General features: G+C 32.9%; 3 protein-coding genes and 2 non-coding genes across 5 annotated transcripts; 1 reads left to right on the top strand and 4 right to left on the bottom strand.

Moving 5' to 3' along the window:
- The first annotated feature begins 3398 nt into the window (after nt 1–3398).
- On the top strand, nt 3399–7566 carry LOC139861119 (protein DETOXIFICATION 40-like). The gene is made up of 6 exons (XM_071849421.1): nt 3399–3764; nt 4706–5394; nt 6100–6338; nt 6792–6910; nt 7032–7118; nt 7215–7566. The coding sequence occupies exons 1-6, from the start codon at nt 3429–3431 to the stop codon at nt 7281–7283; spliced, it is 1539 nt and encodes a 512-aa protein (XP_071705522.1). The 5' UTR covers nt 3399–3428; the 3' UTR covers nt 7284–7566.
- A 228-nt stretch (nt 7567–7794) lies between these two features.
- On the bottom strand, nt 7795–7955 carry LOC139865234 (U1 spliceosomal RNA). Its single transcript, XR_011764755.1, has one exon. It is a non-coding gene; the product is annotated as a U1 spliceosomal RNA (small nuclear RNA).
- A 1062-nt stretch (nt 7956–9017) lies between these two features.
- Nucleotides 9018–9178, bottom strand: LOC139865233 (U1 spliceosomal RNA). The gene has a single exon (XR_011764754.1). It is a non-coding gene; the product is annotated as a U1 spliceosomal RNA (small nuclear RNA).
- Nucleotides 9179–10091: 913 nt separating this feature from the next.
- Nucleotides 10092–16934, bottom strand: LOC139861763 (uncharacterized GPI-anchored protein At1g61900-like). Its single transcript, XM_071850267.1, has 8 exons — nt 16713–16934; nt 15142–15327; nt 14389–14994; nt 13501–13746; nt 13375–13389; nt 10826–10969; nt 10692–10736; nt 10092–10542 (listed from the first exon to the last, which is right to left on the bottom strand). The coding sequence occupies exons 1-8, from the start codon at nt 16774–16776 to the stop codon at nt 10469–10471; spliced, it is 1380 nt and encodes a 459-aa protein (XP_071706368.1). The 5' UTR covers nt 16777–16934; the 3' UTR covers nt 10092–10468.
- A 48624-nt stretch (nt 16935–65558) lies between these two features.
- LOC139864498 (uncharacterized) lies at nt 65559–65942 on the bottom strand. The gene has a single exon (XM_071853082.1). The coding sequence runs from the start codon at nt 65940–65942 to the stop codon at nt 65559–65561; it is 384 nt and encodes a 127-aa protein (XP_071709183.1).
- Between the last annotated feature and the right edge of the window lie 6147 nt (nt 65943–72089).

The following is a 72089-nucleotide window of genomic DNA, read 5'->3' on the forward strand; positions in this document are numbered from 1 at the left end:
GTACTCGCACACCCGCTCTGCCTGTAGTCCCAAAACGCGTTGTGTCATTTAAGCGTGAGTATTACCTTATAATCCCATGATCACTCATGTCCATGGGCGATGTGAGATTTGCCTAGGGTGTTACATTCACCCCCTTAGGGACTCATCATCCTCGATGAGGTTTGCCCCACCACCCCCAACGACACATGAGTGGCTCTGATACCATTCTGTAACACCCCAGGTTAACATGACCACAGTATTGTCGGCTTTGCAGGCGCACGGCTTTTTCTTGGCGACCACACACGAGAAGCACTTTCCCAGGAGGTCACCTATCCTAGTAGTGCTCTCGTTCGAGCACGCTTAACGACAATGTACTTGCACACCCGCTCTGCATGTAGTCCCAAAACGCGTTGTGTCATTTAAGCGTGAGTATTACCTTATAATCCCATGATACTCATGTCCATGAGCGATGTGGGATTTGCCTAGGGTGTTACAAATGGATTATGTAACCGTTTAATTGGGCGCTAATAGTGCATTAATATTAAAAAAAAAAAAAATTGTCGTGTTGGTTACGGGTTAGGTTGTTTCATTCCCCTTATCTGATGTATGACTTTGGTTTGCACCATAACAAACCTCCCCTCAAACCCAAGTCCATATGGGTTCGGACCAACCTTTACCTCCACCAAACGGAACCCTCAAGCTGTCTGTGTGCATACCAGTGAGATTTCGATACAAGGCTTCAGGATCAACTCAACGTTAACAAGGGAACGCACACGCGTTGAGAGGTGTGCCGGCAGCGCCGTCCATCACATCCAGCATATAGTTTAGCTCCCGTAACAAATCTACATCTCTGAAAATCCAGCCATTATCGCCCGAAGTTTAGCAAAATGAAAACTGTCTCGCCACTCGCTACATCAAACCCGAAAACTCTCCTATAAAACTGACGCCACTTCGAACCTACAGTTCAAATATCAAGTCGATCCAAAGGTAGACGAACCCTCTATGAATTTTCTCTCACATTTGCTCTAAACCCGAACGACTGAAATTTCGAAAACACATACCTCCAGATTGAACGGTCCGATCGCCACCAAATTTTGACCAGGACTAGATCTTGAGTCTAGAGTCTACAGTTAACATATCAAAGCGATCCAACGGTTAACGAACCCGTAGTGATTTTTCTTCCCTCAAAGCTCCGTAATTAAACTTTGAACAGAAGCATTCGAAAAATCATATCCTGAAATCTAACGGTCCGATCATCCTCAAATTTTTAAGGTTATTAGAACTATGTATCTAGCACCTTCGATAAAAATTCCAAACCTATCCAACGGTTAACGAAACCACTACGAATTTTCTTTTGCAACAGTTTCTGAACATCCGAATTTAGAAAAAAATCTCTAGACCCGTCGCTTGTTCACCATGCTTTCAATTCTTCATCGCGCCCGTTCTTCGAACCTTGAGCTCTGATACTACTTGTTAGGAATTAGGGACCCAACCAAGACAAGAGATTGATCTCAATCACTAACCTACGAACGACAAACGAATTAAAACGATAATTAAAGTGCAAACGACACGAGTATTTGACGTGGTTATATCCTAAATCCAAAACGCGAAAAAGGGTTTACTCCACGGGCGCAAACCATAAATTTTCTTATATTATTGTGCACACATTACAATGAGGCTAGGAGTTACAATTTATAGGAAGAGTTAAATTTGTCCATTAAGTTAAGGGTGATGATTCGTACACCACCTATTTTTAGCCATACACCACCAAACATGCTTTATAGTGTTGTACTGTACAATCATGTAAAGCACATTTGGTGGTGTACGGCTAAAAATAAGTGTGTACGAATCACTCCCTTTAAGTTAAACTTGTCCTTCAAGCAAAAGATATTCCATAAATATCTATTACTTACTCTATACTCAATTCTTACTAGAAGATTTAATTAAGGCAACAGAATTTCTACGACTTGTTTACCAAGTCAAGCTTCCTACAACTTGTTCACCAAGTCAAGCTCCCTACGACTTGATCACCAAGTCCAGCTCTCTTCGACTTGTTCCTTTAATCAAATTCTTCACTCCTTCAACAATTTCCCACTTGAAGACTTTGAGCAAACTCTTCACTACTCAACATATTTTTTTTGGAAGTTTCCTAAGACAAGAAAACTACTGATGTATTCGTTTTCCTTTGTATTATTACAATGTGAAACTAGCCGATACAAAGTCTGCAATTAATCAGAGCTCAAAAGTTGGAAGGACCGTACAATAATATAACGCATTCATTTATATATTTTTTCATAAATGTAATCACGAAAACTTGTTTATTAAAATGTTTTTTCGCACGAGATTAATCTTTTGCATTCTTATACATGCATCATCCTCGTAATGTTGATTTTTTTTTCTTTCCAGTTAATACTTCTTAGTTAGTGTTAGTTTTCTATATATAATTTTTTTTAGCGTTTATAGGATTTTTGATGCGTTAAACAGAAACCTCTAAATTAAAGAGACGCCATGGTGAAACTACTAGTAAGATTTTGATATCGTACATATCAGTTACAGACTTGTATAGACAGTAGCGGAGACAGAGACGGGACAGAGGGGTGCTCAGCCTCCCCCAACATACCTGATTCCAATGAAATATTAACAGCCCATATTTAATTATTTTAACTAAGTCTCTCTCAATTATTCACATAACCTAATTATTTGAGTTACCTACCTACCAAAAATAAGTACTCAGTAATATATATATATATATATTTTTTTGAAATGTAAGTTGTTGTCATCGAATACTCTCATTTGACACGCACGCATGAACTTTTGGGCGGAACCCAAACCGCATTACAGAGATCTGAACCTTAAACTATCCTGAGGAGCAGGCGGGTCGGAACTGGGTCCTGAATACGGGTCGGTAAAACCTCTCCCGGGGCAATTCGGCTTTCAGGAAATAAATCCCACAGATATTTTTAAGGGGAGAGACTCAAACTTGAGACCTCCTCACCCTCAACCCAATACATAAGTGTAAAGGGGTGAACCATATCGTACAAATTTACTTATCAATTAGTAGCATTTTTTATTGTTATATAATTACTAAAGTTTCGTAAAATAGTTATCTATATGTGTTAAACAAGTAAAATAGGTTATACATAGGAAGTTGGCCTCCTTTAGTTTTATTTGGTTTGTCTTTTTTAATTATCGAGTAAGCCTCCCCTATTATCAAATTCTGGCTCCGCCGTGTGTATAGAGTAAAAAATATATGTTTGGTTAAAACTTAAATAAAACATATTCAATAAAAAACAAAAACCGTATAAACTTTAAGGACTCATTTTGCAATTTCACCAAAATACTCATCCACTGATGTAAAACTAAATCATACTATATAATGATGCCGATAATGTTCACATTAATCATTTGACACACTCAAAACATACTTAGCACCTTGTCACCACTCACCAATGGACTCAAGCTCCATCCAACATAGCCATGAGCTAACCGAGCCCATTTTATCAAAGCAGACGGTTCAACCCTTGGTCTCTGGAGATGCAATTGGCTCGGAGCTTGAAGACATACTCTCGGACACAAGGTTAACATCTTTTAAGCGACTTCATAAGGCCATGACTATGGAATTGTATAGTTTGTTTCGATTAGCAGGACCTGCGATCATCGTATATTTGCTAAACAACGTAACCTCTATGTCGACACAAATCTTTTGTGGCCACCTTGGTAACCTTGAGCTCGCGGCGGCTTCATTAGGAAACAATGGTGTACAACTTTTTGCCTATGGTGTTATGGTAAGAAAAAAAACAAAGTTATCCTCGTATATTTGTTTTTTGTAATTTTGTACTTTTATTATTTTTATTTTTATCTGTTACATAAAGAGTGGGTATAATTTTAAAGCTTTTATATTTATAAATGGTAACAAAACAACAAACATATCGCTACAAAATTGCTTTTAGTATATTGTTTTTAATTAAATTAATTATTAATAACTTTATTCATCAGATAAAACAAAGAATTTTTTTTTATTAAAGTATATAAAGTAATCACATGAATGTACAGTAATACTTTGGACGAAATATGAATCTTGTTTCATTGTGATTTGAGTAACAAACACGTGACAACTTATATTAGGTAGAATTATAATATAATGCTAGTTTACTTTTTTTTCCTTATTGATATGATATAATCCTTGCACAACTAGAATTTATACATTTAATTATAATTAGTTCTTTTTATCGAAATAATAATCGTGGAAATTTCACTTTTAAAGTTTTTTGCGCCAATAATGGAATAGAAGGATGTTTTTAATAGTATAAAATATGTCCAAATTTATTATATATTTTTTTTTTTGCAATTCTGTTTCTCTCTTTTAAGGACTAACACAAAGTTTTTAACGAATTAAGCAAGTCTAATAAATACAGTTCGTATTCTATGTTCTTTTCTAAGTATAACAAATTAAGACAATCCCCATCATGAAAAAAATTCATAAATATTCTCAACCAAAAAAAAAATCAAAATGTTTTTTAACTAGCAAAATAATACAATAAGTATAACAAAAAAAAAAAAAAATGTATAATAGGCAGTTCAGATTCACTTATGTTATCCGAATCAAATTTGTTTACTGGTAGCAGAGATGATAATTAATTCTAAACATACATATATACATCCTTATCCTTATAAATAAATAAATACACATATAAATTAATAAACAAATTGTTAAATTATATTGTAGCTAGGAATGGGAAGTGCAGTTGAGACACTATGTGGTCAAGCATATGGAGCTCATCAATATGAAATGCTTGGCGTTTATCTTCAAAGATCAACCATTCTTTTAATGGCTACTGCAATTCCTCTTATGTTCCTCTACATTTTCTCAAAATCACTTTTGCTTTTAATCGGCCAATCGCCACAAATCGCTAGCGCCGCTTCCCTCTTCATTTACGGCCTTATCCCACAAATTTTCGCTTATGCCGCCAACTTCCCAATTCAAAAGTTCCTTCAAGCTCAAAGCATTGTGAACCCAAGTGCCTACATTGCAGCCGTAATGCTTGTGGTTCATGTTTTATTAACATGGCTCGCATTGTACGTGTGGGGTTGGGGCTTATTGGGCGGGTCACTTGTTTTGAGTTTTTCGTGGTGGGCGATTGTAGTGGCGCAATTTGTGTATATTTTGAAGAGTGATAAGACTAAGGAGACTTGGACCGGGTTTAGTGTGAAGGCGTTTTCAGGGCTTTGGCCTTTTTTGAAATTATCGACTGCTTCGGCTGTTATGTTGTGTTTAGAGACGTGGTATTTTCAGATATTGATTTTGATTGCGGGTTTGCTTCCTAACCCTGAAATAGCGTTGGATTCGTTGGCTGTTTGTGGGACCATACTTGGATGGGTGTTGATGATTTCGATCGGCTTCAATGCTGCAGCTAGGTTTGTATTCAAAAATAGGAGTATGATATTTGTGACTCATTGCATGCCAAAATATTTGTCACTAAGAGCTATATATCAGTATTCAAACTGGTCAAGATAACTGATAAATGAACTATTTTCGGGGTAGACTGCGTACATCTGAGCAAAAATACTGGAGGGGAAATCTTATCCATTTACCAGTTTACCCACTGTTGTAAAAAACCCTGATTACTTGTGGCTACTCCTTTTTAAGAACAGTCGGTTCCAATTTTTCAAAATCTGTTTAATTAATCGGGCAACGTCGGTTAATGGGTCAAAATCGGATTTGCTAATAAAAGACGGTCAAAGTCAAATTTGGTCAACATTTTAACATGAATTTGAACTAAAATTTTAGAGTTTTTGAACAAAATGAACGATTTTAGACAATTATGTTAAAGTTTATGTTTATGATTTTCTTCTAAATTTAATCCCCGAATTGCCGGTTACTCCTTCCAACGTCCCGACCGATTACTCTCCGAATAGCGAGTTTTGCAACCTTGGTTTACCCTTTGCTATATAAAACTTGTCAAAATATGTCGTGAAGGTACATACGAAATTCTTATGAAACGAAATTATGGTATGAATACTTTGATCTTAAAAGATTTTGAAGCTAGGTAGGTAGGTGTTTCTTGGTTCTATATATGTTAATGCTTTAGTGACGAAAGAATGTATATATTTTGCATGCAGTGTGAGAGTTAGCAATGAGCTAGGAGCAGGACATCCAAAATCAGCAGCCTTTGCAGTTGTAATAGTGACTCTGAGCTCATTAGTGATCTCTTTGATATGTGCTGTCATTCTGTTAGCTTTGCGACACGTTCTAAGCTACGCTTTTACGGAAGGTGAGACTGTCGCTAATGCTGTATCAGAACTTACTCCCCTCCTTGCAGTATCCATCCTCCTCAACGGCATCCAACCCGTCCTTTCAGGTAGATATTATATATTTCTTCACACATTAATATACTCCATGAATACCATCAAGCTAAGGGAGCGTTTGCTTACCTCCACCATTCAGTGCATTTGTTTCCGATCTCCGAGTTACAGATGGTGATGAACCATTAAATACTTTATTCTCTTTAAATTATATCAAGAACGCTTATTAAACAACTATACTGTACTTTTTATTCATTTCAAATGTTGATAAGATAATTTTACATCATTCACATTATTCGTTTTAAATGATTATCAAACAGATTATTGTCATTCAACCTTTGAATCATTCGGATTATGAACCATTCAGCGTTTAATCATTCAGTTTTATCAAACGAATCATAAGTCATTAGCCAATAGCCAATTCTAAAGTCAATCGAATCTCGATAGATATGTGTCATTTGTGTCGAATGAATTAAAAATACTGAAAATGGCCGATTTTAATTTTTCAGGGGTTGCTGTCGGATGTGGGTGGCAATCATTTGTTGCGTATGTCAATGTTGGATGTTATTATGTGGTTGGAGTACCACTTGGGTCAGTTTTGGCCTTCAAGTTTAACTTTGGTGCAAAGGTACTATAGAACTACCTATAAACATATGTCTACAATAACATTTTTCTAAACTTATAGGAGTAGTAGATAAGTAAATGTATGTTTATAATGTTTATTTATTTCGGAAATGTTTGAATTGCAGGGAATTTGGTCTGGCCTAGTTGGTGGTATGACAATGCAGACGCTTATATTACTATGGGTTACATTTCGAACCGATTGGAACAAAGAGGTGATTATTGATCGATTTTCAGAAAGAAAAAAATGGTTTTTCTGCTAGTTGTAATCTTATAAGTACTTACAGTTAGTTTGATTATAAAATTTTCAGGTGGAGAAGGCAAAAAATAGATTGAATCAATGGCAACACAAGAAAGATGAACCGTTGCTAATGTCATAGTCTTGTCCTGACGACTCTATGGATTAATGTTACATGACATGATTCATGGATTAGTATCTTATTAAGATCACGTGACATTCAGAAAACTCGATATTATCAGATTGATAATGTTATAACTTATGATTACAAATTATGACGTTTGGGGTTTGGTTCTTTGTAAGTTATGAAGCCTTTTGGTTTCGACAGTTGGTTTTAGACTTTATATATCTTGCTCAATTTGAACTAGCAAACAACCACTTTTGTAACAACATAAGAGATCAATAGTGATTGCACTAAACGAGTTGAAAACATAATTTTCTTTTGGATTATTAAGCAACTTTAGCCATTCTATACTGTGTATTAACACAACTAGTTTTAACATTATCAACGGGGTCCAACAGACCACTTTTCTTATGAACCTACAATTCTCTCATTATTAAGTTAACAAATATATGATAACAAACAAGCATGTTGATACCAAAAAAAAAAAATTAAAAAAAAAAAGGCCAAACATGTTGAACTAATAGATTATGCAGAGGCCGCGCGAACGCAGGCCTCCACTGCCACAAATTATGATGTAGGCTCGACCACTTGGGCCGACCTTAGAGTAGCACCCCTCCAAAGTGCAATGGAGGTCACTGACCTAGGCGATGAGCATTCTTAATCACCCATTGACCCCATCCAGGTAAGTGAGTATTCCCTCCTCATTTTTTTCTTTTTGTACCACATTTTTCATCTTATCATTGTTATCTCTGAACCTATGTGGGATCAAAATGCCAATTCCTACCGCATGCAAATGAAATCTACCCATTATTTACCAGTGGGTCATAGTAAAAAAAAAAAAAAAAAAAAAACATTTCTGTTAAACTGACCATTGCTCATTTTCCTGAGATAAATTAACATCTTACATCAACGTTTGCTGTAAGTTAATTATCAGAATCTGGTGGCAATAATATATCAATTTTTTTCTGAAAAACTAGTTTCTTTATTTACACACTGAAAAAAAAGTAGATTGAAGATGCTGTAGCTAATGTAAATCACAATTACTTCTATACGGAGCCTTTGTCCTATTGAAATTTACATCCAAATAATTTCTTCACCTTTGAAAAGCGAGTAACTTACACAACCCATTATGAATTTATATATTGTATTCGAGTTAGTAACTGGGTCAGTTTCTTGTTGCTTGATCCATTTGTTCCGTGTGGTTTTATATTTAAAGAAAAATATATATAACAAACCAATTATATTATTGAACGAATTTGGTTTGGGCTACAGGTGTTTTATCTGAGCCTTGATTGTATGTACGATAATGTAGCTATTAATTAATGTAATGCATTGAGCTCAAAACAGAGTTGATCAATAACAGTCTTCCAGCAATTCTATACTATGCGTATTAGGACAACTTGTTTTAACATTATCAACAAGGGCCATGAGTATAAAGTTAGATTCAATGCGAAAAGACGTGTTTTAATGTATCCTAAGATTTTAGAACCTTCTGTATTCAATATGGTTCAAGTTGTAGCCAAATGAACCCCAAGTATGGATTTGGTTAAGAGGGTTCTGGCCCACGAAATGCCACCTGGATTCTTCTTGTTGGTTTTGACCGTACAGTTGCAGCCACAAAGAACTGATCCGCAACCAGTTTGCACCAAAGAAAGGGGGTCACAAACTGACAAAAGGCCTCTTTTCCAATTATAAGCCTCATCGTTAACAAAATTATTCAAAACAAACAAACAAGTTGAACTAATAGATTGTGCAGAGGCCGCGCGAACGCAGGCCTCCACTGCCACAAATTATGATGTAGGCTCGACCACTTGAGCCGACCTTAGGGCAGCACCCCTCCCAAGTGCAATGGAGGTCACTGACCTAGGCCATGGGCATTCTTGATCACCCATTGACCCCATCCAGGTAAGTGAGTAATCCTTTCTCATTTTTTCCTTTTATACACATTTTCCATCCTTTAGTTGTTATCTCTGAACCGATGTGGGATCAAAATGCAAATTTATACATGATTATTACCCGAATGCAAATGAAATCTACCCATTTTTCCAGCTGGTGATAATAAAAGCATTTCTCTTATTCTGACCATTGCTCATATTCCTTAGATAACAGTAGCAATTTACATCTACATTTCTGTAAGTTAATTATTATTAGAAACTGGTGGCAATAATATATCAATTTAAAAATAAAAAAAAACCTAATTATTTCTTTATTTCCACAAAAAAAAAAAAAAAAAAAAAAAAAAAAGTAGATTGAAGTCTGAAGATTCTATAGCTGATGTACATCACAATTTATTTTTATACGGAGTCTTCTGTCCTATTGAAATATACATCCAATAATTTCTTCACTTTTGAAAAACGAGTAACTTACACACCCTATTAATATTTATACATTTTTCCCACTATACATATGTCACCTCAATAGTGTTAGGTCAACAAGGATTAAGCAGGAATAATTAGTCAAAATAGCGATTAATTTGTCAAAATAGTGATTAAACGATCACCACAAAATGATGATTAATTAGATTAATACGGACTTATTGGTCATTGTAGGGATTAATCAATCAAAATCAGTCAAAATAGAACTTAGTCAACATCCGATTAATCCCTTCAAGAACCCAACTGATTAATACTCGATCAACAGTTTTTGCAACCCTAGTGATAATAAACCAATGCACCTATATAATATATGCGGTTGGTTTAACAGAAACATATACATGTTTGCTATTAACTAAACGATACGAATCCATTTATATGAGATTTATACTTAGTTTGGTATCTAACATTATACAAAATTGAGGCATTCACTAAAGATTTAGACATTTGGGTTAGTGAAACAGATAGGTGTTACAAATAATTTCATCAAGTGCCTAACATTGAACTAATAATATAAGAAAACTGCAACTAAATATAAGTAGAGATGACTTGCAAATATTTACATGATACCCCTCTTTCTTTACAAATTTCTTATTACATAAAACTAACCAAGAATATTATGCTCAAACAATTTTCCATAACAAATGCATTATCGAAACTAACTCAACTTCCTTGCAATCTTTACTACAACACTATCAGCTTCAAACCAATTTTCCAGCCAAAAACCATCACAGCTTACACATTCTCCGATGTCCCTTTGATACGTTAAATTAATATTCAAGAACTCGACCTTTCTTACTTAAGAAAGCTTAAGCTTGATCCCTTGGGAAATTAGTAAATGGTCACAAGAACGATTGTCATCACAAAAACAAGAAGAAACATAACATCATGGTGGCTGTATAGACCTGTTACCACAGTCTCAAATGCATTAGGTGCAACTAAAAACCATACTCCATAACAAACAGTTAGATTTCGGCCTACATTTTTAGGTCTATGTATTGTTTTAGTGTAAATATGGCTACCCATAAAGAAAACATGATGAATTTGAATATACCTCTTTGTCCAGAAGCTGCTGCAGGAAGTGCAGGAATTCTTACACCTGCAGATCAAAAAAGGTCCAAACTTTATTGATGAAATTGAATTGATATCAAGATATCAATGTTTATAACGATAGTGTCGAGTACGTACTTTTGTTGCACGATGAAGGCGCTAAATGTGAAAGGGACGGCCAAGGTGCAGGAATGTGATCATTGAGATCACAAAGGAAGCTCACCCCTGAAGATGTATCAAACGTTGCATCTGAAGGCAAACTCGGAAGAAGGCATCCAGACTCTACCGCGTTGAAAACATTTATAACATGTTAGCATAACATGATTGGTATTTATTGTAATTATTGAGTAGGGTTAAAAATATAACCTAGCAGTTATAATACTTTTACCATAATTAGCTATCACAATACTTTAATGTTCAACAAACAAACGTAAATAATATACAAATACTAAGATTATTACTTCATCCGTCTTTTTATTTAACTTCAGATGTTACATGGGTGTAAAGAAGATTGTTTATATATTTGGAAAATATCTAAAAGAACTTTCTCTACTTGGATAAATATCATCAACTTATCTTCTTGTAAATATGATAATGTGCAAAAGGAAAATTCCATTATGCTGCATTTAAATTGTATATATGATAAATGATAATACTCTATTCTATTTATAATATATCAGAAAAATACCCCCTTGAAAGACTAAACCAAAAGCTGCAAACCGAAGATAGTCACCACTTATATTAAGTGTCACATCAATCTCAAATTAACACTTAACAATAAGTAATTAGTATGTTTCATGCATGTTACCAACAATGTAATGTAATACTTCGTAATATGAATGAACAAAATATGTAGTCGAATGCATTAATTGAAAAATAACAACAACAACAACAACAACAACAACAACAAAACCCAATTCCGCACATGCGAGGTATTGGGAAGGTGAGATGTAGACAATCCTTCCTCTACCATAAAATATAAGAGAAGTCGTTTCTCTAACCACTAGTCGAGAAAGGATTCTCCACCCACGGGAAGATAAAGTCATCCCCTCTCTACTCTGCCCTAGAGAGATTGCTTCCGTGAGGACCTCTAGCCAAAAAACAAATTTGATAAACAAAAATAAAGAGTAATAAAAATAAATAATAAATATGATACGTCATGAAAATGGTGGAATCAAATTTTCATAGATTTTAAAGTCAGCCTGCAAATCAATTTAGACTCCAAGCGGCCGTCACGTCGTCAATAAACAGACGCTTACTATTGCCTCAATTGCTTGAGCCAAAAGGCTCTATTCTGCACTGAGGACATCTATTCTAGCCTGGTAAAGGTCGTCGGCATGGGATTTCAAAACCACCAAAGACTCTTTTAAATAGTGAATATATACGGTCATGTTAATCCATTCCTCCCTCCTACCACATTGCAACGAATAAATCCGGTTTTGAATACCCATAAGTGTTTCAAGTTTGTATAATTGTCACTCAACCATAACAATAACCGCTAACACGTTGACAAGCAGTTCTCTTTTTAAGTAATCATCTATTTTGGACTTCGAACATTTATTCAATTTGAACGTCAGGACTGCGCTCAACACTGTGACAATGGATTCATTATGTACGATATACTCTACCAAGAAAGCTAACCACCCAACATAGACCCATCTCATCCCTTTTTTAATAAGTCCGGCTCTCCTTATCTTGCCACCACAGTCTTCAAATTCTTTGAATGTCATATTGAATAATTTGGCTTCAGTATCATTCAACTAGCTATAGTTTTGGACCAAAAATTCCATTTTGCTGCTTTAACTTCTTGAAAATTCCATCTCGATCCAAGATTATAAATGGATAAATGATACCCGAGTCAGATTATTCAATTCAGCATTCGAAGAATTCTAAGCTCGTTGTGGCAAGATTAGGAGGGCCATGCTTATTAAGAAAGGGATAAGATGGGTGTATGCTGGGCGGTCAACCTTCTTGGTAGGGTAAACTGTTAATAAATGAATCCATTGTGGCAATGTTAAGTGCCTTCTCGAGGTACGAGTTGAATAGATGTTTGAAGTCCAAAATAAATGGTTACTTAATAAGAGAAAAGTCTGCTGTCAACACGTGTTAGAAATGGTTATTGTTACGGTTGCGTGACTATTATACGAACTTGAAACCCTTTTGGGTATTGAAAACTGGATTTATTCGTTGCAATATGGTAAAAAGGATAAATGAATTAACATAACTGATAGATATACCTACCATTTGAAGGAGGCCTGGGGAGTCGTGAAATCCCTTTCTAACGACCTTCTGCATGCTAGAATAGTCGTCCTTAATGCAATAGTGCAGATAGAGGACACTGAAGTAATATGTGAGGATGCTTATGTTCAACTAATGCATTGTACTATATATTCTATTCATGTATATTACGATTATTACATTACATTGTTGGTAACATGCATGAAACATACTAATTACTTATTGCTAAGTGCTTGTTTGAGATTGATGTGACACCTAATATATGTGGTGACTATCTTAGGTTTAAAGCTGTTGGTTTAGTCTTTCAAGGGGTTGTTTTTTGAACATAAGCTTATAATTAGAATCGAGTACATTGTTACTTTATGTAGTAGATGTCCATAATAGGGAAATCTTTACACTATTCATAAGAGAAAATACAATCTTATAAACAGAGAGTGTGTTAATTATACCTTGCATTCCATTTGCTGCATTTGAATTGTCGATTCCAAACATGTAAAGAAATGACACAAACCATCAGATATATTTTTATTAACCCCAATAAATCATCATGTTGATATAATATAACAAAAACGGACCTTGGAGGGAGAAGTCTTGGAGGGTTATATGACAAAGATTATAAACATTATTAGTTATATTTTCTTTTTGCAACTTCTTCCCAAGTGAAGCCGCACAATTCAAAGCTTGCAAATTTGTTAAAAAGCTTTGCTTTTGCAAGTGAGATACATAACTTTCCATTGAACTGCAACACGATGTCTGGTTGCTAATCACATCTTTACAACCTCGTGCAACGGGCCCAACATTCGGCAAAACTAATGGACAAACTGAAATCAAGATAACAATATTTATATAAGTGGTAGACTAAAGTAACTATCATACATGCCATTTAGTTTCACAACACACAAAGTCCCTCAAAAAGATCAAAATAGAATAAGCGAATATTCTAAATTTTAATATTCTGTATCAATACAAATGCAAAAAATAATGATGTTATATTTTTGTGAAAGCAAATGGATAAATATTCTCATTTGAAATATTTACAAATATAGTGTGCCTAAATTAAATGTGCTAATTGATTGCATAAGAATATATAATGAAAACAGGGGCAAATGGATAATCTTGGAAATTATGGCCAAATTGAAAACCTTGCAAAAAGGATGCATTTTTACGCTTTAGTTTTTGATGTGGACGTATATATTATATGCATAACATCTTGTTAATCATTAATCATTTGGTTTAAAAATGGATTACAATTCACATTCATATTATTCATATGTTATCATATTGGCAACGCCAATCCTGTAACAAAAACTTATAGGCGGTGGGACAAAACGTGTTTCAGGTCGGGCCAAACTGACCCGTATCAGTAAAGACTTACAAATTTGACCCATGACCCAGTCACCTCAATTTGCCAATTGTAAAGAGAAGCATAAATAATTATAAAACAAAATGCACCATTAACTAACCTTTATTAAGATTGCAATTTGCTAAACCTCTAAGGACTTCTTTAGCTCCTGATGGTTCGAGTTTACTCGCTAACCATCTCAATACAATACTTTTGCAATCATTAATCACCTTTGCCGATATATCCGAAGGACGTCGAAGGCCCATCGCATCGAGTTCATAAGAAACGGAAGCAATTTCTTTAGCAGCTTCCGATATAGTATTTTGACATGTCTCTTGACAACATTCATTAACAAGATCAATCTTTCCGCAATTAGCAAGAAGTTTAGATGTGTTGACCATTTTTTCAAACCCGTCAACATCTATGACCGGGCAAGAACCTTCGGTTAAGTTTGATGCATCAATAGAGCATATATGTTGTAAACTATTATTTGCACCTTGACCCATAAGAATTTGGTCAAAATCGGATATGCAGTGTTTAGCAAGAGTAGAGTTTAAAGCAAGATGGTTTGACTTTTTACTAGATTGACCAATGAGAACGATTAGAGTAGCTTCAAACTGCGGACAGCAAACAACATTGGCTAAGTATGGTGCAAAAACAGTAAAACAATCAATCGCAGTCGTACTCATCATCGTATCTATCGCATCAAAATCTAGAGTACAAAATCCTGTAAAGAAGATACAAATAAATCATAAATCAATTCGAAGAATAAAAATATGCCTTATGAAGTTATGTTATATCTCTAGTGGGTCAAGTAAGTCAAACTGAAAACAAAAAAGAGTAAAAAAAGAATATGGTGACAATGATAACAGACCTGATAACTTTGGGGCGGTGTTATTTGTGATTGTGAAGGGTGACAATGGAGATGGTGCAAGAAGAGGATAAAGCGGTTGAGGTTGTCCAATTGGAGAGATCTCGGGTAACAAGTTATCTACTTTTTTATGAAAGCGTAATGAATTTTGCATATTATTTGGGGAGCTGCAATTTGAATATTTCAAACCTGCAAAAAAAAATGTCATGTTTAATGGAAATTAGCAAAAAATATAGCTAAAATGCTCCCTTAGTCCAATTCAAATAACAACTATTCTCTTATGGAATGGTTTTGAAGTTGTTGTGACTACAAACAAAATGACAATTTCGTTTTGAATCCATATGATTTCCTTAGTCAAACGATATTATAGACCTTTATTATTAGTAGGCAAAACGTTAACCAAATATCATCTAAATCAACTTAAAAACTATGGTTGAACTTATCAATAGCTTATTAAAAGGTAATTCTTTATGTAGCTTTTTTATGGTGGCTTTCATATTTCACTATCCTACAACTTATTTTCATTTCTTTGCACACTACCCCACTAGTTTCTATAAAATGTTTGTTTTCGTTATCTTTTATTCCTAACCGTTTTATATTTTAATTTACAAATACAAATAAGGGTGAATACATCATACATGACATAAATCCTTAACAATGTAAGCTCACCTCAACCATGTGAAAAGTAGGTAACAACTAAATGAAAAATGGATAGCTTCAATGAATGCTAATAACTGCAAGTGGTTGTGTGATAAAAACTTCATAATTCAATTGCTTATTGCTTATAGTTTATGTAGTAAATGGAGAATTAGTTTCTATACTAATTTGCATTACACATACAAAATGTATTGAACTGAAACACAGTGGTCTTAAATACTGTAAGTCAAGATCAGAATCTAATTTTGGTGCTATTGTTCAGTGATTTCACACATTATTTCATGTTTTCAAGTGACAGTACAAAATTGGTATTTCTACAAAATTTTCATTTCTAAGATTTGCATTTATTTCATAGTTGAAGTTAATCAGAACTACAAAATTTTACTATTAAATTTCTAAATTACTACACTATATTTCTCCTAAATTTTAAACCCTAGAATCAGGCCTACCTCAAGAAAGTGACATATTCTATTGAAAATAAAAAATAAAAATAAAATAAAACCTTAACAAGGACATAAACAAAACAAACCCCTTGTATTTTAAAGCAGCCAATCAACTAGTAAAATAAAATTAAATTAAAATTAATAAAAAAAAAAAAACAGGGAAAAAAAAAATTACAGTACAAAAACAAGATAAACAGCTACAATGCAGGCAACACATCAATTTTAAGACAACAATGAAAGCTTAAACCAATTCACATTCTTAAACTATGATTAAAAAACTCAATTCTGGAAACCCTTAGATACAACGCATGATCAAACAAACAGCAAGCCCCCAATGCTAAATCTTGAAGAAAAAAAGTACAAATTTTATAGGTTGCTTTTAAACACACACAAAATCAATTAATTAAAACAACAAAAAGCATATAAAGTTAGTAAATTTAATATGGGTATTGAGTAATTAGTACTAAAACTTACAGAAAAGCAGCAGAAATAAAAAAATGAGCTTGAGATTGAGCATCTGAGCCTTGTTTTCTCTCATTCTTGATGGGTTTTGCTTGCAGATGAATAAAAATGAAATCTTTGTAACAAAAAATCAAGAAAAATTAACAAAAATTCAGAATTGTAATTGAAAATTGAGAATATTGAAACAAGGGAGGTGTGAAGAGTGAAGAGGGAGAGAGAATGGAAGTCATAATAAATGAGATGCAAGTGTGTGTGGGGACAATAGCAGTAATTTCGTAGTAGCTGTCCATTTATATGAGAAAGACCCTACATAAAAAAACTACTAAAATTTATACGAGTATCATTTTTTTAATTTTTTTTTTTTTTTTTTTAACTTATGTAATTTTCAAATTCATCCTCAAAGTATTTGCCAACTTTCCATTTTGGTACAACTTTCTCATCTAGGTTTATTAAGAATTTTTTGTAACACTCCATATAAACAAAATTTCTTGAAAAAGACACATATGTTACACTTAGTGGCGGAACCATAAATTTATTTTTGTCGGGGGCAAATTTTTTTTTTAAAATTTAGCAACTTTTTATTGATAAAATATGAAGATTTTTGAGCAAAATATGAAAACTTTTGGCAAAATATGAAAGTTTCGGGGACAAAATATGAAAATTTTTAGGAAAGAAAATCTACTAAGGGTGTGTTTGGGTGATGAGCTTGTTGGAGCTTATGGGAGCTTATAGGAGCTTGAGCTTATGATTTTAATAAGCTCCAAGTCATAAGCTTCGTTTGATAGAGAAAAAAAGTAGAGCTTATGAAAATCATAAGCTCTGAAAAAATAAGCTACTTTTAGTAGCTTATGAAAAAAAGTAGAGCTTATGAGCTGGAAAATAAGCTCCAGCTAGTTTACCAAACACTTATAAAAAATAATAAGCTCCAGTTACCAGCTTAAAAAATAAGCTCCAGCTCCAGCTCTATCTCATAAGCTCCAGCTTCAGCTCTATCTCATAAGCTCCAGCTCCAGTTACAAGCTCCAGCTCCAGCTACTTTCATCCAAACACACCCTAAGGGCAAAATGAAAAAATTCAAATTTTTTGCCTAAAAAATTTCACTCGAAGCAAGTGCCCCTTGCTCTGCCCCTACCTATTTTTGCCCCTAGTTACACTAATATCACGTTGAGGAAAAAAATTAAAGTTGTATATGAACTAATGTAAATGTGTACTTCAATAGTCATGTGGTACAACGTAATATGAAAAGGATACAATATTTTTTAGGTGAAATGATTGAATTAAATTTAGAATTGAATGTGAAAACAGGTCAAATATGAAAATAACTTTTGTTCTGTCACTTATATTATTAGATTATTTTGTTCTTATCATCAAGATTATGAGTTGGAAAGAAGTATAACTCGTCATTAGGTTGAAGAAAAGTAGTAAAAATCATATAAGCAAAACCGCAAAAATATGTGATTTTAAGAACTACCATACATCATTACATCATTTAGTAGAAAAAGAAGGAAAAAAATCACTCCTTGTCATTTTGAACTATTATTAATCACAATCACAATGAAAATTATAGTAAAAAAATAAATTGTCTCGCTTAAAATGTTAATCCATCTCTATTTGTAAGTCTCTACTTATAACCTTCATATAGTATTTACACTTTACTAACTTAACTACCGATTCTAGGATAAGTTCATGTGTCATTTCACGAAAAATAAAAACTTGGATAAAATCTTAAGTGCATTTTGTTGGTCCATATGTCCGGTTTATGTTAGTATATTGTCCATATTATAGAATGATAGATTATAGATAAAGTGGTTGCACACTTTATTTAAAGATTCCATGAAGATAGACTAGAATAATTATATAAACGTACTATGGTGGTTTCATTTTCTTTGTTTGGTATCTAAACACCTAGGACTAAATTTATGGTGACAGGTGATCATATCCTTCGAATATATATTTTTATCAGCAAAATAAAAATAAAATATATATTATAAGTGTACTGGCAAGATGCATACACAAAGGGTGATGATTCGTACACCACCAAATTTTAGCCATACACCACCAGTTGTGCTTTAAAGCACTGTACTGTACAACTGTCTGATGCACATTTAGTGGTATATGGCTAAAAATGGTGGTGTACGAATCAGCTCCCATACACAAAAGACAGTAGCATGACAACAACTGATCAAAGAATTAAGGGATTATGAATTAATGCCAAAGAAGAAAAATGAAAAACTAATAATTGAGTTACATATAAACTTCATGAAAAGCTGCTGTGGCGAGTTCCTAAAAGCATCTCAATCAATCTTTGGCTTCAGAGTCGTAGCTAGAAGCCTGAAACCCTAAAAGACTCCTCAAGTACTACAAAAATGGACTGTCATTTCAACGTCACGTCAACATTTTCTCACTAAGGCCGAATAGAAATTGAATAATATCATCTTTATATGTCACAATCCAAAAAAAAAATAAAAAAATGTATCACATGATCTGTCCTTTCACATATAAAAAAAAGTAATTATTTGTTTGTCTATGTTAAAATATTCCGCCGGTAGACAAAACAAGGGGATGATGAAGACATGTTATGACCATAATGACATGAAAAAATGCTGCCTAATGGTCGACTACCATTGGCACTAATCTAAGAAAAACATGATCTTAATTGATTGTATGAGATGATCAGCATCTTGGACTTTTTTCCTCTGTAAGGTTCGTTTATTCTTAGACTTTTAAATAATCCAACAACTAGTCCCGATAACCGCTTATAACCTTCACAAGTGACTCCATTTAAATGTTTGAAGTAATTGTCCTATAATCCATAGTACACGTACACATAATCCATAGTACACGTACACATAGTCATATAGTTATAGAGTGGTCACTAAAAGAACGCTTTAAAAATCATATCTCCATAGAGCAAAGCATATATTCAAAAAAAAAAAAAAAATTGGTTGCACTAAGAATTGTTAAATAAAAGCGCCCATGAGCAATGTTACTTTACCAACTAATATGATGATAATGGATTAATGGATAAGTAAATGACCGGAAAACTGAAGTATTGAAAACCATGATAGAAGTAGCATTGAGTTGCATATTTTGTCACACTGATCATAAAGAGTTTAGTATAATTTGTTAGAAAGATGAAATTACTTTTATATCTTAACTTCTAATCTAACAAATTAACGATGTTAAAGTAGTGGACTAGAGTGTCAAACTTTTAATAATATAGTGACAAAATGTACATGTACAATATATATAAAGTTACCAACCGGGCATTAGCTTGGTTGGTATCCACCTCCTTTGATCCCTGGGCCCACTGTTGGATACCCTTACCAAATATGGGGTGCAGGTTCAATTCTGGTCTGCGCCAACTGTTCGGTATTGGGGGGAGGAGTTTTACCCGGCATACTTAGTCCTTTTGGGGTGGGCGGTATGGGTTGTCAAAGGCAACACAGGGCTAAGGTGTCCCTGTCAATCTACACTTTGTACCAAATATATATAAAGTTAAGTTGCATAGTGAAAGAAAAAGGTAGGACACTGTTCCAATTTATTAAATTGCTTATGGGTGTGGGTGTGGGTGTGGGTGTGTGTGAGAGTGTGAAAGTCAGAGAAACAACATTAAAATCCATGAGCTGCCTTTTCTGCATTTTGTTGTTATACAACCCTCTCATACACATAGTTCACACGCTTGGCACGTGAACTGGGACCCCCTTTCTTGTTTCACCTCATGACATTAACAAAAGTGTGATGATATATACACAATCAATTTTTACAAATACACAACCAAACATGCTTTACAGTGTTATACAGTACAACACTGTAAAGCATGTTTAGTTGTGTATTTGTAAAAATTGATTGTGTATATATCACTACCCTTAACAAAAGGGTGATGATATGTATACATCACTATAGCAATGTCATACATTGTTATACTGTAGCCAAGGTTGGAGAATTCAGATCTCGGGAAGATCTCGTTTGAACTTTTTTAGGGAGATCTCGGCATCTCGGAATAATTTCGGGGAGATCTCGGACGTTGACTTTATAGTTTTTTAATAAAAATATACATAAAAACATAAATATATGTACATATATATATACGTTTTTACGAGATTTTAGAAAAATATCCAAGAAATGAGCGAGAAAAGCTTGAAAATTACGAATTTTACAAGTAAACCTTACAAATTAGCGAGAAAATTCGAGAAATCGTGGCTTTGACTAAGTTTGACCCCGTTGACCAAGAAATCTCGGGAGATGAACATCTCGTCTCGGTTGCCTTCTAAAAATGAGATCTCGGGGGAGATCTATGGGAGATCTCGGGAGATTTACAAAACTGACTGTAACAATGTCACTGTAGCATTTTTTTTTTTTTAACTTTTTTTTAGGAACCACCTAATTTGTGACTGCTTTTTTTTAATAATGACAATCTAAAATTTTTATAATAAAATCCTTAAATTAGTTGTAACTACATAATTATACTAATTGGATAGTAATATTTTTTAAAGTGACTGATGCTATCTTGATGAAAAACGAATAGAATAAGTTGGGCCCAGTTCAAAATAAAATAAAAATATAAACTAATACATAGTTGGAGTTTTAGACAAAAAAAAAGATAACGGTGGCGGTGTCGGAAGAGTGCGACGATTCAGATTTGTAAGGTGGCTGGCGATTTGCTTGTGGTAAGCGGCGGTTGGGTATGCAATATAAAATAATGGTAAAAAAGTTATGCAAATTCGATTGCACTACAAATTTCATAGTCATTTTTCGAAATGGCATTGTAATTATATGAAATCGTAAACAAAATTTTTTTTGCACACCGTCGCGAAGCGCGGTCCACTTTACTAGTTAATAATCTATACACAAAAAATACACAATTTAAAAAAAAATATTATAAAATTATTGTACTTTTTATTTACTTCCAATTTTACCATTCTTTTTCTTATTCTTTTAATCATATCCACATACATTAAGAGTATAATAGAACTTTACCTTATTATATTTATCTATATATGAAAGTGGACTATTAATTTGGATTAATTCAAAATGAAATACTAGACTATCAATATGGGACGGGGGAAGTATTTAATGTATGGAAAAAGATAATTGTGTTATAATTCAGTAGGCTTATAACTACCTTTAATGGTTATAAGAACAAAGAGAGAAAAAGAGAGAAGAAGGAGAGAAGAAATATTGATATTGATATTTCAAGAGAAATGGTGCACCTTAAATGGTTACCATACATGTCTATTTATAGTATAAAATATTACTATGCAAGAAATATAATAATAATAAAATTAACATCCAATCTAGATATTTTATAACACAATCTAGATATTTTATAACACTCCCCCTTGGATGACAATTTTATTAGAGAATAACTAGTACTGCCTCGTTAAAAACCTTGCTAAAGAAAACTCATTGGGATAAAACTTTAGCTAAGGGAAAAAGAGTGCAGCATAAAGTTGACTCCCCCTCAAGTAGGCAACGCCTGAGTTGTTACATCTTCTGAACATGCCTCATGCCAATATTATGAACGTGTGTTCTGAAAATAGCAGTTAGCAGTGCTTTGGTATAAAGATCAGCAGAGTTGTTGATTGAACGTATCTCATTTTAATCTGGTTGTCTTTTACGATATCTTGAGTATATGAGAAAAATCTGAGGTTTTCATCTGAAACTGTATCATCTAAATCTTTTATGTACAAGTTTGGCCCTCGTGATTTGTCTACAGTCTCCTTCATGGTTTGTTCAAACCGTTGTTTCAGTTCCTATTCCCTTTCAGTCTTTTTCTGAGCCTTACCAATATACCATTCTTTTCCATCAAACTTATGACCGTTAAGACCGTTTATAGCTTTAGCGCCTCGTCAGCATTTATGTTTTGTTCTGTCATTTTTGATACTCTTCTTTCATTTGTATTATGTAAGCTGTATTATCTTCATAGATAGTTGTTACGCTTTTATAGCGTTCTGGTCCACAAGAATCAATAATGATTTGTATCATTGATCTTAACTAAAATCATTCCCGAGTAGCTTCATGTAATGCAATCACTTCGGCATGATTTGATGATGTTGCAACAAGTGTTTGTTTTGAGAACGTCATGATATTGCGGTGCCTCCATTTAGGAATACATATCCAGTTTGAGATTTAGCTTTATGTAGATCGGATAAATAATCTGCATCTGTATAACCAAACAAATCTTGTTTCGAGTTGTTAGAATAAAATAATTATAAATCAGTAGTTCCCCGAAGGTATCAAACTATTTGTTTGATCCCATTCCAATGTCTTTTGGTAGGGGCTGAGCTGAACCTTGTCAACAAATTAACTGCAAAAGAAATGTCAGATCTTGTATAATCTATAAGATACATAAGAACCTCAATTGCACTAAAATATAGAACTTCCGATCTGTTAAAATTTTCATGATCTTTGCAGGGATGAAATAGATCAGTGTCAATATTGAGTGATCTAACAACAATGAGTTTGTCTTTAAAAAAAATGTTTTAAAATCTTTTCGGTATAAGTTGTTTGTGATGGAATACCACATGTAAACAAGTCACAAAACCCATTTGTGTATGTATGTTTAGAGAAAGCGGAAGCAATTTAAGTTTGCATGTGTATTTTAACCTTTTAAAGGTATTCCATTAAAAGATCTAGTCTTGAAATATATACTAAAAGTAAATAGAGCTAGTTAGGGTTTATACCTTCTCCTAAAATGGAGGTTGAAGCAAGATGAAGATGAGGATGATGAATAGCAAGTTTCTAACTTGAAACCTCAAGAGATAATACCCACAAGCCTTAGTATAACAACACCCTTGTATGTAGTTAGGATTTTTACACCAAATAAGCTTGAAATCAAACTTGAAGAACCCTTTTTCTTCTCTCCAAAATTCGGCCAAGAAAGGGAGGTTGGGAGGAGTTTTGGTTTTTCAAAATTGCAAGTAATGAAGTGTGAGAGGATGTGCCTTAAGTGATGTATCAAATGGAGTGTTTAAACAACCAAGGCAAGGCATGGGGTGGCTTGTCTTGGAGCCATAAAACCGCCACCCCCACCATTGGCTAACCAAATATTTTATTTTTCCTTTATTTTTCAAAGTAATAAGATTAATTTGTTAAATAAAACCCCACTTGATACTTACACATTATTCTTTATAAAACCCATTATAAAGATATGTAAATATAATTATTTACTTGTACATCATAAGACTTATAAGCCACTTACAAGTTGTCTATGTGTTTCTTGCACATATACTTAATTTTATAACCATTTTATAAAATCATCACACTTACATTTATAATTATCCAAATAATTATTCAAGCATATTATCTTTAGAAACCAATTTCTAAAGTCAAAGCGTCTAGTATTTATTTTAAAGATCCATTCATTAAAACAAATACTTTTAAAAGTGTTGTCGGCTTGTTATTGGGTATGACCCGACTTGGATCATAACATATTGGCCACATTAATCAATTATGTCTCTCGGGCATATGAAATACCTTCAATCTCCCACTTGCACGAGAAACATAAGGAATTAATGCAAGTGACGGATACCACCTAACGACCGTCCATCACCCCCAATGTGTTATGACTTAGTGCCATTCAATAACATCATCCCTTTCGAGTTCCCATCTCGAATATGATTAGGTGAATCTTTCAATATATCCTTTCGTCCTAGATGTCATGTCAAATCCAAGAGACATAGAATGATCACTCTCTTATAGATTTAACTTTATCAGGCCTTAGACATCCGACTCTCAACGAATAAGAGGGACAAATTCCATCTTGACTACATACGTCCTAGACACTACACCTTGTACCATACCTGAAGCCTCCCTTATGTACTACCATATTTCAGAATAGCGAAGGAAAGAATCAAGGCACAATATTCGGTGAATATCCGAACCCAATATGTGTCTCAGGTCAGAGGATATAATGATATTCTCCTTTACTCAAGATTACATGTGATCAACCACAAAGGCTCCATATAGTAAATCTTGAGAGCGGGTCTTCCAATATTTGTGTCTCACAAATATCTATGAACCTTGGTTGCAACCTTGCCCTACATTCACTATTTGAATGTTAACCAATCCAAGTTCATAATAGTCTAGACCTCACACTTGTTCCCACAAATGTGATCAACTACGGAATTTAGAATAATAGTTTATTCATGGATAAAATATGCAAAATTGGAACATGACTCATAATTAAATTAATACCATAATTATATTAATGAGTTTGAACTAATTCGTTCCGTTACAATACTTAAAATAGATCAATTCCAATCACTAGAATATCGAAGCCCTAATGCACAAACATGTCCCTCATGTTTTGGCCCATGTAAAAGCTTCGTGAGTGGATCCGCAACATTTTGATCTGTGTGAACTTTGTGAATACATATCTTTCCTTTTTCAACCTCATCCCTAATGTAGTTGAATCTCCGCTCAATGTGACGAGTCTTTTGATGAGCACGAGGTTCCTTGATTTGAGCAATCGCACCCTCGTTGTCACAAAAGATCTCAAGAGGGTCCTGAATGGAAGGGACCACTCCTAAGTCGTCTATGAATTTCTTCATCCATGCAGCTTCCTGAGCTGCCAGTGAGGCGGCAATGTACTCCGACTCTGTAGTGGATAACGCAACAACTTCCTGTTTTGAGCTCTTCCAAGAGACTGCACCACCATTTAACATGAAGACATAACCGGATTGTGATCGAGAGTCATCTCGATCAGTTTGGAAACTCGCGTCCACGTAACCTTTTACAGCGAGTTCTTCCTCACCAGACCCATATATTAGAAACATATCCTTAGTCCTTCTAAGGTATTTCAATATACATTTAACCGCAGTCCAATGACTATTTCCCTGGTTATTCTGGTATCTACTTGTCAGGCTTAGGGCGCATGACACATCCGGTCTAGTACATATCATTGCATACATGATAGACCCAATAGCAGATGCGTATGGGACTTTCTTCATTCTCTCTTGCTCATCTTTCGTGGTAGGACACTGAGATGAACTGAGAATGATTCCCTTTTGAATAGGTACCAAACCTTTCTTAGAGTTTTCCATCTTGAACCTTTTCAAGATTTTATCAATGTATGCACTTTGACTTAAACCTATTAATCTCTTGGATCTATTCCTATAGATCCCAATCCCCAATATGTATTGTGCTTCTCCAAGATCCTTAATAGAGAAGCAACTCTTTAGCCAAGTTTTGACTCCTTGCATTGTGGTAATATCATTCCCAAACAATAATATATCATCCACATATAGCACAAGGAACATTATAGAGCTCCCACTAGCCTTCTTGTACACACAAGCTTCATCACCATTTTTAATGAAGCCAAATTTCTTTGCCTCTTCATTAAAGCGATGATTCCACATTCTAGATGCTTGTTTCAATCCGTAGATTGATTTCTTCAACTTGCATACCCTTTTAGGATTTTTCGGATCAACAAAACCTTCGGGCTGTACCATATAAACATCTTCCTCAAGATATCCATTTAGGAAAGCGGTTTTGACATCCATTTGCCATATTTCATAGTCATAGTGAGCAGCAATGGCAAATAATATCCTAATAGACTTTAGCATTGCCACTGGCGAGAAAGTTTCATCATAATCAACCCCTTGAGTTTGAGTGAAACCTTTTGCTACAAGTCTAGCTTTGTATGTATCCAAGTTTCCATGTATGTCGGTTTTCTTCTTGAAAAGCCATTTGCAATCAACTAGCTTGGAGATAGGAGGTTGCACAACAAGTTCCCAAACTTGGTTTTCATACATGGATTGCATCTCGGCGTTCATGGCTTCCTGCCATTTATCTTTATCAATTCTTGATAAAGCATCTTTGTAGTTTGTCGGTTCATCCAAATCAACCGTATAGCAACCTTCCACGAGAAACCCATATCTCTCGGGAGGATTACTAATCCTACTAGATCTTCGAACGTCTTGTGTACCTTGATCATCCACTTGATCATTTTCAACATCCTCATGTTGAGTACTAGTGCCAACCAATTGTGTATCATCGGCTTGATCTTGTACCTCTACAAGATCTATCTTCCTTTCACCATCACCTTCCATAAGGAACTTGGTTTCAAGGAATTCCGCTTTTCGAGCAACAAATACCGTTTGCTCGGATGGATCATAGAAGTAATATCCCATGTCATCTTTGGGATATCCTATGAAGATACACTTTGTGGATCGAGCATGTTGCTTATTTGCTACATAACGCTTAGGATAAGCTTCACATCCCCATACTTTCAAGTATGAAAGAGAATGAGGTTTTCCAAACCACATCTCATGAGGAGTTCGTTCCACCTTCTTGGTTGGGGCCATATTTAAAATACGAGCCACGGAGCTTAGACAATAACCCCAAAATGATAGAGGTAACGAGCTTCTTGCCATCATAGATCGAACCATATCCATTAGGGTTCGGTTCCTCCTTTCGGAAACTCCATTAAGTTGGGGTGTTCCGGGTGGAGTAAGTTGTGAGATAATCCCACAACTCCTAAGATGATCTTGGAAGGCATCGCTTAGGTATTCACCTCCTCTATCGGTACGTAGTACCTTACTTGTCTTATTGAGTTGATTTTGTACTTCGTTTTGATATTCTTTGAATGCTTCAAACGTTTCGTCCTTGTGTCTTAATAAGTAGACATATCCGAAACGACTAAAGTCATCAATGAAAGTAACAAAGTATCTTTCACCTTTCCTAGTCATGGGTTTAAAGGGTCCACATACATCCGAATGTATTAATCCCAATAAATCTTTAGCCCTTTCATAAGTCCCTTTGAAAGGTGCTTTAGTCATCTTGCCTTGTAAACAAGATTCACATACATCAAACGAATCCATTTCATTTGATTTCAAAAGTCCATACTTTTGAAGTGTATGCATTCGGTTCTTGTTTATGTGACCAAGGCGACAATGCCATAAATAGGAATCACTCAAATCCCTTTTGAGTTTCTTGGTGCTTGTATGGTATATAGAGCTCGATGATGCGTCATCATGAACCAATTCATAAATTCCATTTGAAGGCGAAGCCTTGAAATAGAATACATTGTCTTTAGAAACATGAATATCATCATCAATAAAATTAACAACGTAACCACATTGTTTTAAGCGAGAAATAGAAATAATGTTTCTACACAAATCCGGAGCATACAAAACATTTTCTAAAATAAGTTCCAATCCGCTTGGAAGCTTCAAAATAAAATCTCCTTGAGCTTTAACATGCACCTTTGCACCATTGCCCATATAGAGACTTGATGTTCCAGCCTTATGATCACTTCTTTTGAACCCCTGCAAGGAATTGCAAATATGAGTTCCACATCCCGTGTCTAATACCCATGTATTAGAAGAAGTAATACTAAGCTCTATATATACCATATATATATTACCTGAGGTCTGCCCTGCATCCCTCTTGTCCTTCAACTCCTTAAGATAGACCGGACAGTTTCGTTTCCAATGACCTATCTCACCGCAACCGAAACATGGGTCTTCTTTGGGGTTTGCCTTCTCGGCTACCTTTTGCTTCTTAGCCTTGTTGATGGTTGGGGTAACCATCTTCCCTTTCCCTTTGCCTTGATGGGCGGGTCCTTTTCTCTTGGCCACTTTTGGCTTAGAGGTGTTACCTTTTGACCCACCTTGATCGATTGCTAACACTGGTAAAGCCCTTTTACCCATGCTAGTTTCCGCCGTTCTAAGCATACCGTGAAGCTCACCTATGCTCTTATCCATCCCATTCATATTGTAATTAATTACAAATTGATCAAACCTTTTTGATAGGGAGTTTAGGATAAGATCGGTGGCTAACTCATTTGATATGTTTAGGTTAAGACGGTTAGCACGATCGATAAGGCTTTTCATCTTAAGTACATAAGATGAAACCGATTGGGTATCGTCCATACGACAAGCATGTAGCGCCCGAACCGTTTCGAAGCGCTCGACACGCGCTTGTTGGAGGAACATCTCCTTCAATTGCGTTATCATGTCGTATGCACTATGATGCTCGAAATCCTTTTGGAGTTCGGGTATCATAGTCCCAAGCATTAAGCATGAGACTTGAAGGGAGTCGTGGCAATACTTATCGTAAGAGGCCATTACCTCCACATCATTCTCATCCGGTTGATCGGGAATGGGGTCCTCAAGTACATACGCTTTATCCTCTTGTTTGAGGACAATCCTAAGATTGCGGAACCAATCCATAAAGTTGGTATGGTTGAGTTTGTCTTTCTCGAGGAGAGACCGTAACGATAGGTTGTTCATGTTAAGTGGTGCGTTTTGCATGTTGTTGTTGTTATTAGCGGCCATCTACAAAATTCAACAAAGTCCTTTTAAGTATCGATTTTAAATTTAATAAACAATACCCTTTTAATTTGTTTTATTAAATATTAGAATCCATCGGTAAATCAAATTTCGGTTAGGTGACCTTTATCCCGTCATTTGATTTAGCTAGGTAGTCATAATGACAATTGCAATCCTTTTGCAACTTCTAATTTTATGGGATCATGCAATCCTTTTGCATGGCATATTAATCCCATCAACGCCTATTTGTTCCTCATGCTTCGGTGACCCTAAGTTCATGATTCCCAAATCAAGTCGTCCTACTTGTGTAAACATGTAGACTTAACATACAAGTGGTTAGGTGACCTTTATCCCACATGTATGCGAAGTGTACCTTATTCATATTAGTTCACTCATGACGGTTAGGTGACCTTTATCCCATCAAGAGATTCCTAATATGTCTAAGTGTTTCCACAAAAGGATGGCGTTTAACTTGTTTACCTTGTTTTAGTTAAAGGGATTTTATGTTTTCTACATTCTAGTTTTAGAAAACAAAATGTTATACACCAACATGCATTTGGTGTGTAGTGTTTTATGAGAAACCTATTTTCATGTCCTTTTAGTAAACCAATTACTAGTTTTACACCATTTCATTACCTTTTAAATAAACCATTTTATTTAGATCTAATAACCAATTATTAGTGTCATTTTGTTATGTTTTATTATAACCACTTATAATGTATTATGCAAGTGTTAACATGTGATAATCTTGTAGCAACCAATCATACAAACATACACAACATGCATAACAAAATATGTTCACAATCGGGAGCCATTTTGGTGGACATTTGTTTAGCCAAAAAACAAATGTCACCGGAAAGGGTAAAGGAAAGTAAGAGATTTTAAGCAAAATCTCTCACTTAATCTTGTAATCCTCAAGAGCTCCAACTTGTAACCTTCTTCTTGATTCTTCATTTTCATTTTACAAAATTATATCCTAATACAATTTTCTAGAAAATGAAATAACAACCTACTCTATTTTTTACATACCAAAATAGAATGAATTACATCAAAATTACAAGAACAATTACAACTTATTACAAACCAAAATGATGAATTACAACCATGAATAATAACCAAATCATTCAACCAAACAAACACACGGTCTAGGCTCGATTGTGAACAACAACATAACAACAAATCTTGGCCAAACTTGAAGTCCCAAACCCACTTTTGGGACCCATAAAATTCGGCCAAGGTACCAAACCCACCAAAACTCATGATTTTTCCATTCTACTTTCATGCATGTTAGTAGATTGTAAAATAAATGAGTTTTCTAGCCAAAAACAAGAAGCATATTATCAAGACTTTGGCTCTAGATACCATTGATGGAATACCACATGTAAACAAGTCACAAAACCCATTTGTGTATGTATGTTTGGAGAAAGCGGAAGCAATTTAAGTTTGCATGTGTATTTTAACCTTTTAAAGGTATTCCATTAAAAGATCTAGTCTTGAAATATATACTAAAAGTAAATAGAGCTAGTTAGGGTTTATACCTTCTCCTAAAATGGAGGTTGAAGCAAGATGAAGATGAGGATGATGAATAGCAAGTTTCTAACTTGAAACCTCAAGAGATAATACCCACAAGCCTTAGTATAACAACACCCTTGTATGTAGTTAGGATTTTTACACCAAATAAGCTTGAAATCAAACTTGAAGAACCCTTTTTCTTCTCTCCAAAATTCGGCCAAGAAAGGGAGGTTGGGAGGAGTTTTGGTTTTTCAAAATTGCAAGTAATGAAGTGTGAGAGGATGTGCCTTAAGTGATGTATCAAATGGAGTGTTTAAACAACCAAGGCAAGGCATGGGGTGGCTTGTCTTGGAGCCATAAAACCGCCACCCCCACCATTGGCTAACCAAATATTTTATTTTTCCTTTATTTTTCAAATTAATAAGATTAATTTGTTAAATAAAACCCCACTTGATACTTACACATTATTCTTTATAAAACCCATTATAAAGATATGTAAATATAATTATTTACTTGTACATCATAAGACTTATAAGCCACTTACAAGTTGTCTATGTGTTTCTTGCACATATACTTAATTTTATAACCATTTTATAAAATCATCACACTTACATTTATAATTATCCAAATAATTATTCAAGCATATTATCTTTAGAAACCAATTTCTAAAGTCAAAGCGTCTAGTATTTATTTTAAAGATCCATTCATTAAAACAAATACTTTTAAAAGTGTTGTCGGCTTGTTATTGGGTATGACCCGACTTGGATCATAACATATTGGCCACATTAATCAATTATGTCTCTCGGGCATATGAAATACCTTCAGTTTGATGTACAAGTAAACCATTAGGCATATGCTCAATTTGCAATCCAAGGTAATACTTGGTTTTTTCAAGATCTTCCATTTCAAAATAATTCTTTAGAAGTTGAATGATTTCATAGATCTCTTTATTTGTTCATATGATGTTAAGAACATTGACATAAACAACTACGATCTCATATCCGAACATTATTTTTATAAAACATACGTGCAAAATAAGTTTATATTTATACCCTTTTTTTTATCAAGTAGTCATTTAATCGGTTATACCACATACGTCCCGTTTGTATAAACTCACTTAGAAATCTTTGTGATTTAATGGAATATATTCCCTTGGGTTTTACATTAGATGCTTATGATACCTTAACCCTTTAGGTATATTCATATATATCACTATTAAGTGATCCATACAGATAAGTAGTAACAACATTCATGAGATGCATTTAAATAACTACCAGGTTGATTAAGTATCTAATAAGTAATTGTATCCATTACAGGAGGATAATTTTTCCTCCTAATTCATTTCTGGTCTTTGTGGGAAATATTGAGTTACAAGTCTAGTTTTGCCTTGTAACTTCATTTGCACATTTCTTTTCGGATAAAAATTCATTTGTATCCCATACGTTTCACATCTTTAAAAGTGATAACGATTGATCCGAAAACTTTTCTTTTATCGAGCGATTCTAATTCAGCTCTTATTGCTCCTTTCCATTGAGCTCAATCATGTCCATTTTGTATATTCAATGACAGATTTTAGTTCCAGATCATCATCTTTATTCATGATGTCATTGTAACATTATATGAAAATATCTCATAGAGATTTTAGTTTCATTTCGGTTCCATAATATTGCATAATTTATCGCAATTTTAGTATTTACATTTATCAATATCCTCTGCAGAAGGAATATTGATTTGTGGTTCTTCTTGAACACTTTCTCTTACCTCATTATCAGCTGATTTTCTTTTTCGAGGATTTTTATCTTCGGAACCAATTGATCTTCCACGTTGGATGCGTGGCAAAGACTCAACAGTGACATTATTGCCAGCTTTTGGAATTTCAGTTCGAGCTGGAGCATTTATCGCTGGTATATATGATTTAGTCACTTTTTTATATCTGTAAATGCATAAAGTAATTAATTTGCAAGTTCTTGCATATGCATTATTTTTGAACTTTCGTTTCACATTCTTTTGTGCGAGTTCAATATACCTTAATTGATGTTCACATCATGAAGCATCATTTTATTTTTTATTTTTATTTCTCCCCCTAATCTAGGGAACAATGTTTTATTAAAATGACAATCAGCAAAACGTGCTGTAAAAACATCACCCATCATGGGTTCAATATATCTTATGATTGAAGATGTTTTATATCCAAAATATATTATCATCTTTCTTTGAAGAACCATTTTATTGTGTTGTGGTGATACAATTGGAACATACACTGCACAACCAATGTTTTAAGGTAGAAAATATTTGGCTCTTGGCCAAAATCAAGTATTAAGTGAAAATATTTACGACTTCCACATGGTATAATGCGAATTAATGTCGCAGCATGTAAATTTACATGTCCACATATAAATATTGAGAGATTTGTACTCATTATCAATTGTCTAGTTATTAGCTGTTGAAAGGACCCGTTCATATACATTATAAACGATTCACAATAGTTGATTACATTGCGAGGTATTTGACCTCTATATGATACATTTTACAAACATTGCATTCGTTTTTAAAAGACAATCTTTCTTTACATCGAAAATTGACAGGCATGCATACCATTTCATAATATCCACTATCCAACTATAAATTGATTTAATAATAATCTTTGATGAACTCAATGACTCGAATGCAACGTTCTTCGAAATATGCTATTGAAGACTCCAAGTAATATCTTTAAAATGAGCAAATGCACAGCGGAAGATTTCTTTAACACCTGAGAATAAACATGCTTTAAAGTGTCAACCAAAAGGTTGGTGAGTTCATTAGTTTATCATAATCATTTATTTCCATCATTTTAATAGACCACAAGAATTTCATTTCCAGTTCTCATAAATATACGTCCCATGCATAGAGACAAAAACAATCATTCATATGGTGAACACCTGGTAACCGACATTAACTAGATACATATAAGAATATCCCCTATCATTCCGGGATCCTCCTTCGGACATGATATAAATTTCGAAGTACTAAAGCATCCGGTACTTTGGATGGGGTTTGTTAGGCCCAATAGATCTATCTTTAGGATTCGCGTCAATTAGGGTGTCTGTTCCCTAATTCTTAGATTACCAGACTTTAATAAAAAGGGGCATATTCGATTTCGATAATTCAACCATAGAATGTAGTTTCAATTACTTGTGTCTATTTCGTCAAAACATTTATAAAAGCGCATGTATTCTCAGTCCCAAAAATATAAAGGGTAAAAAGGCAAATGAAACTCACCATACTGTATTTCGTAGTAAAAATACATATAACGTCATTGAACAAGTGCAAGGTTGGCCTCGGATTCACGAACCTAAATTAATTATATATATTTATGTGTTGGTCAATATTTGTCTAACAAATTAGGTCAAGTCATAGTGTACCACAATCCTAATGCTCGAGACTAATATGCAAAAGTCAACAAAAGTAAATTTGACTCAAAATAATTTCCAAAAATCTATACATGATTAATATATAGTTTAAATATCGTCGTTTTATATTTTTAAATATTTTTAAAAGATTTATTAGAGTAAATAATATAATTTATTTATTAATAAATAAAATTTTATATTATATTTATATAATAAAATATACTTTTATATATATTAAGTAATAAAATTTATAGGGTTCATTTAATATTATAAAGATAATATGATAGGTATTATTAAAGTAAGTTATTACACGTAGTAAAATATGTTTGTATCAAATATTTATTTGATAAAATAATATCTATAATGATAGTAAGTAAAAGTTGTATTATTTTGTAATAATAATTATTATTATAAAAATATCAATATTTATAATTACTAAGATGACATTATGATAAAATGATAATTCTAATTATGATAACTTTAATATTTACGATAATTTTTAATATTATCTTTAAAATAATAATTCTATTTGAAATAATAATAATAATGATATTTTATAGTAACAATGACATTTCTATTAAAATGATAATTTTTGTTAAAATGATAGTTTTAATACTAACGATAATTTTAATAATAATAGTAATGATAAAAATAATAAGAACGATAATTTTATCTAAATCAATATCTTATAATATTTTAATTTCATCATGATACTCTTACCCATTATTTCCTAATCGTTTCGTTTAATTGCTTTTAATCGTCTTTTATATCATGTTCGTAATAATGATAATAATAGTAATCAAAATAATTAGGTGTTACAAATATTTGTTTTAATTACACTAATATTAATAATGATAGTTACTATAACATTATTAACGATAATACTAATAATTATCTTAATGATAATATAGTAATAATAATATTAACAATAACAATAACCATTTTTAAATAATGATATATATATTAATAATGATAATAATAATAATAATAATAATAATACCAATAATAATAATAATAATAATAATAATAATAATAATAATAATAATAATAATAATAATAATAATAATAATAATAATAATTGGATAATAATAATAATACTAATTATAACTTTAACGATAATAACGATAGTAATAATAAAAAAATAATAATTTTTTTTAATGATAAATCCTTTTATTGATAAAGATAATAATAATAATAATAATAATAATAATAATAATAATAATAATAATAATAATAATAATAATAATAATAATAATAATAATAATAATAATAATAATAAGATAAAACTGGAACGACGATAATAACGACGATAATAATAATCATTTTTAATAATAATACAAAAATTCGATGGACTATAACTTCAAATCCGTTCATCGAAATCATTCGATATCTAAATGAAAAGTTCTTAATTTTTCGCTAGCTTTCCAACAACATGCATATCTTATACCTTATCTCAGTCGCATATATAACTAATTCAGGATTCAACATAACCTAACTAAAGGCAATATCAAAAGTACAAACATGCATAATCCTATATACTCGAGCACTAGTCAGGGATACACTATTAGTATGTAAAAGTTAAATTATGAGTACTCACGTATCAATATTGAGATTCAATATTGCAGGAAAGGTACGTAGACGCAACGGAGATGATAAATACTATATTGACCTCGCGAGCATACCCATGAACCATACCCAATCACCTCCATAGCTATAACCCATAATTTCCTTAATCCAATCCCACTCGAAAAACAATTTCGAAATCACTCGGACAGTACTCTGACGTAATATTTATGTATACTAATAATATCTTGAAATAATATGGAGTAAATATATATATGTAAATCGATTGAGAGAGTTTAGAGAAAAATATTTTCAAGTTTCTATGAAATAATGAAGCCTATTGAATTCTATTTATAATAGATTTTTGAATTATTAAAGTGAATTATTAAAGTATGAATTATTAAAGTGAATTATTAAAGTATGAATTATTAAAGTGAATTATTAAAGTATGAATTATTAAAGTGAATTATTAAAGTATGAATTATTAAAGTATGAATTATTAAAGTGAATTATTAAAGTTAAAGTTAAAGTAAAGTAAAAATAAAGTAAAGGTAAAGTTTAAGTATAGTAAAAGTATAAAACTACATAATACGTATAATACGCGTATAAATATATATAATATTAATTTAAATCATTATATATATTTAATAAAATAAAATATAAATATCGTTATCTTTATCATACTAGTTAAGTAATGAGTTGTCAAAAGTGGTTCTAGATATTTATAAAAGTTATATACGTTTTAATAATAAAGTTCTTTTTAAACTGAAAACATTTTTGTACGTTTGAAACTAAATAGATCAATCGAGTCTTTATGAGATTCAATCTTCCACTATCCTTTGTCTAGTTCTCAATGATTAACAATTTGTTCTTATTTATAAATCACTTTACCATTTTCTGAATATTGTTAAAATAGAAAGATTTCTCAAATCAACGTGGGCTTTTCAACAGAGACTTGTAATCATAATTGAATATATCTGATAATTCAATCATTTGATCTTATCTTCTAATTCCATTGATAAACATTTTGAAACAGATACAATCATATAAAGTATTTAATCTAATATTTTGTTTACGTTTCAAGTTATAATATATATATACACATATACATATATAATCATATTCATTTAATGGTTCGTGAATCGTTGGAACTTGGTCGAGGTCGAATGAATGTATGAACATAGTTTAAAATTCTTGAAATTTAACTTAACAAATATTGCTTATCGTGTCGGAAACATATAAAGATTAAAGTTTAAATTTGGTTGGAAATTTCTGGGTTGTCACAGTACCTACCCGTTAAAGAAATTTCGTCCCGAAATTTGAGTGGAAAGCTCATGAATGATAATAAGTATGTTTTCATGATGCATACGGGCTGAAAATTAGAGTTTTATTATCAGCGAATAATTTAGATAAACAATCCATTTATATGAAGAGTACGAATGAAGCTAACATAGAAGAGTGAAATGAGTAAGTGTAGATTCATCTTATCATTTGACGTAGATATGATTGATTCCCAGATTTCAAGGGATTTGGAGAAAATCTTCTTAATAAGATTTGACTCTCCGGTAATCAAGGGAATTAGGATCCGCTTTAAATGCGATCGTCCATTTTAATTGTTCTGTCAGAGATTTTCTTATAAATTCACCTCCTTCGTTTCCTTACAACTCAAACCTTCTGTTGATGCATTTTATGCAAGTCCCTAGACATCTACCCACGTCCATTGCAGGTACAACAGTTTACAGGCCACCATGATTGTTCGTTATTATACTATCCGTGTTTGTATGTGGTTACAGGAACTGCAGGAACGAGATTTGGATGTTTGACTATGTTAGACTTAGTCAGACGTCCGAGTGAAGCCTCACTCGTACGGCTGATAGGCTCATACGCACGGTTGATACTGAGCTAAGTCACAGTTACAACCTAAATGAGAAGACACGAGTGAGTGATCACCCGTACAGCTGATGAAGCCAACTCGTATGTGTGATGGATGAATCGTACGGGTGAGTCAACAGCAGGGGTATATAAAGTCTTATGTTCTTCATTTTAGGTTAAGCCTCTCATTTGTTACACACACTCAGATCTGGTGAGCTCCTCCGATTCTCTCTCAACCCAAATCACCCAGGTGGTGAATAATAGCTCTAGATGTTGATCTAATCACACTTGATTTAGTTATGGTATGACTAAATTAATCCCAAAACGCTTAACCTACTTACTAGAGGGTTTGATTCACTTATTCCGTCATTGTGTGAGTTAAATCTGTTGATTTCTAAGTTCCTAGTCATGTTTCATCACCTTCTATTCTTTCCCCCTCAACTCATATTTTAAAGTGTTCATCAATATGCTCCATCCAGTTCTGATTCTCGATATACTTATAACTTTCATATCGGTCATTCTTCTTTTTCATCTACCGCCAGAAGAATCTATTTACTTCTACTATACTCTTGGGTTTATAGTGTTTCTAGTTCTCCCGTATCTTTATATTGCTATATGCATCGATATATATGGTTTATAATTTTTGGTTTGTCGTTGGGATTTATATCTTCCCTTATATTTCAAAGTCTCTGTTTCTATTTTCTATAATCATTGTCATCCACAGTTAATGCTCTCTTTTATTTACTGCAATTTATACCCCAATTTCTATTTCGGAGTTTTGTCCTTTCGTTTCTTCTTCTTGCGATTAAGCACCGCTTGTAATGGTCCAGAATTCACAGATATGAATTTCGGAATGAACATTGTTAATGTTCTAGGAAGGAAATTGTGATGGCACGATCTTGACTTGTCAAATTACTAGAATACCTTGGAAAAGGCCGAATCATCAAGAAATATTTTCTTGATATTTTAGAGGTTAAATAGAATACAAGAGTCGTATAACATGGCACATGATGATGTTATGATCTGTGAATCATCACGTTCCATTTAGAAACTCAGCATGAATTACTGTAATATAATCACGTTGATCAAGTGTCATTATATTATACTAACTCATGCTTCAGTTTCCAACACTACTTCAAAAACATTCATAGTTTAAACTCAAAGGTTTACAGAGTATAGGAACTAAACAGTTTCCTTTTTGATGTAATCCAGATAGCGCAAAGAGATAAATGATTCCAGATAAGAATAGGTAAGAAAATATCTTCAGAAATATGGAGGATATTTATAATGAAAGATATGATGATATTTTAGAATATCTAAGATCAGAGGATGATGAAGAATATTATTCACAAGGGTTTAGAGTCAGGAGTAAGGTATTTAATAATAATTTCAGCAGACACTGAATCATTTGGATTCTTTGAAGGCAGGTTTAGTCTTTGTGATTTGTCCATAGCCTCCTTCATGGTTTGCTTAATCCGTTTTCCAGTTCCAAACCTTCTCTTTTTCTAAGCTTTTCCAACACACTATCCTTTATTATCAAACTTTTGACTGTTAAGGTCGTTTACAGTTTTTGCTGCTTCATCAGCATTTTTCAAACTTCGGAGAACTAGTTCGCAGTTTAGGGTGTTTTTCAGAAACTTCACATTCAAAGTATATAAGTCTAGGAGATAGACGTTATATATACACCTATAACTGTTGGCAGAGACATGCTGCAAGATTTCAAAATACTAATTGCTGATTCCCAGTAATTGGCATGACAATTCTTGTTACAAGATGCGGATGAGTAAATGATGGGGTTTCGATAAATATAATGACTTTTCGGAAAGTCAAAGATCAGTGAAGTTGTTGGTAAGTTTATTTTTAATGTGGTGAGACATAAAAGGTTCTCCGGTAACAATGACGAAAGGGCAACGTCTATATCAAGGTTATAATAAGACTGTTTCAACTGAAAAGTCGAAGTTGACTTGCTAAAGCTGTGACAAAACTGACTAATTTGAAAAGGAATCGCAAAGTTATTTTTGCTAATAAATGCCAAAGGGTCTGACACGGATACGTGTTAAATTATGACTCTGGTTTCGAGAGCTTTTCAGATGCAAGACTGTGGTTAATATGTGGTTGGATCATTATCTCGATTGTTTATTATTTGAAGTGTCTTCAGGAATTTTGAAGGATTTTGAACACAGATTGTAATCGTTAATATACATTTGATGTTCTAACACACTTTTGAAGTCAAAGTATAGCTTTGAAAGATGTAGGAATCTAAAAGTGATAGTACCGATTATATCTCGAATTAAATTCTGAGATTTTAAAATCAGAATATGTAATTGGGTTTGAATTAGTATGGTTGTTTTAATTTCTATGAAAGAATGTATATTATTGTGAAAGTAGGAAGTATAATTGATAATTTGCTTAATCTGATTCGAAGAATGTAACATATTAATTGTGAATTTATATATATCTCTCGAGTATTACCTACCCGTTAAAAAATTTTCACAATTAATATTTTGTACATAAGAATTTTATTACAGTCTTTATGAAAATATATATGTATATATTCTCCTCAGATGTAACATAGATTTTAATGAGTTAATACTAAATTAAACTCATCCGATTTACGGTTGGAACTAGAATTGAATAATTCCTTGAAGGCTTTAGAGGTTACATAAGTATTTCTTCAATAATATTGAAATTATGAATCAATACTTCGTTATTTGTTGAGATGTGATGTTGGTTTTCGTTAAATTCTTGTGAACTTCGCAAAGTACGAATGATGTTATCTGAAAAGTTTCGGTTACATCAATGATGAAGTGTAAAATCAAATATATACTTGATTTATTAGGAATTGGAATTTGTTGAATTGAGACAGAGATTGTAGTTAACGATGGTTAAGTCGCGGGCGAGGGACGTACATTATTGCATATTTATAATATGAATTAACCGAGTAGTTAAGATTCACACACAATAGCTTAGCACGGAAAGATTTATTTTTTATTTCAAAATATATATATAAAAAATATATATATATATAATTTCTTCAGAGGGAATGAGTGAATTCTTCATAACTTGTTGATACAATATACACGTTATTGATTCGTAATGATGTCTACAGTGATTCTTGAACTGACGGAGTTTGTGATATTATAGGTATTGTTGATTCTGATGTTGACTGTACTGACGATGCTGGTGACGTTGACGGTACTGTTGATGTTGTTGTTAAAACAAGTTTAACTTGTTAATCACACACCATTTTTGTCAGGGTTTCTACTCTTCCTTCTATCATTTTGGTTCGCTTAACTGATTTATGGTTAGGGCTAGATTAGATAATCTCTAAGACTTTAGAGATTATATAATCGCCGCGGAATGTTTCTCCAATGAAGTTATGAATTAATACTTCGTCAGTTATTGTTGTTGGTACTCCTTGGTATCTATGGTGCGTATGACGTTGATGCTAGTGGGACAGATTGTGAAGTTGAGGTTTACAACGCGGTTGTGGTTGGAGGTGGTAATGGTACTGTTGGCGTTGATGATGGTGGTACTGGTTATGCTGCTGGTGCTGCTGCTGGTGTTTGTAATCTCTGCACCATATTCTCCAAAGCCACTACCCGAGCGCGAAGTTCGTTGACTTCTTCTATTATTCCAGGATGATTGTTGGTCGGAACGAGCGGATAAATAAAATCTAGAATTTGATGTAGTATATAATCGTGACGAGATACCCTGGAAATGAGAGAGAAAATGGTGTCTCGAACAGGTTCGCCGGTAACTGCTTCAGGTTCTTCGCCAAGAGGGCAATGTGGTGGATGGAAAGGATCGCCTTCTTCTTGTTTCCAATGATTGAGGAGGCTACGAACCCATCCCCAATTCATCCAGAATAGGTGATGACTGATTGGTTGATCCATTCCGGTCACACTGCTTTCGGAGCTTGAGTGAGATTCCATTTCGGAATCCGAGTGACTTGAACTGATGACAAATTCCATTTCGTACGATTGGATAAAGGATTTTCGATATAAAATGATTTTTCGGCTATCGGGTGGTATTCTATTTACATAGGATATCTATATATAGAGATCAAAAGATTTCATAGATTACGGAGGAATTTGCGGGATATGTCAGGCAAAGTTTAAAGTAACAGATACGATAAGATATGATTTAGCAGATACGCTAAGATATGAATTTTGTCTATACACTACTCATGCAATTAATGTAGCAAGACGTGTCTAGACTAATAATGATAAGTAGATAATTTCCTATGGATGATAAGCAGATGATTTTCGACTAGAAATGATAAGCAAAACTTTTGACATGCAGACACGGTCGAAGTCCAGACTCACTAATGCATCCTAACGACTTATCAGTTAGACACACTAATGCAGACCTGGTTCGCTAAGACCACCGCTCTGATACCAACTGAAAGGACCCGTTCATATACATTATAAACGATTCACAATAGTTGATTACATTGCGAGGTATTTGACCTCTATATGATACATTTTACAAACATTGCATTCGTTTTTAAAAGACAATATTTCTTTACATCGAAAATTGACAGGCATGCATACCATTTCATAATATCCACTATCCAACTATAAATTGATTTAATAATAATCTTTGATGAACTCAATGACTCGAATGCAACGTTCTTCGAAATATGCTATTGAAGACTCCAAGTAATATCTTTAAAATGAGCAAATGCACAGCGGAAGATTTCTTTAACACCTGAGAATAAACATGCTTTAAAGTGTCAACCAAAAGGTTGGTGAGTTCATTAGTTTATCATAATCATTTATTTCCATCATTTTAATAGACCACAAGAATTTCATTTCCAGTTCTCATAAATATACGTCCCATGCATAGAGACAAAAACAATCATTCATATGGTGAACACCTGGTAACCGACATTAACTAGATACATATAAGAATATCCCCTATCATTCCGGGATCCTCCTTCGGACATGATATAAATTTCGAAGTACTAAAGCATCCGGTACTTTGGATGGGGTTTGTTAGGCCCAATAGATCTATCTTTAGGATTCGCGTCAATTAGGGTGTCTGTTCCCTAATTCTTAGATTACCAGACTTTAATAAAAAGGGGCATATTCGATTTCGATAATTCAACCATAGAATGTAGTTTCAATTACTTGTGTCTATTTCGTCAAAACATTTATAAAAGCGCATGTATTCTCAGTCCCAAAAATATAAAGGGTAAAAAGGCAAATGAAACTCACCATACTGTATTTCGTAGTAAAAATACATATAACGTCATTGAACAAGTGCAAGGTTGGCCTCGGATTCACGAACCTAAATTAATTATATATATTTATGTGTTGGTCAATATTTGTCTAACAAATTAGGTCAAGTCATAGTGTACCACAATCCTAATGCTCGAGACTAATATGCAAAAGTCAACAAAAGTAAATTTGACTCAAAATAATTTCCAAAAATCTATACATGATTAATATATAGTTTAAATATCGTCGTTTTATATTTTTAAATATTTTTAAAAGATTTATTAGAGTAAATAATATAATTTATTTATTAATAAATAAAATTTTATATTATATTTATATAATAAAATATACTTTTATATATATTAAGTAATAAAATTTATAGGGTTCATTTAATATTATAAAGATAATATGATAGGTATTATTAAAGTAAGTTATTACACGTAGTAAAATATGTTTGTATCAAATATTTATTTGATAAAATAATATCTATAATGATAGTAAGTAAAAGTTGTATTATTTTGTAATAATAATTATTATTATAAAAATATCAATATTTATAATTACTAAGATGACATTATGATAAAATGATAATTCTAATTATGATAACTTTAATATTTACGATAATTTTTAATATTATCTTTAAAATAATAATTCTATTTGAAATAATAATAATAATGATATTTTATAGTAACAATGACATTTCTATTAAAATGATAATTTTTGTTAAAATGATAGTTTTAATACTAACGATAATTTTAATAATAATAGTAATGATAAAAATAATAAGAACGATAATTTTATCTAAATCAATATCTTATAATATTTTAATTTCATCATGATACTCTTACCCATTATTTCCTAATCGTTTCGTTTAATTGCTTTTAATCGTCTTTTATATCATGTTCGTAATAATGATAATAATAGTAATCAAAATAATTAGGTGTTACAAATATTTGTTTTAATTACACTAATATTAATAATGATAGTTACTATAACATTATTAACGATAATACTAATAATTATCTTAATGATAATATAGTAATAATAATATTAACAATAACAATAACCATTTTTAAATAATGATATATATATTAATAATGATAATAATAATAATAATAATAATAATACCAATAATAATAATAATAATAATAATAATAATAATAATAATAATAATAATAATTGGATAATAATAATAATACTAATTATAACTTTAACGATAATAACGATAGTAATAATAAAAAAAATAATAATTTTTTTTAATGATAAATCCTTTTATTGATAAAGATAATAATAATAATAATAATAATAATAATAATAATAATAATAATAATAATAATAATAATAATAATAATAATAATAAGATAAAACTGGAACGACGATAATAACGACGATAATAATAATCATTTTTAATAATAATACAAAAATTCGATGGACTATAACTTCAAATCCGTTCATCGAAATCATTCGATATCTAAATGAAAAGTTCTTAATTTTTCGCTAGCTTTCCAACAACATGCATATCTTATACCTTATCTCAGTCGCATATATAACTAATTCAGGATTCAACATAACCTAACTAAAGGCAATATCAAAAGTACAAACATGCATAATCCTATATACTCGAGCACTAGTCAGGGATACACTATTAGTATGTAAAAGTTAAATTATGAGTACTCACGTATCAATATTGAGATTCAATATTGCAGGAAAGGTACGTAGACGCAACGGAGATGATAAATACTATATTGACCTCGCGAGCATACCCATGAACCATACCCAATCACCTCCATAGCTATAACCCATAATTTCCTTAATCCAATCCCACTCGAAAAACAATTTCGAAATCACTCGGACAGTACTCTGACGTAATATTTATGTATACTAATAATATCTTGAAATAATATGGAGTAAATATATATATGTAAATCGATTGAGAGAGTTTAGAGAAAAATATTTTCAAGTTTCTATGAAATAATGAAGCCTATTGAATTCTATTTATAATAGATTTTTGAATTATTAAAGTGAATTATTAAAGTATGAATTATTAAAGTGAATTATTAAAGTATGAATTATTAAAGTATGAATTATTAAAGTGAATTATTAAAGTATGAATTATTAAAGTGAATTATTAAAGTATGAATTATTAAAGTGAATTATTAAAGTTAAAGTTAAAGTAAAGTAAAAATAAAGTAAAGGTAAAGTTTAAGTATAGTAAAAGTATAAAACTACATAATACGTATAATACGCGTATAAATATATATAATATTAATTTAAATCATTATATATATTTAATAAAATAAAATATAAATATCGTTATCTTTATCATACTAGTTAAGTAATGAGTTGTCAAAAGTGGTTCTAGATATTTATAAAAGTTATATACGTTTTAATAATAAAGTTCTTTTTAAACTGAAAACATTTTTGTACGTTTGAAACTAAATAGATCAATCGAGTCTTTATGAGATTCAATCTTCCACTATCCTTTGTCTAGTTCTCAATGATTAACAATTTGTTCTTATTTATAAATCACTTTACCATTTTCTGAATATTGTTAAAATAGAAAGATTTCTCAAATCAACGTGGGCTTTTCAACAGAGACTTGTAATCATAATTGAATATATATGATAATTCAATCATTTGATCTTATCTTCTAATTCCATTGATAAACATTTTGAAACAGATACAATCATATAAAGTATTTAATCTAATATTTTGTTTACGTTTCAAGTTATAATATATATATACACATATACATATATAATCATATTCATTTAATGGTTCGTGAATCGTTGGAACTTGGTCGAGGTCGAATGAATGTATGAACATAGTTTAAAATTCTTGAAATTTAACTTAACAAATATTGCTTATCGTGTCGGAAACATATAAAGATTAAAGTTTAAATTTGGTTGGAAATTTCTGGGTTGTCACAGCTGTAAGCGTTTATCTATTGTTTCAGCTAAACCAATTTTGTGTATGCACATGAGCAACTGGATGTTCAACAACAATCCCTGTAGATATATAATGATCATTAAATGCTTGAGATGTTAACTCACCAGCATTATCAAGTCTCATCCTTTTAATGGTGTAATCAGAATAATGTGTTCTCAATTTAATAATTTGTGCAAGAAACTTTGCAAATGCCATATTACGGCTTGATAACATACAAATATGAGACCATCCGCTAGGTGCGTCTATTAGAACCATGAAATATCAAAATGGTTCACATGATGGATGAATTGGTTCATATATCTTACCTTGAATTCTTTCAAGAAACATTTGTGATTCTTTTTTACAATATACTTTTCATTAATCACCATATGTGCTTTCCATTAATCACCATATGTGTTTTTTTTTTTTTTTTTTATAAATCACCATATGTGTTTTTTATTTTTTTATCATATATCCTTTTCACCATATACGCTTTTAATCATATGCGCTGCGCTTTTAATCATATGCGATTTTCATCATATGCGTTGTGCTTTTCATCATATTCGCTTTTTATCATATGCGCTTATCATATGCGATGCGCTTTTTATCATATGTGCTTTTTTATGTGAATAGTAAATTAATTAATTTCGTTTTACTATTCATATGAATTAATTTAGATTTACTATTTTGTTAATTGAGTAATATATATATACATCATATACTTGTGACTCCGAAGGCTCAAATGAATTTGACCATATAGTTATACGTTGTACCTTGCACATTAATTTTCAGTAGAAGCTTTAGATGCATATTATTTTCAGTAGAAGCTTTAGATGCACTTTTTTTTTTAATCACCAAATACCACAAATACTTTGTTTGCGTTTGTTCATAGTCATCAATGAAAACCATTTTCTTTAATTTTATTTTATACAATAAAATTAACGCATCATTATTCTTTTCAAAAACAATAATCTATTGTTATTGTTCACTTGTGCCATGTTTAACAACAAAAGTCAACAACCTCTGTCTTGTTTGTTGTGGCAACCAAAAACAACCTTTGCTTTTGTTACCGAGAATCCAAGACCAAAAAACAATTAATTTTTAATTAATCTTTTATCAAAACCATAAATGATTTTATTGATCTACGTTGATATGGCCATAAAGAATTGACGGCTGACCTACTTTTGTAAGTGTATTTCGGCTATCATCCCGAAAACGCACAACGACCTTTTTTTTTTTTTTTTATGAACTATTTGTTTCATATCTAGCTTAGGCAATTATTGTGAACATTTGGTCCCTATAAGAGCATTTATTTTTTAGACTTTTAGTTGATTTGTACTTGTCACAATTAGGGATAGCACCCGCGGGTCGTGGATGCGGATCCATTGGATCCATCACCCGTACCCGCAGATTTTTTTTAAGAGACATCCAATTGAACCCTTGTTCGTTGAAACAATTTGACTATATTTTTACTCCCCATTATTAAACGGGCCATTTTGATGCACACTCTTAAAAATAATAATTTGTTTTTTAAGTTTTATTATTCAACCTCCTTTTTTCAACGGTCACGTTTTTAACAAAACATTTGACAAGTTTGGAAAAAAGTTTTTTATTGATTATCATCAAAAGTTTTCTATTGTCACTCTACTGGATAGAATTATGGCATACAACCAAAATTGCAACCCAACACTACATAAGAACAAAAAGGTTGTTTTTAATTAACATATGTATATGTGTTAAACTCGGAATAATAATAACTTATTTTAGAAAATTAACATAAGACATGTTGAAACATTTTTGTCACATTTAGCTCATCAAGTCTAATACTTATCATTGATAGATTTTATCACGTCTAGGAGATGTTTACTTTTTTCTTGTATTAAGTCCTACTTTCATTTACCTTTGTTTGGAAAAAAAGTTTTTTTTTACTTTGCTTTCCCCCTTTCTGTAAAACTCATTTAAACACTTTCTTTGTTTTTTTTTTTAAAAAAAAAACTTCCTTTTTTTTACGTTACCCGTAAATTATAAATATATAAAAAAAACTTTTTGTTTAAATTTTTTTTCTAGTTTTTAAAAGGCCACTTGACCAGTTTTTTAATTCTTTCACAACACCTGATATCGTGATCGTGACCTTTCACCAAAGCAAGAGATATTCTTGATAAACTAAACACGGACTCGTGTTTGAAATTGTCGGCCACAAAAAAATTCATTTGATAAAAGTATATATATTTTTTTTAGTTATAGAAGGAGACCACTTCATTTTCAATACTTCATTTTTGACAAAAAAACTATTCCATTTTACCATCCCTTTTTTTTCTTACTTTAACTTTTAAGATATACTTTTAATAAAAATACAAACTACTTTTTCTTATTTTAACTTTTAAGATTTACTTTTAATAAAAATACAAACTACTTTTTTTATTTTAACTTTTAAGATTTACTTTTAATAAAAGTACAAACTACTTTTTCTTATTTTAACTTTTAAGATTTACTTTTAATAAAAATACAAACTACTTTTTGTATTTTAACTTTTAAGATTTACTTTTAATAAAAGTACAAACTACTTTTTCTTATTTTAACTTTTAAGATTTATTTTTAATAAAAATACAAACTATTTTTTTATTTTAACTTTTAAAATTATAAATTTAAGAATAAACATTAGTATGCATAAAATAAATAATGATTAATTGCATAAGTAATCATAAATGTTAGATAACATATAAAGACCCCGTCGTATTCGTATTGATCGGAATTAATCTCGACCCATGGTACCGTGTTGTCAAATGACGTGTTGCGTACATAAAGTACCGTGTTGTCAAATGACGTGTTGCGTACAATCATGAGGTCTTATTAACATAAATATAAATGTTAGTGAAGTTAATAAGAGTTAGATTACAGAAAATATAATTCAGGTGGTATAACCGACCATATATAACTTAAATAACATAAATATAAATGTTAGTGAAGTTAGTAAAAGTTAGATTACAGAAATATAATTCAGGTGGTATAACCGACCATATATAACTTAAATAACATAAATATAAATGTTAGTGAAGTTAGTAAAAGTTAGATTACAGAAATATAATTCAGGTGGTATAACCGACCATATATAACTTAAATAACATAAATATAAATGTTAGTAGTCCAAAATTTGATATATTCGAGTCTGAAAATTATTAATAATTTCATACCTTGATTAGTGATTCGTGATCGTTTGAGATATCTTTTAATTACACTAAGCTTTTCGTGCTGATAACGTGTTATAATTCAGTAGGCTTATAACTACCTTTAATGGTTATAAGAACAAAGAGAGAAAAAGAGAGAAGAAGGAGAGAAGAAATATTGATATTGATATTTCAAGAGAAATGGTGCACCTTAAATGGTTACCATACATGTCTATTTATAGTATAAAATATTACTATGCAAGAAATATAATAATAATAAAATTAACATCCAATCTAGATATTTTATAACACAATCTAGATATTTTATAACAAATTGTTGTTTGTCATACATTGATATATATATCTTACTTAAATAAAATTTAATCTTAATTACATTCTTAATCTCATGTTTGAATTTAAGGATTTTCAACATTGTCATGAGCTTCTTGAAGCCGAAATCAGCCCGTGTGAAGTGCCAATATATGATGAGATTGGGTTAAACGGGCTGAATCCCAACATGGAGTTAAAATGGCTTTAGACTCGAGCCCGTTATATGGTTAGCATATATTAAAATGACATTGAGATAACCTAATAGGCCCCTTAACAGATAAAACCATTAGGTTTCTATTTTGGGCTTTTTGTTTTCTACTTGCACATTACTGGGTTAAAAGCCTAAAACAGTATAAATGTAATGATTGTAAAAATAACAATTTTTGTAATTTAAATTTGGCCTTATATTATATACTATTTATTTTATTATAATTATAATTTTACACTCCGTATTATATAGCTATAGCTATACTTACTATAACTAATAAATATAACTATATACCTTATAATAATAACACAGTATAGATTATTAAGACATATGCTATTAACTAAATTTCTCTCATCGTTGATAGTGAAAAATATCCCGGAACACTAGCTTAGCGATTGTGGAAATGCACCATAACAACGAGTCAAAGAGTCCGGGTTCAATCTCTGCTTCATATTCATTTAATTTAAGCTACACAATTTTCCTCTTCCATATTGATTGTGGACCGAACAATAGAAGACAGTTTTACCTATATTTTTTTAGTAAAATGTAAAAATGAGACATAAAGAGCTAATGAAAATCCAGTGTGTGGTACACTCATGGTTTAGGCATAAAAGAACCACAAAAACTAGTGTGTGATCTCAAACAATTGTGTCACTTTCTTGAAAAAGTAAGTCCATTAAAACCAAACCCCATCTACAACTATTCCATTGATCTTATTTCACTATAAATTTATCATAAACCCCACATACATATTCCATGACCATCATCAAATATCTTTGATTTGATTCAAATATGACCAAGTATTCAACATAAAGATTATAACTTCTCTATAATTATTCAATATAAATATATAAGAACTTCATCGAGAAAAATGGTGCAGCTCCTTCCCTTCCGCTAATCCTTTTAAAATTATAAGTTTAAATCAAGATTGTTATTGAATAAGTTAGTTCAAGGACTTATGTTTAAATGTATAGTTAGTTTCGGGTCATAAGGCTTAAAGTGAAAACCGAAATACCGAAGAATGCTTGTTGCTAATCTGGACAAATAAGGAGGATACATATTGTCAAAAATATAAAGTGTTGGATTGAAGGCATTTAAATTTTTATATATTAATGAAAACCAAGTTAGGGTTTCATTCTAACCATTTCATTCCATTCTTCAGTACTTCATCTGATTATCCTCTCAACCTTTAAACCCTAATTTCGAGTATTCATTATTTTTGTAATTTTGGTATTTGATCACTCATCATCTTGTTGATTGAAATTGGTTTCTTATTGCTGGTTGTAGAGATTGAGTCGTTTCAGTCATTTTCACGTTTGTTAGAAGATTATTGTACTCTGGATTTGTTTGGTTGATTAAGTCTGAAATATTTTTGATATTCTGGTTAAAATTGTGTTAAGATTGTGATATTTTGACATGGTATCTAATCTTTGATACATTTTTGGTAATTCGCGACTGAAATTTAATTTAGGGTTTTATCAGTTATTGAAACCCTAATTTTGTTCTTGCTTTCTGTCCGGGTTCGTTTACTTCTGGTGGCGTGTTAATACTCTAGATTCATATGTTCTGATTAAAAACCCTAATTTCAAAATTAGGGTTAGGGTGTTTGCGGTTGTTGCGTTCTTTAATCTTGCGCTGTTATTTCTGGTAATTGTGAGTTAATTTTCACAATCTTCTGTAAGTCTTTCTTATATTCTTCTTCTCTATATCCGAGTCTAATCGTGAGTATCAAGTGAAGCTAGTTAACCTTGATCTGTCAACTTGATTGGTGTGAAAACATAACTCTTACTGCTTCATACAATGTTAGAAGATTCTCAAATAACAGTATTTCTGAAACTGGTGCCTCTACTTCCACTTCCACCTTGAGTTCTGTTTCAACCTCCACTTCTGTTTCCACTTCTACTCCTTATATGTCTTTTTTAAATGAGCATGTGATGAAGTTACTCAATCTTATAATTAATATGCCTAATCCTGTTAGTGTTCAAGAAAATATGGGAGGTACTTTCTTTAATTACGACGTTAAATTTAACATGAAATTTAAAAGATTTTTCTAATTACATTCTTCAAAGAACAAAATGGTTTATAAAGGATAGATTATTGATTATGGAGCAAATCAATACATGAGTGTTAGTGAAAAAGGTCTTTATAATGTTGTTGGCGTTTCTAATTTAAACCTACTATTAATCATCCTAATCGGACTCAAGCTTTTGTTAAGAAAATCAGAAATTTAAACTTAAATGATTTAATAACACTGTATGATGTTTTGGTTGTTTCAGAATATTTTGTTACTCTTCTCTCTGTTAATAAACTGTCTGAAAAAGTAAACTGACTATTTTGTTTAATGAGTCTAAAGGTTACATTTAGGATTTGAAGGACATAAAAGAAAAAGGACTGGTAGTGAAATGATGTTCTTTATGTGTTAGATTCTATGTGCAGTCCTTATGCTAAATTTAATAATAGTGTGAGTAATTGTTATGCTTCTAATAAGTTATGACTTGCTAGACTTGATCATTCCTCTGACCAAGTTCTTTCAGTTCTTAAAAATAAACTTTGTTTAAAAGGGAATTTAAATGATTAGCCTTGTGATATTTTCACAAAGCTAAACAAAGCAATGATTCTTTTTCTAATAGTGATCACAAATATTTTAATTTAGGAGATTTAATTCATCTTATTTATGGTTTGTGGTGAACTTTCAGAATTCAATCTCGAGTATTGTTGATGATTATTCTAGAGATGTTTAAATATTTCTTTTATAACCAAAAGAAGATGTTTTTGAAAACTTTCAGTTCTTTGTTAGTTACTTGAAACTCGGTTTTCTAATAAAGTTATAATAATAAGAAGTGATAATGGTACTGGGTTCACTAATAATAAAATGATTAATTTTACAAATAATAAATGAACTGTTCATCTAATTCTTTGTGATCATACTCCTCGACGGAATGGTATTGCTGAATAAAATATAGACACTTGCTTAATATTGCAAGGGATCTTATGTTTCAGGGGGGATTACCTTTGAATATGTGGACTAGATGTGTTTTAACTGCTTGCTATCTGGTTAACAGAACTCCTCATCCGTGTTTTCTGAAAAGACCCTTTATGAACTTTTGTTCAAAGATGAACCATATCTCTCTCATTCAAGATGTTTTGGTAAGTTCAAAGATGAACCATATCTCTCTCATTCAAAATGTTTTGGTTGTTAGTGTTTTACTGATGTTTAAATACACCTGATAAACTTTCTAGTAGATCTATTTCAAATGTTATAAAATGTTATAAACTGTATAAAATAGAAGATGAAACTATTTTTTATACAAGAGATGTAAAATTCCATGAAATTGTTTTTCTTTTAAGATTGAAAAATTCTTTTTCTGATTCTTCTAAGCAAACTTTTTCTTCTGATTCTTTTTGTAATAAAAAGTTTAATTCAAATGATTTAAATGATTTTAATTTCTTTAATGATCTCTTAAACAACAATCCAAATGTTTCAAGACCCAATGATGAACGGAGTGTGTGTATAAGGATGAAGGTAATAGTGATAGAGCTCGAAATTTTGAGCATAGTCCTACAGCAACTTCCAATGATCATAATGAATCTTTCGAGATCATAATGAATCTTTCGAGGGCACTCTCTCTTAAAATCAAGATGAGAATTTTTTAAATTTTGTTTCCAATGAGTCAAGTAAATTTAGAAGGTCTTTTAAAAATTTTACTTTACCTAAATAATCAGATGAATTTGTCATTGAAGGTAACGTTAAGTATGTGGTTGAGAAATTTACTAATTACTATCATCATAGTTAGGAAAATTTATGCTTTATCTCTAAATTTAATTTAAAGATTGAATCTAAGCTGCTAAAGATCAAACTGGGTTGAGGCTATGAATCTAGATATGGAGACTTTAAATAGAAACAAAACTTGAGAGATTACCGACTTACCTCCTAATAGAAAACATGTTAGTTGCAAGTGGGTCTATAGAATAAAGTATAAGTCTAATGGCTATATTTGTAATTGCAGTCCTAATAAGGTATGTAAATTTACTAAGTCTTTGTATTGTTTAGAACAAGCTCCAAGGCAATGAAATGAAAAATTGAATTGTGCTTTAATTGGACATGATTTTACTTAAAGTAAATCCGATCATTCTCTGTATATTAAAAGCAATGATGATGTTTTTATTGCCTTGCTTGCTTATGTTGATGATAAAGTTATTACTAATAACAATTTGAATGAAATTGAGAACTTTAAAGTATTTCTTAAAACCATGTTCTTAAGAAAAGACTTGGAAAAATTGAAATACTTTCTTGGCATTGAAGTTGTAAAGACTAGTAATGGTGTTTGTATGTCTCAAATAATATACTATTTAGAATTATTAAACAATTTTGGTATGCTTGAATGTAAACCTATTTCTACTCCTATTGAAGCAGGCTTATGTGTTTCTTGTGATCCTTGTGATAAAGATGAGTTACTATCTAATGTTAATAACTATAAAAAGTTAGTTGGAAGATTAATTTATCTTACACTAACTAGACTTGACATATATTTTTCTGTTCAAATTCATAATCGATATATGCATAAACCACTGAGTCACATCCGAATCTTGCATTTAGAGTTTTAAGGTACCTAAAAGGTGCCCCTAAAAAGGGTATTAAACTTGTAAAAGGCAGTGGTGATTTTTAGCTTCATGCTTATTCTAATTCTGATTGGGTCAAGTGCAAATTGAACAGAAAATCTATTACAATTTATTTCGTTTATTTATGTAACTCTCCCATTTTCTGGAAAAGTAAGAAACAAGCTACAATATCTAGGTCCTTTACCGAAGTGAAATAGGCCATGGCTACAACTGTAACACCCTAATTTTTTTAAACACAACGGAAGTACATATTATTACTAAAATAACCCTGGTTAACGTTTACAAACCATAGTTAATAAATCATCTTAGTTAACATGATTACAACATCCCAAAACATCGGTGTTACATTAAAACATTACAAAATCAGAAAAAACATCAGAGTCAACTCATAGTCAAACATGTCTTCTAACCCGTCCGCAACACCCATCCTATTCAGCAGTACTTAAACCTGCAAGGGGTGGAAATGTGGGAGAATTAGCACAACTGTTAAGTGAATGAATACTATCTAACAGACCAAGCATAAGAAACTGAACATGAAAGGGTCACATATATGCTAACGTCCTGAACTAGCATAAAACAACAACTGATAATATGAGGATCGGCGGCTTGTACGAGCACACGACTTACCTGATCAGGCTATAGTTTACCGATAGTCCGCTTTACCGATTCCACTACATAACCGTCCGGACACAACACAAGCGTCCTTCTATGTTATACTGAACAATCAGTAACATCATGACCCGACCAGGCTACCGCGGTCGACCTCACACAAACCCTACCTTGCCGCCTTTGGGGTTCCCAACCTTGCCGCCTCGGTTGGTGTCCAACTAACAGTGCGCACATAAGATCACAGATAATCAGTCATGTAATCGTCCTAACTTGCATGACAATATCTAATTACACATGGTATTCATACTGAGCATAAACATAATATAAAGAGTCTGAACAAGTAGCGTGTCAGCTACTTAATACTCTATCCGGAGATAGACCCACTCACTGAATACCAACAACTAGCTCAGATAATTTATCACTGAGCGGCTTCCTTATCTTTATCACCTGAACATAAGGCAAATCAAGTTAGTTTCTGTCCGTTAACACAAAACAGCATAGTACAGTAAATCATCATCAAAAAGCGCCGATAAAAAGTCTACTCAACACTTATGCATTTTCGAAATTTACATCCTGATTATCATAAGTCACGCGGGCAGCATAACGGCTAGAAAATAGCCAAATTAAACAATACTGCAGTTCTGATCTACACCCGTACGGTTGCACATGCATTCGTATGGTTACAAGTCCATCTGTACGGTTATATCATGTATCCGTACCGTTGCACAATTTCTGCACGGTTGCACCAACACCACTGCATCCGTACAGTTGCACATGCACCCGTACGGTTGCACAATGTACCCGTGCGGTTGCAGGCTGCAACTGTACGGTTGTATTCATCGAGCAACAGCAGCAGAACTGACGGGTTTCAAACCAAAATCCCCCAAATCTCGATCTTGGACCTGTTTTTGACCTCAAAACTGACTATAACTTGTACTCAAAACATTTAGAAGTATAAACCCACAAGTTTTGAGCCAAAACAGCATCAATTTAAGCATTATGACACCAAAATCACATTTAACAAAAACCTAGCTGTAAGTAACTAGAGGGGGGTGAATAGTTACTTGATACGTTTTTAACACTTTTTCGATTGATCACCAAATTCGATTAACTTTGATCAACCAATTCAACTCAAACTTGTAGTGTGTAGTGTATATGTTCAAAATGATAAATGAAGTAATGTAAAGAACATAGACACAAGGATTTATAGTGATTCGGGTGGATGTTAACTAATCCACCTTAATCCACTCCCCGATTACACTAATCGGGATTTTTTGCTTCACTAAGAACTTTTCTCCAAACCCGGTGGAGATCCGATTTACAAGTCTTCAACTTCTTTGGTAGACAACAAACCTAATTTTTCTATCCCTTTGAAAGATCAACTCCAACCTAGATGAACTTGTCTTCACATTGGACAAGTATTAATCTCCAAATAAGATTAATCAATTTCCTAAGTCCCTTTAAGGAAGTAGATCACCAAGCTAGCTCATGCTTCTACTAATTAAAGTTACAAGACTTATACACTTTGTAATGATGATCCTAAGACAATACTAGGACATACATTACACTAAGTAAACTTACAAGATTAATGATTTTGATTAGTAAGTTTACAACAATCAAATTCTATATCTATAAGATCATAGAATCTTCTATTGCTTGATCACATTTGAGTAGTAGTTAGAGCCCTTGTGATCTCTGGAAATAAGCCTTTGAAATATGCAAGAGGGTCAGCTTCAAATGCTCTTTAATGTTTGCCTTTTATAGCGGGATTCAAAAAATAGCCGTTGACACACGGTTGCCTGCATAGTCGACCGTGGTTTGACCGTGCGTGCTCCAGTCTAAATTTAGTATCCGTTGTATAGCTGTTTGACTCAAATTTGAACACTACATTTTGGCACCTTTACTCCTTCTAGCACCTACAAAAGAAACCAAACATCCTATACAAGTACTATATGCATTAAGTGTGAGATTTGGTCTTATTGCATTAAAGTGACTTAACATTACAAAAGTGGTAAACCTAACATTCTTGGAGAAGTGTCTTGATTGATATTTTGGAAAATCTCAGTTTGGTCAAGACTTAGTTAGTCACATTAATGCCTTTGGTTCAATTCTAAAGACTAATCACTATGTCATTAACTTTCTAGTTTCACTTAATCACAAATCATGTTCCATTTGAGTTTAGGTAGAGATTAATTGAATGATGTCTTTATAAGATAATCATGAAGTATGTAGAGACATCAAAGTTAACTCATTCTTGAATAAGAAATCACACTTAGTTACTTAGACCAAATAGACAATTGACTATAATTTCATTGTGAACCATTTTACACTTAATTTATTGAAGTAGGTTAGTTACTTGAATCCTAACTAGTAAGCACATAGCAAACATAATAATCAAGTTGACAAATTTATGAGTATTAAGCATATTGGCAAATAGCAAGTAATACTCACACATAGCAAGAGATAGTTATTCTAGGATCAATCATATAGATATTTGCACAACTTATAATTCAAGCTTTTAACAAGTTTAATTGCAATATAACATATTGCTTGATTAATGTGTAAGCACACATTAATGTCCAACACATGCACAAGGGAAGATCAATCTCTAGTTGGGACTTGGTGACCATCCTAAATGTATCTAAGTGTATTTTTAGGATTACAAGTCTTTACTAGTTACACTTGAGAGCATTGTTCCTCATTTAGTCATAATTAATCACTAAGTCATTTTCAATAACAATTATTGTTCTAGTGACATTGGCTTAAGTGTGTTGGTACTTATTGATCATAATAAGGATGTCTAGATAAGAATTAAGATCACAAGTTGTTGATTAACACTTATGTGTTATGCCTAATCTTGGTTAATTTATCATTAAGATGTCATTAGGCGTAATTAACCACAATTAGTGTTTTTATGATCAAAACTCAATTGAGTATGGAGAATCTATTCTAAGCGTGTTGAGAAAGCTTTCATGAATTATAGATGTCGGGAACTAGTCAAACTTTATTTGATCAAAATTGGTAACAGAGAAAACTGCGATCGCACTACGGTTGACCATGGTGGCGACCGTGCAACTTGTTTTCACAAAACTGCGTTGCAATTCAGTTTGGGGTTCTGCGGCTGGCTGTGCGGTCGACCGTACCTTGATCGTGTATTTAGCTGATCTTTTAATTTCATTCTTTAAGCTATGTTTGACTTGGTCGTTTGCAAGATAACGTATGGATTAGTGACCTTGCATGTTTTATGTTAAAGATGTCAGTCATCACTTATGCATATGTATATGTCATCATCAAAACATATTCTTTGGTTAATCATCATACTTAAGTTTGTCATTTAGTTCATTAACCAACATTCAACCAACATTCTCCCCCTTTTTGATGATGACAAACATGCAAGTGATGAGGGACATTTTGCTATAAATACGCAAGTGTTAACAATCATTTGTATCCATCTTTCTCCCCCCTTTTGTCGAAGCAAAAATATTAGCTCCCCCTAGAACTAAGCTCGCCCTTAGAGCAAAGCTCCCCCTTAAATTGTGCACGTTGGAAAACATATACTAAAACATAACAAGCACACATTTTATTCAAAGCAAGCATGAAACATAGTGATGCATATATAATATGCATGCAAAGCACAACAAAGAGCACATAAGAGCAGGGTATAGGTAGGCATTCTTCAAATTTCCTAAACCTATGTCTCGTGGTGAATGTAGCGATGAGTGTCTCTTATGATTCCTTCAAGTCTGTTCAGATGTCGTCCGATTTTCAGAATATTTCCATGGATGACACTGCTTTGTCCTGTAGTCGAGAGAAGGCTGAAGTTTGGAGGATTATTAAGAGAAGGTTCAGCAAATGGTCTAGTTAATGCTCTACATATCTGGTATGATGAAACTTGAGCAGCATAGTGATAAGAAGTTGTTAATTTGAGATGAGCAAAAAGTTTAGTTAAATGAAGGCCATAAGGTAGTTTCAAGTAGGGTTCTTTAGCTGCCTGTTGCATTCTTGATGCCATAAGAAATGCAATGTTTACCTTAGGTAAGTGTATGAGACACCACAGGAGAGTAACCTCATTTGCATTCATTCTCCAAAGTATTTCACCTTTTTCATATACATTTATGGAGATGATCTGTTGCCATAGATCATATGTTGAAGCAAGGTGATGCACCAAGAAACCCTCCTTGTTGACGGACTCAAATTTGAGTGGTCCTTCACTCAGTGTTTCAAGAACACATTGTTTTTCTAACCATTCTGGAAACTCATCAAATGAGTTTGGGTTAAGAAAGAATTTGATTCCGTTACTTGGAACATCCATGATGTTTCCAAATTCTTCAAGTGTCAAGGAATAGCTTTTGCCATAGAGAGTGAATGATATCTTCATATCATCATGAAATTGGAAGTTTGCATAGAATTCATTTACATGAAGAGGATATAGAGGTCCTCGAAGATTGAGAAAGACATTCCAATTCACACTAGAGAAGTTGGCCAGCAAATAAGTTAAAAGTTGATGTGTTGACATCTCTCTTCCTTCTGCAATTTGTCTCATGATTTGATTGTGGGTTCTTAGGTATTGTGATGGTGGGTATGATTTTAGTTGAATGTACTAGTTTTTATAGAGGCCTACTAGGTGTCACTTTACTTTTTCACAAGAGAGGTAGGTTAAATGAGTAAAGTCTTTTGATTGACAAGTCAATTCTCACTTGAGAAAAGTTATTGGGCATAACAAGACAAAGTGGTTCGTCAGTTTATGTATGGCTTATCCTGCGGTCGAACGTGAGTGCAGCCGTGTGTAAATCTTACATGTTTGGACTTTTAATTAAATATATGTAGTAAGCACACATGAATACTTATTAAATATACATACTAAAGTTTTCCAAACATCGTTGTCTTAAACATTCAACCATTAAACCGTAGAACATTTTCATGATAACTTGTTAGAATTCTTCACTCGAATCCTCATCTTCCTCATTTCCTGACCTACAGGTCAAGCTTCTAATCACTCCTTTTAGTAATTTTTTCACCTTTGATTCCTTCTTCAGACTTTTGATTTGAGTTTGATAGATCTTATCCATTTTGGCATTAACCCCAAGATCCCTCACCGATTCATTTCCTTCTTCATTTTCACTATCTGATATCTTAATAGCTCATCTGCTCGTTCCTACCTCATTGGTAGTTCTTCTTCGCTTGGAGGTTGATCCTCCTGTTGTTTTTGGTGGTAGGATTGGTTTGTGAGTAAGTGGAAGAGAGTCATCACTTGAGATATTGAGGTGCCTAAACAGTTTGTTTAGATGCATTCCGTAAAGCAATCCTCGAGTTGTTTCGGTGATAATTCCACTCATTCTGGTTGCCATTAGATACGCAATATTCACTTTGATCCCATTTTACAAGCACTACAAGAGAGCGCATTGAGTGGCATGAATATTTGAGTGATTTCCTGATCTGCAGTAGATGTTGTAGTCAATGACTTTGTTCCAAACCTCATACTCAGAAGAGAGATGTCTTCCCATTACTCCAGACCTCTCGATTTCATCTCGAGGAGCACTTTCTTTGCACAGTGTATCTATCAATGCCATTTTGTTGGAGATAAAATTTGGAAGATATGCCAGTCCATGATGCGAACTAAAGAATTCTTCACCATCTATTGGAACTTGGAGAATGCGCCCGAAATGCACAAGAGAGTAGCTATAATTGGTGCCTTGAAGACTAAAGGAGACTTCATTATTCACAAAATTAAAATTTGCATAAAATTCGCGAATGAGAGATGGATAAATGGGACCATCAAGAGTGAGAAATGCTTCCCATTTAAGATTTTTGAATTGTCTCATAAGCTCTGGTATTTAATCATGGGTAACTTTTCTTCCTTCAGTGATAGGACGGTCAGAGAGAAACCAAATGTTGTAATTGATTCTTTCTGTAGGATCTGACGGCGGATCGTATGAGTCCTTTCTTCTTGGTTCACTGCTCCTTCCCTTTCCTCTCGCCATTTTCTACACAATGATACTTCAAATTAATTCAAAGTGTATAATTCAGTTGTAGGCAACAAGTTTTGCAAACTTTGATTATCATCAATACTTAGATATTTAGATGTTAATGTTCTTCACATTTTCACTCTTCATTAGTGTCAATGAGTTTGCAACTAGATTACGATTTTCACAAAGTTCATATGTGTTCTAGACTTTTGAGATCATCATCAACACATGTTTTGACATCCAACATTATTACACTCAATTTGCAACAATGTCATTTATATCATATGAACAATGATTCTATGAAAATCTAACCTAGATGTATAATGAACCCTAGAATTATTCAATGTTAAATTAAGGCATAGATAGGTACTACTACAATCGTTTCCAAGTTGTTCTTCAAGAAAAATTTTGATTGTTTGCATCAATTTAAGTTTTGATTCATTCTAGTTAGGGTTTCTTCATAACCCTAATTCATCATACAAACACAATTGAATCCTAGGAAAGCAAGGATTAATCATACCGAAAGTAGGAATTGAGATTGAAGGAATGAGCGTTCTTCTTCGTGCGGTCGATCTCCTCAGCCGTGTGCAAAGTGCGTGTGTTTCGAAGTGAGTGGGAGTGAAGTAAAAGTGAGTGTTTTATTTAATTTTTAAAAACAGAATCAGACCACGCATGGTCGAAGAATGGTCGACCGTGGTGTTAGCCGTGCATGAATTTTCACACGTACAGGACAGGAGTCTGCGGTCGGGTATACGACCAGCCGTGATGCTGCCGTGGATTCTTCTGATCACCAATTTCTTCACTTCTTCTTTCTTTGAGCGCATTTTGACGATTCTTAGGTTCTATAGAATACTTGAGGACAAGTTTTCTTTTCCTAACATTGAATGATTACATCCTCCCGATGTTTAATCATCAATGACACATAATATATATATATATATATATATATATATATATATATATATATATATATATATATATATATATATATATATATATATATATATATATATATATATATATATATATATATATATATATATATATATATATATATTCAATCATGCACATAGTATACACAAAATGCATCAATCTAGTATTTAGCATGCAATACATAGTTTCACATAAACACACAATCCTAATGCAAGTAAGCTTCCTTCACTAATCTTTTAAAATCATTTTTCAAAAACAATTTTGCATTTGTGAGAAAAACCTTTCACTAATACAAAGTTTTTTTGAGAAGGTTATTCTCATTAGCATTTTGATCATTGATTTTGATTGATTTTAAGATTACCCAATCCTTGACTTATCACTACCATTGAAATGCTAGCTTGGTCCATTTTTCTCATGTTCTCAATTTTCCTAATAATAGGCAATGGACTTTGATTACACGATTTGTGTTTGCTAGAGTCGTGACACATATTCATTTCATGTTTACCTCTTGATGAATCACAAATAATCATTCTTTCAAATTTTCTTTTCAATGCGTTGTTTTCATCAATTGAGGTTTTGTTAAGTTGTCTAACATTGTGTAATTCTTTCTCTAAAAGTTTTACTTTGTCACGACTACTATCATACACAAATTTAATAGCCTTGTAATCATCTAAAAATTTTTCATAATTAGAAGGATAAAATACATGTACCTCATTGCAATCCATGCTTGAGACATCATCTTCTTTGAAAGGAGATTCAACCTCTTCCTCACTTTGACCATCTTGATCCAAATCATTCCAAGAACTCATGAGACAAAAGTCTTCATTTCCATTCAACCCATTTGCTTGAGAATCACCAAGCTTCTCCAAATTCTTCCCTATTCCTTTACCCTTTAAACTCCTAGAGTTTTCTTCTTCTTGAGAACATAGTGAATCCCAACATTTCTTTGCACTTTCACATGAAATTATTTTTAATCTTTCTTCACTAGGAAGAATTCCATGAAGTAGTGAAATTGCATCAAATTGTTTCAAAACCTCATTGTTTTGAAATGTTGACTTCACTAGTCTTGAACTAGCTTGTGGTACAAAGTCTCCTACTTTGATTATTCTCTACAAGTAGTAATCCTTGGATTTGAGATAAGCCTCAAATCTTAATTTCCACACATCAATATCCATCTTATCAAAGATTGGTGCTTCTTTCACCAATTCTTCCAAGTATCCCATAGTTTGAGTTGATCCGAGAATCGTTGACTCAAGTTTTTGTAAAAAACGAATTTTGACACTTTCAAAATCTTTATAGAGCAATGATTTGAGCAACTGCTCTGATACCAATTGTAAGTAACTAGAGGGGGTGAATAGTTACTTGATACGTTTTTAACACTTTTTCAATTGATCACCAAATTCGATTAACTTTGATCAACCAATTCAACTCAAACTTGATGTGTGTAGTGTATATGTTCAAAATGATAAATGAAGTAATGTAAAGAATATAGACACAAGGATTTATAGTGGTTCGGGTGGATGTTAACTAATCCACCTTAATCCACTCCCCGATTACACTAATCGGGATTTGTTGCTTTACTAAGCACTTTTCTCCAAACCCGGTGGAGATCCGATTTACAAGTCTTCAACTTCTTTGATAGACAACAAACCTAATCTTTCTATCCCTTTGAAAGATCAACTCCCACCTAGATCAACTTGTCTTCACCTTGGACATGTATTAATCTCCAAATAAGATTAATCAACTTCCTAAGTCCCTTTAAGGAAGTAGATTACTAAGCTAGCCTATACTTCTACTAATTGAAGTTACAAGACTTATACACTTTCTAATGATGATCCTAAGACAATACTAGGACATACATTACACTAAGTAAACTCACAAGATTAATGATTTTGATTAGTAAGTTTACAACAACCAAATTCTATATCTATAAGATCATAGAATCTTCTCTTGCTTGATCACATTTGAGTAGTAGTTAGAGCCCTTGTGATCTCTGGAAATAAGCCTTTGAAATATGCTAGAGGGCCAGCTTCAAATGCTCTTTAATGTTTGCCTTTTATAGTGGGATTCAAAAAATAGCCGTTGACACACGGTTGCCTGCACGGTCGACTGTGGCTTGACCGTGCGTGCTCCAGTCCAAATTTAGTATCCGTTGTATAGCTATTTGACTCAAACTTGAACACAACATTTTGGCACCTTTACTCCTTCTAGCACCTGCAAAAGAAACCAAACATCCTATACAAGTACTATATGCATTAAGTGTGTAAGATTTAGTCTTATTGCATGAAAGTGACTTAACATTCCAAAAGTGGTAAACCCAACATTCTTGGAGAAGTGTCTTGATTGATATTTTGGGAAATCTCAGTTTGGTCAAGACTTAGTTAGTCACATTAATGCTTTTGGTTCAATTCTAAAGACTAGTCACTATGTCATTAACTTTCTAGTTTCAATTAATCACAAATCATGTTCCATTTGAGTTTAGGTAGAGATTATTTGAATGATGTCTTTATAAGATAATCATGAAGTATGTAGAGACATCAAAGTTAAGTCATTCTTGAATAAGCAATCACACTTAGTTATTTAGACCAAATAGATAATTGACTATAATTTCATTGTGAACCATTTTACACTTAATTTATTGGAGTAGGTTAGTTACTTGAATCCAAACTAGTAAGCACATAGCAAACATATTAATCAAGTTGAAAAATTTATGAGTATTAAGCATATTGACAAGTAGTAAGTAATACTCAGACATAGCAAGAGATAGTTATTCTTGGATCAATCATATAGATATTTGCACAACTTATAATTCAATCCTTTAACAAGTTTAATTGCAATATAACATATTGCTTGATTAATGTGTAAGCACACATTAATGTCCAACACATGTACAAGGGAAGATCAATCTCTAGTTGGGACTTGGTGACCATCCTAAATGTATCTAAGTGTATTTTAAGATTACAAGTCTTTACTAGTTATACTTGAGAGCATTGTTTCTCATTTAGCCTTAATTAATCACTAAGTCATTTTCAATAACAATTATTGTTCTAGTGACATTGGCTTAAGTGTGTTGGTACTTAATGATCATACTAAGGATGTCTAGATAAGAATTAAGATCACAAGTTGTTGATTAACACTTATGTGTTATGTCTAATCTTGGTTAATTTGTCATTAAGATGTCATTAGGCGTAATTAACCACAATTAGTATTTTTATGACCAAAACTCAATTGAGTATGGAGAAGGCACCTATTCTAAGTGTGTTGAGAAAGGTTTCATGAATTATAGATGTCGGGAACTAGTCAAACTTTATTTGGTCAAAATTGGTAACAGAGAAAACTGCGGCCGCACTGCGGTTGACCGTGGTGGCGACCGTGCAACTTGTTTTCACAAAACTGCGTTGCAATTCAGTTTGGGGTTTTGCGGCTGGCTGTGCGGTCGACCGTACCTTGACCGTTTATTTAGCTGATCTTTTAATTTCATTCTTTATGTTATGTTTGACTTGTTCGTTTGCAAGATAAAGTATGGATTAGTGACCTTGCGTGTTTTATGTTAAGATGTCAGTCATCACTTATGCATATGTATGTGTCATCATCAAAACATATTCTTTAGTTAATCATCATACTTAAGTTTGTCGTTTAGTTCATTAACCAACATTCAACCAACACTAGCTTCAGACCCAAATAAAACTCTGATTTGGACATGAAATCATACAATTCTTACCTTGATAGACTCACAAAGACACAAGTAATATGATTTCAAACACAATTTAAGCTCCAAATCAAGATTTTGAGATTAGGGTTTTCAAGTGGTGAAAGAATTAGGTACGGTGTGTTTTGGAATTTTCAAGAAAGAGATAGAAATGAGCTGTAACAAGCTTATATATTTTAGTTAAACACCATACCCAATCACATACGGGTATTTACCAGTTATCTGATATCTTTCGTACTTAATTTGACTACCCTAACGGAGTCCAAATTAAATAAATGAACCTATTCTGTGACCCTTGTCACAAACTGGTTTTAACCACATAATAAAGAACATAAAATATTTTATTAAAATAAAAGCATAATTAGCCACACAATTATACCTAAGGGAAAAAAGGTCATCTTACATCTAGGCCTGATATGAGGATATTACAAATCCACCCCTTTAAGAAGATTCCGTCTTCAGAATCTGGTCATGGCTAAACAGACGTGGATAGCGAGCCTTTATCAGCTCTTCGGTCTCCCACGTAAGGTTCGATCCTAAACTATGCTTTCACTCAACAAGCACCATGTGGATCTCCTTCTCTCTTAACTTTGTCACATTTCTATCGACAATCCTAACCGCTTCTTCAACTAGCTTTTGATTCAGGTCCACCCTCAAATCACTCGATGGAACCAGTTGCGTCTCGTCATCGACCATACACTTCCTAAGATAACACACGTTAAATGTGTTATTTATCACTGCCAACTCTGTCGGAACTTCTAACACAACCGTCTGATCATTAACCCTCTGGATAATCTTGAACGGCCCAATGAATATCGGTGCCAACTTACCCCGCTTACCAAACCTGATAACTCCTTTCCACGGAGAAACTTTTAAGTAAACTCGATCACCCACCTCAAAGTTTACTGGATGTCTCCGTGGATCGGTATACATTTTATGTCTATCACGCGCCGCTTTCAACTTTTCATGTGCTATCGCTACCTTTTCTGCTGTTATCTGAACTATTTTTGGACCTATAAACTGTCTCTCACCGGCTTCTAACCAACAAGTCGGCGTTCTACATTTGCGACCATACAACATTTCATAAGGCGGCATCCCAATACTCGAATGATAAGTATTGTTGTAAGCGAACTCGATCAAAGGTAGATGTATATCCCACGGACCAACGTACTCTAACACGCAGGACCTAAGCATATCCTCTAGTGTCTGTATTGTACGTTCACTCTGACCGTCGGTCTGTTAATGATACGCTGTACTCAGATTTACCCTCATTCCCAATTTTTTTTTGTAAACTGTTCCAAAAGTTCGACACAAATCTAGAATCCCTGTCGTATATGATAGAAAACAGAACTCCATGTCGAATAACTATCTCTTTTAGGTACAACTCTGCCAAAATACTCAACGAGGCTGTCTCTTTTGTTACTAAAAAGTGTGCACTCTTCGTCAGTCGATCAACAATTACCCATATCATATCATTACCTCTCTGAGATCTAGGTAATTTGGTTACAAAATCCATCGTAATGTGATCCCATTTCCACTCTGGAATTTTCAACTGCTGCAATGAACCATAGGGTTTCTTATGTTCAGCTTTAACCTGAGCACAAATGTGACATCTTTCTACCAATTGAGTAATATCTTTCTTCATCATTGGCCACCAATATATCGGTTTCAAATCGTTATATATCTTGGTAATACCCGGATGGACAGTCAACCTTGATTTGTGCGCTTCATTTAAGATCAATTTCCTTAAATCTCCAAGCATAGGCACCCAAATTCGATTCTTATACGTCTTAAGTCCACGAGAATCATCAGTCAATTGGTCTTTTATTTTGGTTATTAATTCAGTTTTTAAATTCTCCTCCAATAAAGCTTGAGCTTGAACTTGTCTTATCTGTTCAATAAGGTCTGAAACTATTTCAGTTTTCATAAATTTTACGCTCTCTACAGTCTTTTTACGACTCAAAGCATCGGCAACAACGTTCGCCTTGCCCGGATGATACTTTATTTCACAATTGTAATCTTTTATAAGCTCAATCCACCGTCTCTGTCGCATATTCAACTCTTTCTGCGTGAAAATATACTGGAGGCTCTTATGTTCTGTACATATTACACACTTGGTACTGTATAAGTAGTGTCTCCATAATTTCAATGCAAATACCACAGCTGCCATTTCTAAATCATGAACCGGATAGTTACATTCGTGTGTCTTTAACTAGCGAGAAGCATATGCGATAACTTTATCTCTCTGCATCAGTACACACCCTAACCCGGCAATTGACGCATCACAATAAACCACGAAGTCATCTGAACCCTCTAGTAACGCTAACACTGGAGCCTGACATAACAACTGTTTTAGATTCTGAAAGGCCCGTTCCTGTTAGTCACTCCATCGAAAACTTACATCTTTTCTGGTGAATTTGGTTAACGGACCCGCTATTTTAGAAAAATCTTTTATAAACCGGCGATAATAACCCGCAAGACCCAAGAAACTCTTAACTTCTGTCGGCGTCTTCGGCGAATTCCATCCCATTATCGCTTCTATTTTCAACGGATCCACTTTAATACCTGCCTCACAGATAACATGACCCAGAAACTGCACTTCTCGAAGCCAAAACTCACATTTCGAGAACATAACGTATAACTGCTCTTTCTTTAACAATTCTAACACTAATCGAAGATGTGTCGCATGATCCACCTCTGTCTTCGAATACACCAATATATCATCGATAAACACAATAACAAACTGATCTAGATACAGGTTACAAACCCTGTTCATCATATCCATGAAGACTGTCGGAGCATTCGTCAAATCAAATGGCATAACCAAGAACTCGTAATGCCCATATACATTGTTCATATGATATAAATGACCTTATTGCAAATTGAGCGTGATAATGTTAGATGTCAAAACATGTGCTGATGATGATCTTAAAAGTTTAGAACACATATGAACTTTGTGAAAATCATAATCTAGTTGCAAACTCATTGAAACTAATGAAGAGTGAAAATGTGAAGAACATTAACATCAAAACATCTAAGTATTGATGATAATTAAAGTTTCCAAAACTTGTTGCCTACAATTGAATTATACACTCTGAAATAATTTGACGTATCATTATGTAGAAAATGGAAAGAGGGAAGGGAAAGAGTAGTGAACCAAGAAGAAAGGATTCATACGATCCACCATCAGATCCAACAGAGAGAATTAATTACAACATTGAATTTCTCTCTAACCGTCATATCACTGAAGGTAGAAGAGTTGCCTATAGCCAAATGCCTAAACTCATGAGACAATTCAAAACTCTTAAATGGGAAGCATTTCTCACTCTTGATGGTCTTATTTATCCATCTCCTGTTCGAGAATTCTATGCAAATTTCAACTTTGTGAATAACGAAGTCTTCATCAATCTTCAAGGCACAAATTATTACTACTCTCTCGTGAACTTTGGGCACATTCTCCAAGTTCCAGCAGACGGTGAAGAGTTCTTTAGCTCACATCATGGACTGGCATATCTTCCGAGTTTTAGCTCCAACAAAACGGCATTGATAGATACACTGTGCAAGGAGAATGCTCCTCGAGCTGAAATTGAGAGATCTGGAGTACTGGGAAGACATCTCTCCTCTGAGTATGAAGTTTGGAATAAAGTAATTGGCTACAACATCTAATGCAAATGGGAAAATCATTACAACATCCATGCCACTCAATTTGCTCTCATGTGGTGCTTGGAACATGGCATCAAAGTGAACATAGCCTATCTGATGGCAACCAGAATGAGTGGAACTATCACCCAAACAACTCGAGGATTCCCCTATGGAATGCATCTCAAAAAATTGTTCAAGCACCTCAAAATCTCAAGTGGTGACTCTCTTCCACCTACTCACAAACCAATCTTACCACCAAAGACAACAGGAGGATCAACCTCCAAATGAAGAAGAACTACCAATGAGGAAGGAACGAGCAGAGGAGCTATTGAGATATCAGATAGTGAAAATGAAGAAGGGAATGAATCGGTAAGAGATCTTGAGGTTAACGCTAAAATGGATAAGATTTATCAAACTCAAATCAAAAGTTTGAAGAAATAATCAAAAGTGAAAAAATTGCTAAAAGGAGTGATCAGAAGCTTGACCTGTAGGTCAGGAAATGAGGAAGATGATGATTTGAGTGATGAATTCTAATAAGTCCTTATGAAATTGTTCTATTATTTCATGGTTGAATGTTTAAGACAATGATGTTTAAAACTTTAATATGTATGTTTAATAAGTATTCATGTGTGCTTACTACATGCATTCAATTGATCATAAGAAAAGTCCAAACGAAACTGTCAAAGATACACACGGCTGAACTCACGGTCGACCGTAGGGTAAGCCGTAAATAGATTGACAAACCATTTTGTCCTATTCTGCTCAATAACTTCTCTCAAATGAGAATTAACATGTCAATCAAAAGACTTTATTCATCTAACCTACCTCACTTGTGAGTATTCAATGAAGTAAAATTGTACCTAGTAAGCCTTTATAAAAACTAGTGCATTCAACTAAACTCATACCCATCATCACAATCCCTCAAAATCCATCACTTTCAACCAAGTCATGAGACCTATTGCAGAAGGAAGAGAAGTGTCAACACACCAACTTTCAACCTATTCACTTGCCAACTTCTCTAGTGTGAATTGGAATGCCCTTCTCAATCTCTGAGGACCTCTATATCCTCTCCATGTGAATGAGTTCTATGCAAATTTTCAATTCCATGATGATATGAAGATATCATTCACTCTCTATGGCAAAAGCTATTCTCTGACACTTGAAGAATTTGGAAACATCATGGATGTTCTAACTAACAGAATCAAATTCTTTCTCAACCCAAACTCATTTATGAGTTTCCTGAATGGTTAGAAAAAGACTGTGTTCTTGAAACACTGAGTGAAGGACCACTCAAATTTGAGTCCATTAACAAGGAAGGTTTCTTAGTGCATTACCTTGCTTCAACATATGATCTATGGCAACAGATCATCTCCATAAATTTATATGAAAAAGGTGAAATACGTTGGAGAATGAATGCAAATGAGGTTACTCTTCTGTGGTGTCTCATACACTCACTTAATGTAAACATTGCATTTCTTATGTCATCAAGAATGCAACAGGCAGCTCAAGAACCCTACTTGAAACTACCTTATGGTCTTCATTTAACTAAACTATTTGCTGTAACGACCCAACACATTATCCAACCGATCTCTCATATTTATTTTTTACAGCAGTATCGTGCGCGGCGCGCGACCCCTTTCAGCTTATATCCGGTGTTGTTTAATTGGGTAAAAAGATCACCCACTTCCCAACACTTTTAGACGAAATGCTTTTCATGACACATTAATATAAGTAAAACTAACATGTTCCAATAATAAAACAAGTTTTACGACACCGGGCCTACATATGCCCAAATTACCCTTAAGTACAAAAATACAATTTTGACCAAATGAGTTTAAGTTTCAAACAAAACTACGAGCATGATGTTTGGGGATAAACTACCCAAATCCTAGGCCGAATCCAAAAGTAATCCAAGCAAGCAAGCAAAAAGGGAAATCATCTAATACCGAGCATACCCTTGCCACGTCCGCTTTCGAACTTAAAAATGTAAATAACGAGAGGGTAAGCTAATTACTTAGTGAATGCAATACTTATACGCATACATACATAATTGAATTACTTGCATTCACCTACACAAAATAACACACGTCATTAGCAAAACATAATAACACGTATTCAATTGTACAACAAACCATCATCGGTAACATAAAGGTCACGTCAATATTACAATGCTAAAAATGAATACGTATAAACCACCGGTTAAAATCAAGATCATGAGGGAATAATCCCCTTTAAAAAGCCACAGATGTTCATAACATCGAATAGTATTAAAAAAACCCAATTCCATGAGTTGAATCGTCTCATCGAACTTCAAACCCACTCTTCATGCTTCATGTGGTATCGTCTCATCGAACTTTAAGCCCACATATGAGGTATCGCCACATCGAACTTTAAGCTCTCATCAAGTAATACAATAGTGGTATGGCATCGTCAATATCGAACTTTAAATCCATACATATGAGGTATCGTCAGATCGAACTTAAACCCTCATCAAACAAAAAATCGTGGTATGACATCGTTAATATCGAACTTTAAATCCATACATATGAGGTATCGTCACATCCAACTTAAACCCTCATCAAACAACGTAATAATGGTATGGCATCGTCCCATCGAACTTTAAATCCATACATATGAGGTATCGCCGCATCGAACTTTGACCCTCATCCCGCATCGAATAATACAAAAGTAGTATGGCATCGTCATCATCGAACTTTAAGTCCATACACATGAGGTATCACCGCATCGAATAATACAAAAGTAGTATGGCATCGTCATCATCGAACTTTAAGTCCATATGAGGTATCACCGCATCGAACTTAAACCCTCATCCCGCACCCCGGTCCCAATGTGGCCCAAGACAAGTGTATTCTACCAAATAACACTCGCCACGTCGTACACAAGCAACCAAATTATATACATAAATGTATAAATATTCCACTCACCTCGGTTACTTGAAACGCTAATCCCGCTTGAGCTTCCAATCGACCAAACGTAAATCACCTAAGAAATTCACAAACAAATAAGCTAAACACTCTAGCTTATGTCCAAAAACACCTTAAGTGCAATCTCGATCAATTTGCACTTACCTCCATTTTAACTAAGTCAAATCTCCCCCAAAAACGCCCATAATCACAATTAACTAGTGATTATGTTCCAATATTACATTTTACTCAATGTTTCATTATCAAAACATTTACTTGTATCCTTTTGACACCAAACCCATTTTGACCAAATCTCAAGTCAAAACACCCATTTCAAAACCCCAAATATGAATACTAATCATACTATGAAAACTCGGAGTTAGAACTTACCAATACTACCACAATGTAGCCGTGAACGAGATGAACAACTTTAACACTTGCAACTTTGATCGATTCAAGCTTCTTCTTCTCCAAATGAAGCTTTCTCTCTCTAAACTCTTTTCTCACTCTAGGG

Source organism: Rutidosis leptorrhynchoides, chromosome 8 (assembly GCF_046630445.1).
Source record: "Rutidosis leptorrhynchoides isolate AG116_Rl617_1_P2 chromosome 8, CSIRO_AGI_Rlap_v1, whole genome shotgun sequence".
Taxonomy (NCBI): Eukaryota; Viridiplantae; Streptophyta; class Magnoliopsida; order Asterales; family Asteraceae; genus Rutidosis; species Rutidosis leptorrhynchoides.

Coding starts and splice junctions, on each gene's coding strand:
- LOC139861119 (XM_071849421.1), top strand. CDS start 3,429: ATGGACTCAAGCTCCATCCAACATAGCCATGAGCTAACCGAGCCCATT. Junction 3,765..4,705: donor TTTTTGCCTATGGTGTTATG/GTAAGAAAAAAA, acceptor ATTATATTGTAG/CTAGGAATGGGAAGTGCAGT. Junction 5,395..6,099: donor GGCTTCAATGCTGCAGCTAG/GTTTGTATTCAA, acceptor TTTTGCATGCAG/TGTGAGAGTTAGCAATGAGC.
- LOC139861763 (XM_071850267.1), bottom strand. CDS start 16,776: ATGAGAGAAAACAAGGCTCAGATGCTCAATCTCAAGCTCATTTTTTTA. Junction 15,328..16,712: donor TTTATTTCTGCTGCTTTTCT/GTAAGTTTTAGT, acceptor TTTTTTTTGCAG/GTTTGAAATATTCAAATTGC. Junction 14,995..15,141: donor CACCGCCCCAAAGTTATCAG/GTCTGTTATCAT, acceptor TCTTCTTTACAG/GATTTTGTACTCTAGATTTT.
- LOC139864498 (XM_071853082.1), bottom strand. CDS start 65,942: ATGTATACCGATCCACGGAGACATCCAGTAAACTTTGAGGTGGGTGAT.